The following is a 70497-nucleotide window of genomic DNA, read 5'->3' as shown; positions in this document are numbered from 1 at the left end:
CCCGAACCCTCCCCGCTCAGCCCACCGAGCCCTGCGACCCGGGCAGCGGCGTCTGGGAGCGCCAGGCGCTCCCTGGTGACACGTGGTGTGACGGGAGTAGGGGGAGGGTGACGGGCTGAGGGGCCGGCGGCGGTTTTCTCACTAAACCTCCAACAGCGGGGCGATGCTGCCCTGGACGTTCCTAAAATTTTCGGTGTCAGACAGCCTTCGGGTCCCTGACCGGCCCAGGAAGGTTTGAAGGACAAATGGTGTGAGACTAAAGCAAGTTTTATTCAGGTGGAAAAAAAGAAAGAGGTCAGCGTGGGCGCCACTGTGAAGGGAGCAAACCCAGTGCCTCCGAGTGGACGCGCGCCAACCGGAGAGACTGCAGCGAGTGCTGAGATAGTTCTTGGGATTTTCTGTTTCCAAGGGTGGGGGCTTTGTCTCCAAGCTGTGTGGTGCCAAATTCTGAGCCTTTTGTTCGGGAGTGGGGCTTGTTGTTCTGATTTCTGTGATTGCCACAGAGGTTTCCTGCCATTACGTGTTTCCCTTTGTGCAGAGAGCTCGGGGCTCAGATGAAAGGATGTGGGATTTTACCACCACTGGTCAGGGTTTTTCTCTTAAGTTCTTTCTGTCCTGCTTCAGTTGTAGATCATTCTGAAATATCTGAGACTCTCTGGAAGCCATATGCTAAGTTCATGGGTGATTTCTGAGAGATGCTTGTGGTGTGGAGCAGGAGGTGGCAGAGCTGAGGGAGTGAACCTGGGTGTGAAGCTGTGAGGGAGGAAGAGATCACACAGTGTGTGCACAGCTAGCGGCAGTGTGAGCTGCTGGTCCTGGTTACCAGGTGTAGGGACTCAAGAGTGAAGTATGAGCCCATGTTTGGCTGAGTGTGGGAGGCATGAGCTGGGAGACTTAGTGGAATTGCTGGGCGGGAAGGTTGGAACCCGGCAGGCATGGCCTGGAATTTAGATGCTGTTTGTCCGTTGCACATCACATCCCCGCTGCTGTTGCTGAGGGCGATCACAGTGATTCTTGGGACCGTGAGCAGATAGCATCACTGGTACCAGGGCCTGGTATTGTTACTGGACAGTGGCCTTGCCCTGAGCAGCTGTGCCCAGGGTCGGCTGGTTATGTATGAGTTCTTCATTGGTGTAGAAAAGGTTTCACAACACGAGTTCAGGTGACTATGTGGATACATTTATTAAAGCTGGGGACATTAAAACAAGGAAGGGCTTAGCATAGAAAAAGCAACAGGAGAACTATACTGGGCCGCCACAGCTCACTTAGGAGGTCAGAGAAAAGGTGGCTTTGAGGATAGGTTCAGGGAATCTGCCTGGGACAAGCTGCCAGCTGCCCATTGCCTTAGAGTTTAGGAGATGTTTGCCTTGAAGAAAGAAGTGGGAAATGAGGGAGGAATGGTGCTAGGTGCTCCTCAGAGGGAGAGGACACACACTGGTCATTTGTCTTGAGTCTTTTATCTCTTTCTTGGAGGAGGGAATCTTAGCAGAGGTCTCGGGAGGGCTTCAGTAAAATATTCACCAGTTTCCCAGGTATGCTCTCTTAGGGTCATGGTCACCGCTGATTGGTCAGTGACAGGGCAGGGGATATTTGGTCACTACAGTTGGTCCTGGCATCGCCCACCTGGTTTTGCTGCTTTTCTGGGCCTGGAGCTGAACTACAACGGAAGCCTAGATGTTATTTCCAGGGAGGAAAGGCCAGGGGAGAAGAGGTTACCCTGGGGGTGAGGTCCTTGTTTTCCCAGTTTTGCGCCCTGTCAGGCACTCCTGGTGACAGTCTTCCCGGGCTGTGAATTGCTTGGCGTTGTGTTCAGCTATCTGTCTCAGTCTCTCTATTCCACGTGCCAAGAGACTTTCCTAGCTCCTCAGTACTGTCTCAGTATCTCCTCTTGTGTCGGGGGCAGTGCTGGAGGATGGTGAATATGGGGAAGATGTGTGAATAGTAGTGGGATTGTGAGTTCTCAGAGATACAATGTTTGTGTTTCTTCTGTATTCATCCTAATAGGTTGGTTTTACCTTTGAGGACATTGCTGTGTACTTCTCTCAAGAGGAATGGCACCTTCTTGATGAGGTTCAGAGACGCCTGTACCTGGATGTGATGCTGGAGAACTTTGCTCTTATATCCTCATTGGGTAAGATCCCCAGTCTACACAGTGACCTGGAGTAGGCTTTGTAGTTTCCATGATCCCTTTCTTCAAGGTGTGTTCTGTCCTCACACCTATGAATGGTGGGTACTGCTCGCTTCCCCAGTTTTGGGGGTAGATGTTGTTTGTGGCAAGGTTGGTTTGTTAGCACTGCCCTGTTCTCTCCCTGTAGCCCCAATACCCGCTGTACTGAATCCTCATAGGGAAGTATTTGTGGTTGCTGGTCTTGCAGGGAGCCAAATGGATTCCACCTTGGTTAGTGAGAAAAAGAATATTTTATATTCCTCATGGTCATTTTTATATGTTCTTTTGAAAAACATCTGTGCGTTCTAAGTCCTTTCTTTAATTGTAATTTTCTTTGGCTAATGAGTCTTTGGAATGTCTTGTATATTTTATATAAATTCCTTATCAGATACACCTTTTTGCATTTGCTTAATTGTACTTCTCAGATATTACATTTTTACAAATTTGGCTTACGGAAACTCCATTCAGCAAATCTATTTATTGATGCCATTTTTTGAGCAGTCATAGTATATAGTTAGTGTTTTTTAGCAATAAAGCATTTAAAATTTTTTTTGCCCTGGCTGGTGTAGCTCAGTGGATTGAGCGCCAGCCTGTGAACCAAAGGGTTGCTGGTTCAATTCCCAGTAGGGGCGCATGCCTGGGCTGCGGGTCAGGTCCCAAGTTGGAGGCACAGGAGAGTCAATCACACATTGATGTTTCTCTCCCTCTCTCTCCCCCTTCCCCTGTGTCTAAAAATAAATAAATAAATAATCTTTTTTAAAAAGTATTTTTAGTTTTTATGTACACTTTTGCAGATATAAAGCTATGGAGCTATTAGGAGACTAGAGTATAATGTAAACACAACTGTAATATTCGCTGGAAATCAAAAGTTTTATGTGACTCCTTATAGGTGATACTTGTTTTATTGTGGAGGTCTGACCCGAACCTACAACATCTCCAAGGGATAACTGTATGTGGTTTGCAAGTATTTTCTACCATCCTGTAGATTGCATTTTTGTTTTATTAATTTTTTGTTTTGCTGTGCAGAAGCTTTTTCATTAGTTGTAGTTTAGATTTTTCATTTTTATTTTTGTTTTCTGTGTTTTGGCATCATATCCAGAAAACCAGTGCTGACACCAATCTCAGAGCTTTTTCTCTAGATTGTCTTCTATGAGCTTTACATTTTTAACACCTGTATTTAATTTTTAATCCATTTGGAGTTAACTTTTATTAGTGGTGTAATACCCAATTTTCCTAACAAGCTTCATTATAAAGACTATGCTTTTTCCCATATATGTTCTTCCAGTTTTTGTCAAAGACTACTTGCTTATATGTGCTTGGGTTTATTTCTGCATTCTCTGTACTGGGCTATTGGTTTATGCTTCTGTGTTCTTGCTAGTAACACACTGTTTGGTTGCTGCAATGTAAAAGAGTGAAATGAGAAAACTTTTTGCCACCAGCTTTGTTCTTCCTGCTGAAGATTGCTATGGCTACTGAAGGTTTTCTGAGGTTGCATACATTTCAGGATTTATACTTTTATTTCTGTGTGAAATACCATTGCAGTTCTGATTGGATTGCATTAAATCAGTAGTAAATACATTTTAACAATATTAGTTCTTGGAATTTAAGAATGAATAATGTCTTCCAAAATTTATTTGTGTTTTCTTTCATCTCTTTTGTCATTCTTATAGTGTTCAATGTACAGATCTCTCACCTTTTTGGGTAAAGTTACTCCTGGGTATTTTATGGTTTTTCACGCTATTGTAATGGCGATTGCTTTCTTCATTTCTCTGTCAGATCTTGTTGTTATATCTTCTATATTGTATAGAAATGGAACTGATTTGCATGTTGATTGTGTATCCCGTCAGTTTACTTAATTTGTTCATTAATTTTTGAAGTTCATGGTGGAATCTTGATGATGTTATGTATATGACGTTATATCACAGGGGTGTCAAACTCATTTTTACTGGGGGCCACATCTGCCTTGCAGTTGCCTTCAGAGGGCCAAATATAATTTTAGGACTGTATAAATGTAACTACTCCTTAACTGTTAAGCGAGAGCTCAGCGCTGCCACAGGGTAGAAACAAGGTGTGGGGCCGGATAAAACGAGGTGGATCGGCCAGCAGGCCTTGTGTTTGCCACCTGTGTTATATCACCTGCAAACATCTCTTAGGATCCTTCATGGTTTGTAGTATCAGGTATAATGTGTAATCTCTCATTAAGGTCTGCCAGTTGTCTGTATCTTTTTTTAAAAATGGGTAATCATTTTGTTATTCTTTTGTTTTTTCTGTATTTTAGTCTATTTTAATATGTATCATTTCCTTCATTTTAGTAACTTTGGCCTTAGTTTCTTCTTCTTTTTCATTTTCTGAAGTACAAGGTTAGGTGGTTTGTTTGAGGACTTTTTTAAATACAGGCATTTGTCTTTATAAAATTTGCTCTTAGAACTGTTTGTTCTGTACCCCATGCATAATTGTTGGTAGCTTTTGTTTTCATTCACATTTGCCTCTGGATGTATTTGAATTCTTTTGTTTCTTTTTTTTCTTTGACTTGTTAATTTTTTAGGAGTCTGTTTAATTTCTACATGTTTGTGAATTTTTCACCTTCTTTGGAACTAAAATTTATTTCTACATTCATACCATTGCAACCAGAAAAGTTCCTGGACCTAACATCAGCTACTTAGAGGATATTCCCTATATACTTGAAAGGAATGTGTAATCTACTGCATTTGGATGTAATGTTTTGTATATTTCTATTGCCTTTCTCTAAAGTATAGTTAATCTTCAGTAGTTTCTTGCTTGCTTTTCAGTTGGTATGATTTACCTATCGTTGAAAGGGAGTACTGAAGTTCTTTACTACTTTGGGTTGAATTTTCTACCTTCAGGTCTGACAATATTAAAAAAAAATTCTTAGGTGTTCTGATCTTGGGTGCATAACATTTATTTTTTTCATGTATTGATTTTACAGAGACTGAGAGAGAGAGAGAAACATCGATTTGTTGTTCCACTCATTTACGTACTTATTGTTTGATTCTTGTATGTGTACTGACTGGGGATCAAGCCCACAATCTTGGCATATTAGGACGATGCTCTAAACATTGGGTACATAATATTTAAAGTTGTTATATCCATTTGATGAATTGACTTTTTTATCATTCTATGATGACCATTATCTCTTGAGTTTTTTGTCCGATAGAAATTTGTCTGCTCCTGCTCTCTCTTGGTGTCCATTTGCGTGTAATATTTTTTCCATTTTTATACTTTCAGCCTATTTGTTCCCAAAAGGTGAAGTAAGTCTCTTGTAGGCTGCATATATTGACTCTTTTGTTTTTATCCCTTCAGCTACTCTGTGTCTTTTCGTCAGAGAATTTGTTACGGACCTACTATTGAGATCTTCATTGTTCTCTGGTTCTTTTGTAGTTCCTTTGTTTCTGTTCTCTTCCGTTATGATTTGATCATTTTTTTTCTAGTGGAATGCTTTGATTCCTTTCTCTTTTGTATATTATGTAAGTTTTTGTTTGTCATTTCCATGAGGAGAATGTAAAACAACTCGAAAGTCTATTTTAATGTAATAAAAGCTTCAAATTGCATATAAATATTTTACTCTTGCATCTCTCACAGAACATAGCATTTTATGTCTCCAGTGTTACAATTCACATCTCATATATTGGGCATCTATTATCAAATTATTGTAGGGGGGAGATAAATGGTAATGGAAAAAAATAAATAAAAATAAATCATAAATTAAAAAAATAAAAAAACAAATTATTGGAGCCATCATCATTTTTACTACTTTCAATTTTCACTTGACCAATATAGTATTATAGTATTGTGAATTCACTACATTCTCAGCTTTACCAGTGAGTTTCACAGTTTCCTTTGTTTTTATTTAGTAACCTTTCATTTTAGCTTCAATGACATGCTTTGACATTTCTTTTTTTAATTGATTTTAGAGCAAGAGAAACAATTGATTTGTTGTTCCACTTACGTATGCATTCATTGGTTGATTATCGTGTGTGCCCTGACTATGGATCAAACCCACAACCTTGGTATATCAGGATGACATTCTATCCAACTGAGCTACCCTACCGTATTTTTTGGCAATTCTAACAACTTAGGTTGAGTGGCAGGAAACTTCCTCAGCTTTTGTTTGTCTGAGAAACTATTTTTGTTTCTGAGGGACTATTTTTCTGGGTATAGTCTTGTTGGATGGCAGTTGTTTTCTTTTAGTGTTTTGAATATATCATCTGGGTTTCTCCTAGCCTGAATGGAATGCCTACTTAGAATAATTTTTTATCCTTTATCTTTTTTTTTTTTTTTTGAGAGTATGTATTTTATTGACATGGGTTTTTTTGTGTAAGAAAAGTTTATTTTCTCTTTGTGCTTTATGAGTACTCTTTTGCTTTTATTTTTGATACTCATTATAATATGTTTCGGTGACATCCTGTTTGCATTGAATTTGTATAGGGACCTGTGAGAATAATGAACTTGGATGATCACATTTTCAATTAGATATTGGAAGTCAGTCTTCAGCTTCTTTCTTCCATCCTTCCTCTTCCTTCCTTCCTTCCTTCCTTCCTTCCTTCCTTCCTTCCTTCCTTCCTTCCTTCCTTTATTTCATTGGGATGACACTGGTTAACAAAGTAATACAGGTTACAGAAGCACAATTCTACTGCACATTGTCTGTGGAATGTTGCGTGTTCATGGATCTTTCAGAATCCATGCCTTTGAACTCTGCAGTGCCCTCTGAGGTGTAAACTCTGGAAAGGTTTCAGGTATTGCAGGGGCTTTGAAGGATTTCATCAACAAAGTTTTCCAGTGTCCTTCACTGAACAGGCCATTAGGGTTCAATTTGACACAAGCAAACTGGCTAAAAGAGCTAGCTTTATACTTGTCTTTTGGCCCCAGCCAGGATCTTTACACATCTTTGTATACCCAGTCTCTCCAGTCATTCTTGCTGTGCATTTGTTTCTTTTTGCTCTTCTGCATTGCTTTTTGTATCAATCGTACTCTTATTCCCCTCCCTCAGATCTGTTTTTGTTCCTGGATAACTGTCTACTTGTCCTGGGAAGGGTAATGAATTCTGGCAACTCCTAGTCTGCCATCTTGCTGGTGTCACACATATAGGTCCTTTTCCTGTGGTTTGTTTTGTGCTGTGTTTTTCTACCATAGTGCTGGCTATCCATCTCTTCAGTTTCTCTCTTTGGAAGTGTATTTTCTATCTGTCTCCTATGTAGTGAGCAAATCATATTTGTGCATCACAGGAAGGACATGACTTCATCCATGGTAGGGTGGGATCAGAAAGGGTCTTGCCTTGGTCAGTGGCAATTGGTGAAGGTTTTATGTTAAGGCTTTGTTGAGGTCATAACTGAGAACCCAGGCTATCCAACAGTGTTTTGTTACCATTTCCAGTGTCCACAGCCCAATCTGCTTGTTTTTACCCATTGTTGACACTTTGCCAACTGGTCAATTCTAGCAATTATTATTTCTAGTCAGACTTGCAGTTTATGGATGATCTTCACCTCTGTAAACTCTATACCTCAACCATTTTTCTCTGTACTGCTCTTCAACTGTGGTACGTGACTGCAGCACATTACAGTGTGCGATATCCTTGTGTTGGCTGTGAACAGATCTGTTGTGCTGCAGTTAATTTTCACGACTTTGGGCACTTTCACATTCCTCTACGTAGCCTCATGACACCAGCAGGAACGGTCGCAAAAGAAGCCATTGGCAGAGGAACTACTTGTAAACTTGTGTCTCTCTTTTGTCTCATTCTATGTTTCTGTCCTACCATTGGTGCGGTTTTTACCATTTACTGCCATTAAGGGTTGAGTCATGGCTACAACAGCCATTTTTGCAGAGTCTAACTCACTTGCATTGAAATCTTTCTATACTATCTGCCTAGATGTGACATATGGACATTTATGATGTGATTACCTCCTCTTTAGAAGATCAAAATATATTTCACTAACATTTCTTTGTCTTCAGGATGCTGCTGTGGAAAAGAGGATGTGGAGGCACCCATTGAACACAGCATTTCTGTACGAGCGTCACAGGCAAAGAATTCCAAGGCATCTTCGTCTTCCCAGAAGAGCCACCCATGTGAGAGTTGTGCAGCAGTGCTGAGAGACATTTTCCTCTTGGTTGACCAGAAGGGAACACAACACAGCCTGACACTGCTGAAGTGCGGGGCATGTGCAAAACCATTTTATTTCAGTGCAGATTATTACCAGCACCAAGAGCAGCACATGAGAGAGAAACCTTTTACATATGGAGTGGACAGGGTCTCTCTTGTGAATAGCAGCAATTTCCATATATCGAAAACTTTTATTGTTGGGGAGGTTGGGAAGAATTTTCTGACCATCTCAGGAAATCTCCAGCAAAATGCCACTCAAATCAGAGAAAAGCCAAATAAAATACCTATGTCTGGAGTGACATTTCAAAGAAGAAAAAATCATCATACCTGGAGATCATGCAAGAATACCACCGGCCTCAAGCACACTGTTGGACAGGACAAGGGTGTTCATAATGGAAGAGAGTGTTTTTTGTGCCATGAATGTGGGAAATATTTTACCAGCAGCTATGGCCTTCGTTGTCATGAGAGACTTCACAAAGGAGAAAGGCCTTATGAGTGCAGTGAATGTGGAAAGTCTTTTACCACAGCCAGTAGCCTTGGAAAACATCAAAGAGTTCATCCTGGAGAAAGGCCTTATGAGTGCAGTGAATGTGGGAAATCTTTCACAAGCAGCTTTGGCCTCCAGTGTCATCAGAGAGTTCACACAAGGGAAAGGCATTATAAGTGCAATGAGTGTGACAGATCTTTTACCAGCAGCAGTAAGCTCTGTTATCATGAGAGAGTTCACACTGCAGAAAGGCCTTATGTGTGCCATGAATGTGGGAAATCTTTTTTCTTTAGAAGTCGCCTCCGTTTTCATGAAAGAGTTCACACTAGAGAAAGGCCTTATGAGTGCCATGAATGTGGAAAATCTTATACCTGGAGCAGTAACCTCTATGCTCATAAGAGAGTTCACACTGGTGAAAGGCCTTATGTGTGCAATCAGTGTGGGAAATCTTTTCAAAGAAATTCTGACCTTCGTTTACATCAGATAGTTCATACTGGAGAAAGGCCTTATGAGTGCAGTAAATGTGGAAAATCTTTCACCAGTAATAATGGCCTTCGTTATCATCAGAGATTTCACACTGGAGAAAGGCCTTATGAATGCAGTGAATGTGGGAAATTTCTTGTGAGTAACAATGGCCTCCGTTATCATCAGAGAGTTCATAAGGGAGAAAGGCCTTATGAGTGCAATAAATGTGGGAGGTCTTTTACCAGTAGCAGTGACCTCCGTTGTCATCAGAGAGTCCATACAAGAAAAAAGCCTTACGCCTGTAGTCATTGTGGGAAATCTTTTGTTCGTGTTAGTAACCTTCACTATCATGAGAGATTGCACACTGTAGAAAGGCCTTGTGAGTATCCTAAATAGAAAAATCTTTTAACAGTAGTCATGGCCTTTATTGTCATCTGAAAGTTCACACACTAAGGCCTTTTGAGTGCAAAAAATATGAAAAATATTTTACCGTGTTGCCATACATTTTGGTTATTAAACATCACACAAGAGAAAGGCCTCATGGGCAGCAAATGTGGGAAATCTTTTACCAGGAGCTCTGGCCTCCGTTATCAAAGAACTCAAGCTGGTTAAAGGCTTCAGACATTAAGTAAATGTGGGAAATAATTTAGCCATAAAATTATGCCCTCTCGACATTGGATAGTTGACACTCTGGAAATGCTTAGGTTTTAGGGAATGCTATTTTCTTGTTCATTGTAATGACACTGAAGAAAACTGAGTATCCATCCACCTGGGCTAACCTTTATACAAATATTCGCAGAGTGGACATTTCTCATAAGTTTATGATGTAAACTGATTGTAACTTTGTAGATTCTTACCAGCAGTGTAGGGGAATTCCATTTCAGCCACACTAAAAAGCTATTGATTTGTTTAAACTTTATTAATTTTAGCTTTTTAAATAGCTTTGTTGTGCACTCTTACTGCTGTTATAGTTGCATTTTTATAAGAATTCATGAGCATTTTTGCAGATGTATATTATAAAATTTTAGTAAAAGGTGTGCTCATGTGATTTACTTATTTTATTATGAATTTAAGCTGCTCCTTTAATAGGACAGTGAAACAACAGAGATATGTTACATTGCATTGTCACTTATTTTCACTCCTTGAATAACAGGCATAACTCTTGCATTATGGTATAATTGTTTTCAATACAGGGAAAATATTTCCAGTTTTTAAACAGTTTTTTGGTGTAAACGGTATTATTGGCACATACCATACACTTTAAAGAATAATCTACAAAAGAAGGACGAGCTTCATTATGAAAGCACTTCATTACTTTTATAAGTTCGAACATTTACTAATATAAAAAGCCTTTTTATTTCTTTTTTAAAAATTATTTTATAGTTGTTCAAGTACAGTTGTCTGCCTATGCCCCCCTCCCCCCCCGCCAGCCATCGCCACCTTCCTCCCCTGCTTCCACCCCCACCCCTTGGTTTTGTCCATGTGTCCTTTATAGCTGTAAAAGCCTTTTTAGTGTTAACTGATTTTTGTGGTCTGTCCGCTGTGGTGTGCTGGGGTGTAGCAAATGCAAAGGTGCACCAGGTGGTATGAGGGTGAGGGTATTTGTTGAGTTCCAAAGCCCTTCTGAAAATGAAAGAGATCAGTGTCCCAACTCTTCACACCTTTGTCCATGCAACCTGGGTTTAAATCTCAGAACTCCAAAAATCACCATAATAACACAGAAAGCCTCCCTCTCGGGGGGCCTTATATTTTTTGTATGATGGGGGCAATGAGCTGCCCTGCACCAGGCTTTAGGTGCTGTACCTGGTAGCAGAGCCAGTGTGTGCAAAATGGTTGTCCCATCATGTGTGGGTGTCATCCACAGACCAGATGCCCCTGGGACCCTCTGCACACCAGTGCTTGAGAAAACCAAATTGGGCCTCTCGGGACCTCTGACTGGCTAAGGTCCACACAGACCCCACCACATGGAGGAGATAGATGTCTTCATGGCACTGAGGTGTCAGCGTGGATTTCTTTTACCAGGGAACCTCAGGGTGATTAGAGCTGTCCAAAATTCTAATTACTGATGATACGAAAGTAATGAAGGTTCTAAGCGTGCCCATGTGAGGGTCAATAGAGGTAACAAAACACTGAATTCATACCATTGCCAGTATTCCAGAGTTTTTGCTTTTTGAGCCTTTTTTTTTCTTTAATACTTACAATACCCTGGAAATTTGAGGAAATCAAAGATCAGAAAGATAGAGTGAGCCATGGCTGGTGGAGCTCATTGGATTGAGTGGGAGCCTGCAAACCAAAGGATAGACAGTTCAATTCCCAGTCAGGGCATATGGCCAGGTTGCTGGCCAGGTCCCCAGTGAGGGGTGTATGAGAGGCAAACACACATTGATGTTTCTGTCCCTCCTTTCCTTCCCCTCTAAAAACAAAGTCTTAAAAAAAAAAGTTATAAAAAAAGAAAGATAAAATGAGTTTTCCAAGTTCATACAAAAGGTGAGTGTCAGATTCAAGAGGCTGCACAAACCAGAGACTGGCTCCAGAGCGAGGGACCATCCAGGACATGTGATGCCCTCAATTTAGAGCAGATGGCTGGGGAGGAGCAGGGAGGCTCAGGTGCTGCTGCTGCTGCTGCTGCTGCTTTAATTGTTGGAACTACAATCATGATTTTTCTCATTCCTCTGGTGTCTCAGAGCGCTCACTGTGCCCCACAATCTTGATGGGAACGCCATCAGTTGTCATTTCCAATGGTGGCTCCAAGGGAAACTTAAAATTTTGAGTCTCAGGTGCACTTTGTCTGCCTCAACTTTGAGATTAGCACAGAGCTGGCCCTAAGGAGACCCAGTGATTCAGGCCTGGGTCTTCACCTTCACCCACCTTTATCTGATGGGACAGCCACCCCTTGTTCCCCTTAATACCCACTAGAACTGTGTTAATCTCAGGGTGACTCGCTAGAGCTCCCTGAACCTCATGCAGGTGATGATGGCGCTTGCCTTGGCTTCTGGGGATCAGTAAAAGGAACAGAGTACTTCCTGGTATCAGGATTCCAGGTTAGGGTTTAGATCATTTTCTTTCTAAATTCTCACAAAGCCCTGGGAATGGAAACTAATATTGAAGTGCTGAGGAAATCCAGGATTAGAGAAAAAGTCCTCCAAGTTAACACAGCACACAGTGTCAAATTAAAAGAGGCTGGATTCCAACTTTGGATTCTGGCTCCAGAGCCCAGGACAGTATCACTGCTGTGAAACCTTCACTGGGGCAGGTACACAGAACCAGGTAGGGTAAGCTGAAGCTGCCCTTTCCATTGTAATTATCATTTTTTCTTCCATTTCCCTAACATCTTAGAGTACTTACATACTGCCCTCCAGTCTCCAGAAAAATGGCATCATATGTCAGCTCCAGTAGTTTCTCCCTGGGAATCTTTTTTTTTCAGTCTGAGTTGCAATTTGCCTCCTCTTTGGGCTCAGCATGGAGTGTGGCCCTCAGGAGACCTCAGTAATTTGGGCTGGGTCTCTGCAACTTCACCCACCTTTTGGGTGTCAGGATGTGATACCATCCCTTGAGGTGAATTTGATATCTTAATTTGTCTCAGAGTATCGACATTACATGGTTCTACATTCACCCTGCAGGATAGGGTGCAAGAGGATGTAAATTTTGGGACTTCATATTCAAAAGTGATGCTGGAGACCTGCAGGGTGCTGGTCTCATTGGGTGACTGCTCACCTCTTTTCTGTGCAAGGGCCCTACTGCCTTGTGTTATTTTGTTGTCTGTATCCAGAGTGGCTTTATGAGACACTGATGCTCACCATGTCTTTCCTGCAGCCCTGACCACGTTCTGAACCCAAGTCATTTTTTGCAGTCTCTCTGCACCAAGGACTTTGTGTTTATACACATTTATTTATATGTAAATGTGTATAAACGTAGTATTTACATAGTATTTCTGTATAAATGTATTTATATATACAAACCCTGACCCCAGTGTCCAGCATACTCTATCCACAATGCAGATTCTTCTACTCCAGATTCCAGTCAGCAGAGATGCAAATACACTTAAAAAAAAAAGATTATTTATTTTTAGAGAGAGGGCAAGGGAGGAAGAAAGAGGGAGAGAAACATTGATGTGCAAGAGAAACATCAATTGGTTGCCTCTCACAACCCCCAACCAGGGACCTGGCCTGCAACCCAGGCATATGCCTTTACCAGGAATCAAACTGGCAATCTTTTGTTTTGCCAGATGGCATCCAACACACTGAGCTGCATCAGTCAGTGCCAAAATACACTTTTTAGGGTACAATCTCTATTAAAATTTAATGTAGATCATTTTAAATTACTGATTGATTTGAAGTAGAAAGAAATGAGAGAAAGTAGCATCAATTTGTTTTCCCAGTTATGTATGCATTTGTTGGTTGAATGAATTGGTATGTGCCCCAATCTGGGATGGAACCTGCAACCTTGACATAGGGGGATGACCTTCTAACCAGCCAACCAACCAATCTACCCAGCCAGACTAGTTTAGAGTCATAAAGTTTTACCAAGTAAATTTAAAGATAATTGGCTTTAAGTAATCCTTCATCTGGCAGCATCCCATCTAACAACATGAAGGGTGCTCAGATTTGCATGAAATGGAGGAAGAAATTTAAACATTCAAAGAGTGAATTTACTGAGGGAAGCCAAAAGTTACAAATTTTTAGCTTTAGCCCTGGCTGTTGGGGCTCAGTGGATTGAGTGCCAGCGTGCAAACCAAAATGTCGCCAGTTCAATTCCCTGTCAGGGCACATACCTAGGTTGCAGGCCAGGTTCCCAGTTGGGGGTGTGCAAGAGGCTATCAATCCATTTTTCCCTCTCTTCTTCCCCTCCCTCTGTCTAAAAATAAATAAATAAAATCATTTTAAAAAACTGTAAAAAATTGTTTTTAGCTTTAGTTATAGTTAATACATTTAGTGCTTAATGCATGTAGAAAACTATTGTTCCATGAACTGGAATACATGACTGGATATAACATGACTGTAGAATGCCAAGAAGCAAGTCAACCTTTGTGTCCCAGGAGGATGGCAAGTGATCTAGATGGTATCTGAGCAATTGTGCTCCAGAGGGAGAACAACCATCGACCAGGATACAGATAAAGAGTCAGTGGTCAGCAGATGAAGAGATGCTGGAAAAGCATCCAACAACACATATTAAAATTATTAAGGAAATAGCCCTGGATGGTGTCACTCAGTGGATTGAGCAAGGATCTGCGAACCAAAGGGTCACAGGTTTGATTCCCAGTTAGGGCACATGCCTGGGTTGCAGGCCAGGTACCCAGTAGGGGATGCGCGAAAGGCAACCACACATGGATGTTTCTCTCCCTCCCTTCCCTTCTCTAAAAATAAAATCTTTTAAAAAGAGAGAGAGATGGAGATGCTGGAAAAATCGCTGGACTGCAATTTTTATCTGATTAACCTTTTTCCTTGAATTCCAAACACCTTACCTACTTCTTTCTTGAATTCCAAGCCCCTTACCTACCCTGCCCTTATTATTAAAAGACTGGCCTGAAATGAGATGTTAAGACAGTTTTTAAGGTACATAACCTGCCATCTTCTTAGACTGTTGGCATCTGAATAATGCACACAGAAAAATTAAATTTTGTTTTTGTCCAAACCTGGAGAGAATTTTTGTAAGAATTTATTTGAGCCAACACTGGCAACAATGCCTGGAAACAAGATCTCAAATGCTCTTAAATTCAGTCCTTGTCTCTACTTATTGGTTCTGTCAGTGACAGGCAGCACAGTTGTCCACTTTTCCTATTACAGACTATTTCAGGCAAAGTTGCTTTTTCTTAGGGGAAGGCAAAAGTCTTATCTAAAACATAAATAGGAGGCTTTTCCCTGACTGGTGTGGCTCAGTGGCTTGGGAGTCTGCCTGCAAAGTGAAAGGTTAGGGATTCAGTTCCCTCAGGACACATGCCTGGATTGCTGGACAGGCAAGTGGCAACCAACTGATTTTTCTCCTTCTCTTTGTACCTCATTTCCCTTCTCTCTAAAAATAAATGAAAGGTTTTATAGGAAGCAGGGTGGGGCAAGGAAGCAATTAGAAAGGACCGGATATTTCTGAGCAAGGACATCTTTTCACTAGAGGAAGAGATCTGGAGGGGGTTTTGTCTTGCAGATTGCCTCTTCTAACTAAGGGGAATGGGGAGGGTTTATGAGAAAGATCACCTGACCAGTGCTTGGACAGAAAATGTCAAACTGGGTAAGACTAGGTTTCCGTGAACCTACAGTTACATCACGAATTAAACTTGGTTTGGTATCTTAGGCTTTTAGCATCACTGATGCCATTTTGGGCCTGTGTGTTTTTTTAAAAAAATAACCTGTTCTTCCAAAGCACAGGTAACACATGGACTTAAATTTGCATTTGAATTGGGCCAGTCTTCCGGATCTGATCCCTGAAGCTATGTTCCAGTACATTGTGTCAGAACTGTAAGTTAACAGAAAGCAAAGTCCTCCTTCGAGGGAGGAGGAGTATCAATTTACGCAATCATCTAGTGGCTCAGGATGGAGAACTCCATTCCTTATGACCTCTAGAGCTCTGAGAACTACATTACCCAGAAGACAGAGGGCTTAGTTGAGCCAATCACAAATCGAAAGAGCACTTCTCAGATTTCATCAGTTTGGGGCGGAACTTCCGGCATCCTCCTCCTGGCGGCCATTCTTGCTGCCATTCTTGTGAGTCTATTCGGCTTTGGGTAGGTGAACCGCTTATGAGTTGACAAACGGAAAAATCGCAAAGGAGTCGTAGTCCTTGCGGAACAGACGGGAGTCTGACGTTCGGTGACACCGCCCGTGGGACCCGCCAACGCAGAGATCGGAACTGCGGCCCCGGGGACCCCTCCGCACCCGCCCCACTCCGCCCACACAGTCGGATGGCGGCGGCGGCGATGAGGCGCCCAGCTGCGGTGAGTGCGCGTCCGCGTGCCGTCCACCTTCACCGTAGGGAGCCCTGCAGCCCAAACCCCGGTGGACGGCGTTTAGGTGGCGGAATGCAGGTTCTCCTGCCGGTGCTACTTGGTCAGAAAGAGTAGGGTGCGGGATGAGTTTCCTCTAGCTCTGCCCCTGATGAGGGTGCTGCGCACAGAAATACAAGTGAAAGAGGGAGGTGGTCACGGTAACTGTGTAGCAGGTGACGAAGGCTTCGATGGGACGAGTAGACGTGATGGTTCTGGAGGCAGAGGAGTAACTGAGATGACTTGACACTGAGGGCAGAGCTCCTGCTTGTTCGCTAGAGCTGGATCCCCCCGTGTGTGTGCTCTGCTGTGATGGGGTCTGGGGGAGTTTCAGATTTGCTGGTGGCTAAGGTCTGGGACACGTATGGTCATCTTTGAGTGTCAGTGTGTCTGGCATGGAGACCATTAGGACTGGGATTCTTAGGGAAGGTTGTGTGGAGAGAACCCGACGTGGCTGCTGAGAACATCACACCGGTGGAAGGGGGCCATGGGCATCTGAAGTTCACATGTGCTTTTGGGAGGCGAATTCTGAAGCAAGGGCTAGATGTATAGAGGAGGCCTTCAAAGCAGCATCTCCACAAATGAGTACCTGTGGGATCAGGTGGGGACTGTCAAAGGAACAATCTACAGAATGATGTGCTTATTGAGGAAAAGTGAGTTGTTGTCCCAGGACCCTAGTGTTGGGCACTGAAGGGTGAAGCATGCGCCCACACTTGGCTGTGTCTTGTCACAATCTAGAGACCCCAAAGGGAATTAATGACAGGATGGATGGGACCCTACAAGCCAGGACCAGAACTGGATTACTTCTCTGTGCCTCCCTGCCTGATGAGGCTGAGGGCTGAACATAATGAATAAAAAGGGACCTGAGGGTAGAGCGGGCATCAGTGGAATTCCTCTGAGGAGGCAGCTTTGGAGGAGGCTGGGAGTGGGATAGATGTGTGGGGAGGTGGGTTGTGGGTTCTCAGAGACAGAAAGCTCATGTTTTTCCTGTCCCCATGATAACAGGCCAGTGTGACCTTTGAGGATGTTGCCGTGCACTTCTCCTGGGAGGAATGGAGGCTGCTTGATGAGGCTCAGAGACGCCTGTACCTCCGTGTGATGCTGGAGAACTTTTCACTTATATCCTCTCTGGGTAAGACCCATGGCCTCACCAGTGACTTGGACTAGACTCTACTCCATCCACCCCAAGACCTTTCTCAGGGCTCAGGTGTGGACCACAGGCACTGCTTGCTGCCCCAGTTTTCCGGGGAGTTGCTGTATTGCTAGGGCTGGAGTGTTTGCACTGCCTTCCCTCCCTGCAGTCCCAGTCCTGAACCCTTTTAGGGAAAGATTCAAAGTCACCACTATTGCATTGAGCTTAGTGGATTCACAGAGCTTGCCCTCTCAGTGTCTGGGTTAATGTGTCCAGATCCACCTCACTTCTGCCTCCCAGGGTTTGACTCCTCCTTTTAGCCATCATTTCCTCTTGCCTACCTGGGCCAGGAGTTGCAGGTGTTGTCATGGTCGTTACTTATGTAAACCATGGCCTTTTCTTAAAATACCTCCCCTGCATAGTGTATAGTCTTTAGATCTGTTTTCCCTTTTTTTTTTTCCTAGCCTTTCCAAGATATAAACTTGTATGTATATGTTAAAGTGTACAATGTGGTGATTTTATACACATAGTAAAATAATTGTCACAGTGAAGTTAATTCAACATCCATCACTATAGAAAATTGCCTTATTTTTTTTTATGCTAAGAATGCTTAAGATCTACTCTCTTGAATTTCAAGTACATGAAATTGTTAACTATAGTCACCATGCTCTTAGTCACATCCTCAGAACTCATCTTTTTTTTTTTTTTTTTAAGATTTTATTTATTTAATATATAGAGAGGGGAAGGGAAGGCAAAAGAGAACGAGGGAAACATCAATGTGTGGTTGCCTCTCACGCTCACCCGCACAGCAGACCTGGCCCTCCGCCCAGGCATGTGCCCTAACTAGGAATTGAACCAGCAATCCTTTGGTTCTCAGGCCGGCATTCAATCCACTGAGCCACACCAGCCAGGAAATAATCTCTCATATTTTAAAGGAATGTTGGAACTTTCAACCAACAAGTTCCTGTTTTCCACTACACCCCAGATCCTGGCATTCTATTTGTTTTTTTTTACAATTTTCTTTTTTCTTTTTCTTTTTTTTCTATTTCAGCCTTATTGTCCATGGGTTTCATAATATCTACACCTGCACTAACACTTCTCTCTACAGTGTTTTTCTTTTTTGAAGATTTTATTTATTTGTTTTTAGAGAGAGGGAAAGGCTGGGAGAAAGAGAGGGAGAGAAACTTGAATGGGTGGTTGCCTCTTCCAGGCCCATCACCAGGTTCCTGGCCCACAACTCAGGCATGTACCCGCACTGGGAATCAAACCAGCAACCCTTTGGTTTTCAGGCCAGCACTCAAACCACTGAGGCACTCTAGCCACGGCTCTCGCTGCAGTTTTGATGGTAGGCGTCTTATCAGGTTAGAGGTAATATCGTTGGTTTGATTTGCATTTACGTTGATTAGTGAGGAGAATTATGTGTGTGTGTGTGTTTTGTTATTGGTGCTAAAACATGGGAGGAAATACATTTTTCAAATTATTTGCCCTTTTTAGATTTTTAAAAAAATATATTTATTGATTATGCTATTACAGTTGTCCCATTTCCCCCCTTCACTCAACTCCATCCTGCCTACCCCCTCCCTCCCACATTCCCCCCTATGGTTCATGTCCATGGGTCATACTTATAAGTTCTTTGGCTTCTACATTTCCTACACTATTCTTACCCTCCCCCTGTCTATTTTCCACCTATCATTTATGCTATTTATTCTCTGTACCTTTCCCCCCTCTCTCCCCCTCCCACTCTCCTATTGATAACCCTCCATGTGATCTCCATTTCTGTGGTTCTGTTTCTGTTCTAGTTGTTTGCCTAGTTTGCTCTTGTTTTTGTTTTAGGTGTGGTTGTTAATAACTGTGAGTTTGCTGTCATTTTTACTGTTCATATTTTTTATCTTTTTCTTAGATAAGTCTCTTTAACATTTCATATAATAATGGCTTAGTGATGATGAACTCCTTTAACTTGACTTTATCTGAGAAGCACTTTATCTTCCCTTCCATTCTAAATGATAGCTTTGCTGGATAGAGTAATCTTGGATGTAGGCCCTTGCCTTTCATGACTTGGAATCCTTCTTTCCAGCCCCTTCTTGCCTGTAAGGTCTCTTTGGAGAAATCAGCTAGCAGTCTTATGGGAACTCCCTTATAGATAACTGTGTCCTTTTCTCTTGCTGCTTCTAAGATTCTCTCCTGTTCCATCTTGGGCAATGTAATTTTGATGTGCCTTGGTGTGTTCCTCCTTCGGTCTAGCTTCTTTGGGACTCTCTGAGCTTCCTGGACTTACTGGAAGTCTATTTCCTTTCCAGACTGGGGAAGTTCTCCTTCATTATTTGTTCAAATAAGTTTTCAATTTTTTGTTCTTCCTCTTCTCCTTCTGGCACCCCTATAATTCGGATGTTGGAACATTTCAAGATATCCTGGAGGTTCCTAAGCTTCTCCTCATTTTTCCGAATTCTTGTTTCTTCATTCTTTTCTGGTTGGATGTTTCTTTCTTCCTTCTGGTCTACACCATTGATTTGAGTCCCAGTTTCCTTCACATCACTATTGGTTCCCTGTACATTTTCCTTTGTTTATCTTGGCATAGGCTTCATTTTTTCATCTAGTTTTCGAACAAATTCAACCAGTTCTGTGAGCATCTTGATAACCAGTGTTTTGAACTGTGCATCCGATAGGTTGGCTATCTCTTCCTCGCTTAGTTGTATTTTTTCTGGAGCTTTGAAGTGTTCTGTCACTTGGGCCTTTTTTTTTTTTTTGTCTTGGTGGGTCTGTTACTTTAAGGGGCGGAGCCTTAGGTGTTCCCGGGGGCGTGGTAACGCTGGTCGCTGTGCTGTGATGCTGTACGTGGGGGAGGGGCCGAGAGGGAGCAATGGCACTTGCTCTACTCTCTGCCATATTTCAGTCACTCCCTGTGCTACCCACAATGAAATTGGGCCCCTCTGGTGCTGGTTCCCGAGTGGGTGGGCTTGTGCACACTCTAGGCCCCTGTGGGTCTCTCCAACGACCTCTCCTGTGAGGCTGGGAGTCTCTCCTGCTGCTGCCTCTACCCCCACGGGTGTTTTCAATCAGAGGTTTGAGGCTTTATTTCCCTGTGTTGGAACCCTGGGTTATGCGGTCTGCTTCGCTCCCCCGCCATCTGTCTGGGTTTCTCTGTGAGCGATTGTAGGGCCGCAGGGTCTGCTAGTGGTCGGACTGCCTGCCCCGTTCGTCCCACACTCCGCCAGTCTCGGTCCTGCCACGGCCACGCGAGTCCTCTCTTCCCTGGTGCCCGCCCCGGTGCCCATCTCCTCCCCTCCTACCGGTCTGGATGTATGTTTCTTTTTTATCTCCTTGGTGTCGGACTTCCTTGCTGTTCGATTTTTCTGTCAGTTCTGGTTGTGCGAGGAGGCGCAGTGTGTCTACCTACACCTCCATCTTGGTTCTCCCCCTTTTAGATTTTTGATTAAATGTTTATTCAGATTTGTGCCAACTTTTTAATTTGTTCTTTTGCTATTGAGTTCTTTGGGCACCTTATATGTTAGATACTTACCCTTTGTGAGACCGTTCTTACAAATATTCCCTCAAATTTCATTTTGTTGGTTCCTTTCTCTTACTTTATTTTATTTACTTTTAGAGAGAGTGAAGGGGAGGGAGAAAGAGAGAGGTACACCAGTGTGTGACAGATACATCAATCTCAGTTGCATCAACCCCAACTAGGGACCTGGCCTGCAACCTAGGCATGTTCCCTGACCAGGAACTGAACCAGTGAACTTTCTGTTCACAGGCCAGGACTCAACCCATTGAGCCACACCACCCAGAGCTGTTAATTGCTTTCTTTACTATGCAGAAACTTTTCTTTTAAATATTTTATTTATTTATTTTTGGAGAGCAGGGAAAGGAGGGAGAAATAGAGGGAGAAAAACATCCATGAGTGGTTGCCTCTCATGCACCCCCCACTGGAGACCAGGCCTGTAACCCAGTGGTGTGTCCTGACTGGGAATCGAGGCAGCGAACCTCCACTGAGCCACATCAGCCAGGGCATTTGCACAATCGTTTTAGTTTATAGCCTGGCTTATTTATTTTTGCCTTTCTTACCTCCTTTTGGTGTCATCCAAAATATTATTGCCAATACCAGTGTTAAGAAGATCATCTTTCCCAAGGAATTTTGTATTTTCATGTGTTATGTTTGAGAGTTTACTGCATTTTGAGTTAATTTTTGTGAGTGGTATAAGGTAGAGGGTCTGGTATATGTTCAGTTTTTTCATCACTATTTATTTTACTTTAATTATTTTATTGATTTTTATAGAGAGAGAGTGGGAGAGTCAGGAGAGAGAGAGGCAGAAACATCGGTTTGTGATTCTTGTATGTGCCCTGACCAGGGATTGAACCTGAAACCTTGGCACATTGCAATGATGCTCTAACCAGTTGAACTACCTGGCCAAGGCTCAACACTATTAGTTGGATAAACTATCTTTTCCCCGTTGTGTATTTTTGGTGTTCTTGTCAAAGAGAAGTTGCCCACATATGTGGGTTTATTTCTAGGCTGTCTATATTCTGTTTCTTAGGTCTTTGTGTTCATGTGTCTATTTTTGTCGATTTTGATTAATATTGATTTATAATATGGTTTAAATCCTAAAGTGTTGGCCCTCAACAGTGGTCTGAGGTGGTTGGGTGTTGTCCTGCAAAGCTAAAGGTTGCTGGTTCCATTCTTGGTCAGGGCACATGCCTGGGTTTTGGGTTTGGTCCCCAGTTGGGGCATGTACAAGAGGTGACTGATCTCTCACTTCAGCATTTCTTTCCCTATCTTTCTCTGTCCTTCCTCCTCTAAAAATAAATAAAGTCTTAAAAAATGAATAATGAAGTGTGATGCCTCTGTCCCTACCATTGATGTTCTTGATCAAAATTGCTTTGACTATTGGAGATCATTTGTTGTTTGAATTTTAGGATTCTTTTTCTATTTCTGGTAAAAATGTTACGGATTTTTATAGAGATTGCATTGAATCATTTGGTTGTTTTATTTATTAGAAATAGCCAGCCCTGGCTGGTGTGGCTCACTAGTTTGAATGCTGACACTCAAACCAAAGGATCGCTGGTTCAATTCCTAGTCAGGGGATATGCCTGGGTTTTGGGCCAACTCTGCACTACAGGGCATGTGAGAGGTGCTCATACATTGATGTTTATCTCTATCTCCTTCCCTTTGCCTCTCAAAAATAAATAAATAAATAAATCTTTGTTAAAAAAGAAATATCCTAACAATAATAATTCTTCCAATCCAAGAACACAGGATGTCTTTTCATTAATTTCTGTGTTCAGTTCCTTTCATCACTGTGTTAAAGTTTGAGTCCACATCTTTCTCCTCCTTGATTTAATTTAGTCCTCAGTATTTTATTGCTTTTAATGCTATGGGTTTCTTCATTTCTTATTGAGATATTTTATTAGTGTTATGATGCATCTTGATTTTTATGTGGATTTGGGGTTATGTAAATTAACAGGACTTGTTACTTCTGGCAGAGATTTTGTTTTTTTAGTGCAGATTTTAGGTTTTTATTCATGTAAACTTATGTCATCTACAAACACAGGCAGTTTCTCTTCTTTTTCTGTATAGCTTTTTCTTCACCCTGGCCGGAGAACATGATCACTGATCTTACAGAGAGGGAAAGGGAGGGAGAGAGAAAGGGAGAGAAACATTGATGTGAGAGTGACAGGGAAACACTGACCAGTTGCTTCTCCTATGTGCCCTGACCGGGGACCAAACCAAAGCCCAGGCATGTGACCTAACTGGGGGTGGAACCTCTGACCATTCCCTTTACAGGACAATGCACAAGAAACTGAGCGACACTGGTCAGGGCAATATGGATTATTATTATTTTTTTAAGATTTTATTTATTTTTAGAGAGGGGGGAAAGGGAGAGAAATATACATGTGTGAGATACATCAATCAGTTGCCTCTGGCATACCTGTACACCCCTCCTTACACCCTTAATCCAGGACATGCCCTGCTGTGGGGAGGCTCTAGCCAGAGAGCCCTCCTGTCTTCCCCACATGAGAATAAGTCTACCAAGACATGATCTTCTTGGGGAGGAAAGGTGGCCAATCTCTCTGAGGAGAAGGGCCTTGAGCCTATTCCTCAATGGGCTTTTATTGGGTTTGATTTGCATAAGAATACAGGGCTTATAGGTAAAGTTCATCAATCATTATTAGGCAGTTATGATCAAGGAATAGATATTCAAAGAAATATAAGGGCTTATTCTGAGTCAGGGTCAGATAGATAGAGTGATATCACAGGGCCATAAAACTTTGGGAAACAAACTCATTTTATGCTTGGACGCTTATCATTTAAATTGAGGGTATTCTTAGCAAAGCAGGTTTCAAAGGATTTTATGCATTCTTTTCTTAAGCCTGATGTCCCCAGGAAACCCTCATTCCAGCACAGGGCCACACCCAGCTCCAGCACTGTTTTAGGCTTAAGTCAGGTGGTGGATGGAGGCAGCCAACACATTAGGAGACTTTTTACAGATAGAATGAGCACTCACGCTATGACAAAGCTGAGGGGTGAGGGTCCATCATCCCTTTTTCTATAGTCCCCTAAGTACTTTCCTGATGACACCTTTGTGACCCTGCCTATCTTAGGTTGTCCCTCCCTTGAGGAATCTTACCCATCATTGGCTAACCAGTCATCCCCCTGGGCCACGGAGGTTGAAGTAGGCTCTGTCCCTGCCGAGAAAATAACTTTGGTCTCCTTAGTGGCTTATGGTCCCAAGGTCTTTTTACTCAGCCTCAGCCTTGACGGGTTACAGCTTCTGAAACCAGTCAGGGCAGTTCCCAACACCTGGCAACTGAGGCATGTGTCCTGACTGGGAATAGAACTGCAGACCTTTAGGTTTGGAGCGTGGTGCTCAATCCACTGAGACACTCTGGCCAGGGTCATTATTTTTAAAAATAACCTTGTGATAACCTATAATTTATGTAGACTTTATTTAGTCTCTTTAGTTCTTTTGATTACTTTTTCCTTTGGATGGTTTTAAAAGACCTTTCAATTTCTGAATCATTTCTTTGATAGATCAACTGTTGATGCTCTCTGTCCCATTCTTTTCCTTTCATTTATTATTTTTAAGCACCATAATTCCTGTTTGTTTTATTTTGAAGTCCTTCTCTGACCACTCACAGCTCTTCATTTCTCTGGGGTGATTGATAAATTATTGTGTTCCCTTGTTTGGGAGTTGTCATATTTCCTTGATTTTCTTTTTTGTTTGTGTGTACTTTGTAGCCTTGTGTTGATGCCTATACGTTTCACAGAGCAGAATCTGCAGACTTCATGGAAGGGGTTTACAGAGCCAGATCAACACCTGTGTGTGGGTGTCACTGTGTAGACTTAGTAGGATGTTGCAGTTCTCAATACAAGAAGGCCCAGCAGCTTAGTGTCTGCATCTGTGTCACCTGAGGTCAACATTAGGGAAACAATAGCTAAGACTGTGGGTGTTGACATCAGTGGAAAAGGTTTCTGAGGACTTCCCTACTTTGTTCTCTGGTGGGAACTGTTTTGGCTGAGTGGTTCCCTTTTGGTGCCAAGTACAGGGCATCTTCACGGTGATGGTGCAGTTGGTGTCTGATCTTTGGGCACCTGTAGAGCAGGTGTGAATCTGGATTCTAGGCTCTGAATAGACTCAGAGGAATAGCAGTAGTAGGGTCTTAGATACTGACTTGCCCCCAGGAAAAATGACATTGTTGTGAGAGATGCAGTCACACATGGATCAGTTCTGGAGCCTATGACCAGCGCACAGATACACAGAGAGAGACAGTGACTGTGGTGTCTGAGGAGCTGGCTGCCCCCCAGCAGTCATGGCTTTGGTGCATGAGACCTGAGCACTCACTCACCTGATAGCCGTGGAGTCCGGGTCTAAAATACGGGCATCGCAGGAGCAGCTGTGGCTCTGGGGCCTGGGAGTTGGGAGGCATGGCTGCCCTTGTGCTGGAAAGGGGGAGTGAGGACAACTCACCTGCTCTTGTCCCGCAGGTGGCCTGTGGTGATGGACCTTGGTACCCTCACTGTTAAGGCTGCTGGTATCCTCTGGGGAGCAGGCATGTTGGGTCCATGGCAATACACGCTCAGCCTCTTCTACTGTGCATACTGTGGGGGTTCTCACCTTGAAGAAGAGCTGTGGAGGTCTCTGTGGCAAAGGCTCCTGAGGTTTCCTGCAGATCACAGCCTTGAGAACACTATGTCATCTGCCCTGTGGCTGGTACACTGGGCTCCTGCCTTGTCATATATTTCATCTCTGTTTGTCTTCATTAAGTTGATATCACCAGCCGTCCTCTTTGTGTGAATATTCTCCTTTTTATACTCCACTGTGTTACTGTAATATCTTTCTGTTTTTAAGTTTTGTTTTATTACATATTTATACTTTTCTGATAGGGAAAGGGAGGAAGAAAGGAGAAAAACATTGATGTGAGAGAGAAATATCAATTGGTTGCCTTTTGAACAAGGCCATAATGGGGACTGAACCCACAGAGTGGGCATGTACCCTGACTGAGAACCGAGGCCCCAACCTTTTGGTTTGTGTGGTGACTCAAACCATTTCAGTTACACCAGGCATGGTGCTGTAGTATTTTAATGGTACTCTTTAGTCCTTCAAGGACCAGTTCTCTCTGTGGATAGCTGTCTTAGTATTTTGTCATTAGTAATCCAGGCTGGTTTCTTCCACCATCGTGCTGACATGACTCACCTACATGTCTTTTCTGGGTCTGTTCTCTGCTTTGTTGCTCTGAGACAGTGCCGGCCATTCAGTGTTCTGGTTTTTCCTTTTGTGCTTCATGTTCTATATAGCTGACCTTCTAGGACTTTCAGGGAAGGGTCCTTTCTGCACATATCACAGGATGGATCTCTCTCCAACAATGGCAGAGTGGGCTAATGGGATCTGGTCCTGGTGAGTGGCAGCTGTGGAGATTGTAAAGTCAGGGCTTCATTCAGATCATAACCAGTAACCTGACTTTTTTTCAACCACAATTTGACTACTATTGCCAGCAGCCATACCCACTTCTACCTTTTCCAGCTTTGATACTTTGCTGACTTGTCAGTTCTACTACTTGTCACTTCTCCTGGGGTTTCCAGCTCACAGATATTTCCACCTCCATTGATCCCACATTTCACCCTTTCTCTCACCCCTCTTTCTGTGGTACTCTTGAACATTGGCACTCATGTGTTATTTGCCCAGACACTCACGAATCTATATATTGACCTTGTACAGCAGCTAATATCTTGCAAAGGGACAGTAATGGGCTTATATGTGTGTTCTACCCAGCCTAATGTCAGCAGCAGAGAGGGATATACAGGAAGCTGTTGGCAGAGGAAATGCATTGCAAGCCCTGCCTCTTTCCCGTGTGTCATGCCCTGTCCAAGTATCCTTCCCCTGGAGAGGTTTCCATTATATTGTAACCTTAGAAGCCCAATAATACACCACAGTCAGCCAGTCCTTCAGTGGAACTTTCTCATTTTGAAGAATATTTCTTGTATTCTTGCTTTCCTGTGACACGTAGACATGTGTGCTGGGGTTCTCTGCTCCTTATAGTCAATAGGTACTTCACCAGCATTTCTCTGCATTCAGGTTGCTGCTGTGGAAGAGAGGATGTGGAGACACCTATTAAACAGAATGTTTGTGTACAAGTCGCACAGACCAAGAATCCCAAGGCAGCTTCGTCTTCCCAGAAGAGTCACCCCTGTGCGAGTTGTGAGCCTGTCTTGAGAGACATTTTTAACTTGGTAGAGCAGCAGGGCAAACAACACAGCCCGACACTGCTGAGGTGCGGGGCATGTGCAAAACGATTTCATTTCAGTGCAAAGTGTCACCAGTACCAGGAACAGCATATGGGACAGAAACCCTTCAGTAATACTCTGAGCGGGGCCTCACTTGTGAAGAGCTGCAGAATCCACGTGTCAGGGACACGCTTTATCTATGGCGAGGTTGAGAAGGACTGCCTGGCCAGCTCAGGTCCTCAGCAACAGCAGGACACCCATAAAGTGAAGGAGCCAAACAAGGGCACACAGTGGGAAGCAGCATTACGAAGCAGAAGAAGTCATTACACCTTGGGGGAAGGCAAGAAAGCCTGCAACTCCCAGCACATACCTGTGGACCAGGCTGTTCACACTGGAAGACAGTGTTTTGTATGTAGTGAATGTGGAAAAACATTCAGGTACAAATCCTCATTTGTCACGCACTGCAGAGGCCACACTGGGAAAAGTTTCCATGTGTGTGGTAGAAATAGAAAATCCTTTGGTGGGAGCTCAGCTCGCAGTCATCATGAAAAAATTCATACAGGACCAAGGCTGTACAAGTGCAGCAAATGTGGAAAATCCTTAAGCCACAAATGTTTCCTCATTTCTCCCTCAGGACAGCACAGTGGAGAAAACAGTTTTTTGTGCAGTGAGTGTACACAACCTTTTAGTCATAGTTCAGTGTTGATTCCTTATCAGAGAGTTCACACTGGAGAAAAGCCTTACAAGTGTAATGACTGCTCCAAATCTTTTACCTCTGTTGCTGCTCTAAATTATCATCAGAGCTCTCATACAGGAGAAAGGCCTTATGGGTGTAATGAATGTGGGAAATCTTTTATTTCTAGGTCTGACCTGCGTTATCATCAAAGAGTTCACACTGGAGAGAGACCTCATGAGTGTAGTGAATGTGGGAAATCTTTTATTACTCGTACCGCTCTTCGTTATCATCAGAGGGTTCACACTGGAGAAAGGCCTTATGAATGTAGGCAATGTGGGAAGTCCTTTACCCGTAGAAATAACCTTCTCATACACCTGAGGGTTCACTCAGGGTATAGGCCTTATGAATGCAGTGAATGTGGAAAATCTTTTACTTTTAGCTCTAGCCTTCGTTATCATCATAGAGTTCACACAGGAGAAAGGCCTTATGATTGTAATGAGTGTGGAAAATCCTTTAACAATAGGTGGACACTTGTTCGACACCAGAGAATTCACACAGGAGAAAAGCCTTATGTGTGCAGTAAATGTGGCAAATCTTTTACTTGTAGCTCCACCCTTCAGTATCATGAGCGAGGCCACCTTGGAGAAAGGCCTTATGAGTGCAGTGAATGTGATAGATCTTTTACCACTAGCTCTGCCCTTCGTTACCATCAGAGTGTTCACACAGGAGAAAGGCCTTATGGGTGCAATGAATGTGGCAGATCTTTTATCTCTAGGTCTGACTTCCAATATCATCAGAAAACTCATTCAGGAGAAAGGCCTTATGAGTGTAGTGTATGTGGGAAATCCTTTATTCGAAGAAATAACCTCATTTTACACCAGAGAGTTCACACAGGAGAAAGACCTTACAAGTGTAGTGAATGTGGGAAATCTTTTAACAATAAGTCGACACTCATTCAACACTTGAGAGTCCACACAGGAGAAAAACCTTATGTGTGCAGTGAATGTGGGAAATCCTTTACTTCTAGCTCCACGCTCTGTTACCATCTGAGAACTCATGCGGGAAAAAGGCCTTATGAGTGTCGTGAATGTGGGAAATGTTTTACATCTAGTTCCACCCTGAATTACCATCAGAGAGTTCATACAGGAGAAAGACCTTATAAGTGCAATGAATGTGGGAAGACTTTTACCTTTAGCTCAAGCCTCCGTTATCATCACAGAGTACATACTGGAGAGAGACCATATGAATGCAGTGAATGTGGAAAAACTTTTAAAGATAGGTCACAATTTACTAAACACCAGAGAGGTCATACTGGACAGAGGCCTTATGAGTGTAGTGAATGTGGGAAATCTTTTAGCCACAAATCTTCCCTCTCGATACACCAGAAAATTCACAATAGAGAAAGGTCTTACAAGTGTAGTGAATGTGGCAAATCTTTTACCTCTACCTCTGGCCTTGGTTATCATCGGAGACTTCACAGGGGAGAAAAGCCCTATCAGTGCATTGAATGTGGAAAATCTTTTACCAGCAGCTCAATACTCGTTAGACACCAGAGAGTTCACACTGGAGAAAGGCCTTATGAGTGTACTGAATGTGGCAAATCTTTTGCCAGTAGTGATACGCTTTCTTATCATCAGAGAGTTCATACAGGAACAAAGCCTTACAAATGCAGTCAGTGTGAAAAATCCTTTGCTTCTGGTTCCACTCTCCGCTATCATCAAAGAGTTCACACAGGAGAAAGGCCTTATGAGTGTGGTGAATGTGGGAAATCTTTTATCTGTAGTTCCAAACTTCGTTATCATCAGCGAGTTCACACAGGAGAAAGGCCTTATGAGTGCAGTGAATGTGGAAAGTCATTTAGGGATAGTTCCCAATTCAGTCAACACCGGAGAGGTCACACAGGAGAAAGGCCTTATGAGTGCAGAGATTGTGGAAAATTTTTTATGCGAAAATCTACCTTGTCTCAACATCAGAGAGTTCACGTTAGAGAAGAGCCTTAAATGTGTTGAGAATGTACAATTTACTCTTCAGTGTCGCGGCCCTGGAGGAAACTGAGGAGCCATCTGTCTGAAAATAAGCTGTTACATTTGAATTGGCCCAGTGGGGAGATTCCTTGTAAATTTCATTGATATGGGAAATTGTGTATATTGTACTTCCTTACTTGCTGGGACACTAGGTTTATGGTACAGATTGTGTGGCTGTAGACTTTTCCTCTTGACCAGGGGACAGGTTTATAAACTTTGCAACTGTCCCACACCCTCATGTGCTCAGGGAAACTGACCTCTTGTCCTCACATATATTGTAATGTAGAAATAATGTGAGCACTTAGGTGTCAGCTTTCCCCTTATGACTAATTCGGACACTGCAGAACAGTATCTACTTGTCCCAGGGATTTGTTGGTCTCATGTGATGCTTTTGATGAGTTTTTCCGTCTAGCATTTCATAAACCTAGGAAGTGCCTGCTGCACATTGCTTTGGCTTGTACAATAATTGAGGCCTTAGTCTTTTAATTCCACACTAATTTTTATTTTTAAAATTTTAAGAAAGGTTTTATTTATTTTTAGAGAGGAGGAAGGAGGGAGAAATAGAAGGAGAGAAACAGACCAGCTGGGGACCTCACCTGCAACCCAGGCATGTGTCCTGACCAGGAACTGCAACAGCGATCTTTCAGGCCATGGGCCAGTGCTCAATCCACTGAGCCACACCAGCCAGGGCTGTTTTTAATTTTTATTTATTGATTTCTTGTTTCTCTTATTTATGCAATCATTTATTGGTTATTTATGTGGACAGTCAAGAGTTTGAACCTACAACCTTGGCATATTGGGGTGATGCTCTAACCAGCTGAGCTACCTACCCAGTGCTCTCCTTTAAAATTGGTTGTCCTTTTTACTGTTCAGGGTAGTTTATAAACTGATTTGGGCTCTACAAGCATGAAAAGCTGAACAACATTTTAGGGGTCTCAAACATTCTCTGCTTGTGGACAGACTGTATGATGGCAGAAAATAACTGACCAGTTTTCACCAAATTTGTGTGGCTCTCCAAAGCTTCCTGGAAAGGAGTGAAGACCTTTCTGGTTGTCATTTGGATATTGTGTTTTAGGAGTCTCTGAGATTACCCCAAGGAAGTGGCAGACATGAGACCCTCAGTTATGAGAGCAGCATGATTTTTCCTTTACCCAAAGCAGATGGCAGATTATATCAGCACTGTCAATGGGTTGTCTTCTGGTCTACAGGAAATTGTGTGTCCTGCTGTCCACAATTCATTGGACTAGGATAACTGGTTGAAAGACTGGGTCCAGGGAAAACCATAGTTGGTAGAGAAACTGCAGCCAGATGAACGTTCCTCTTCTAAACGTGCATCCAGGATTCTCTCTGCCACCACAACTGCGTGATCAGTCTGAACATGCAGATGGGAGATCTGAGACCTCCCACGTGTGGTTATTTTCTGTAACAGGTTTGTTCATACTTTAATAAAATGAGTGCAGTAGGCCCACTGGGTTTCATATCCTTGGATTACACTGGGTGGAACGTGCTGGGAAAAAATTACATTATTGCTCACATCTACTATGTAATTAGCTATATAGTGGTTGTATAACTGTCTACTAAACATGAACAGTTTTTTTCCTCTTTAAAATTACTATATAAAACGTATATAAAATTTATGCCCTGGCTGGTGTAGCTGAGAGGATTGAGTGCGGGACTGGGAAGCAAAGGGTCATGGGTTCGATTCCCAGTCAGGGCACTTGCCTGGGTTGTGGGCCAGGTCCCCAGTGCAGGGATCACAAGAGACAACCACACACATTGATGTTTCTCTCCCTTTCTCTTCCCTTACCCTCTCTAAAAATAAAATCTTTTAAAAAGTATATAAAATTTATATTGTGTTATGTATTATAAGTAATCTCGAAATTTCTTAATGTATACAGGACATTGCAGGCTATATGCAAATCATGGCATTTTATATGAGATTTGAACATCCACAGACTTAGGTATTTGCAGGGTCATTGAAGAAATCCCTTGTACATATTGTCTGTCTTAGATTATAAAGTCAGAAATATTACATGAGTAGCCCTGACAGATGTCACTTGGTTGTGTGTCATGGAAAGTTAACAGTCGCCAGTTTCATTCCTGGCCATGGTACATGTCAGAGTTGTGGGTTTGGTCCCGGCAAGCAGGAAGCAAACCCATCTTTGTTTCTCTCTGACATCAATGTTTCTTCATCTCCTTGTCTTCTCCTTCACTAAAAATAAATAAAATCTTTTAAAAAGAAATGTTAATGTGGTTAAAATTGTCCCTAAATGGGTAGTACATAATCATTGCCTGCAGGGAGCAGAGAGCGGTTTTTTAATTATTATTTTTAATGGGACTAGAAGTAGAACTTGTCAGCATGAGAAACACAGCTGTGGAGAATTGTAAGAGCTTATGGAAGCCAAAAAGATGACATAGGCCTGGGAGAAAAATCTCTAATGCTTTTGAGAATAAATTTTGCACTTGAATGCAGTTGAAATTGAGGGTACAGGAGGAAAACGGCATGGAGTTTGGGAAAAGTAAAGTGCGAAGTGGATTACAGGATAGTTAACAAAATTGTGCACTCTCTTGAGGGTTCATCCTCCCGTTGAGGGCTATTACTTTCGGTATTCTGGAGGAGTATGAACCTAGACACATGTAAAAGACAAGGCTGCCTTAGCACTTTTCACCAAAGAAGTTTCAAGCCTGGGGTGTGACTCCCCACCATGCCCTTCACAGTTGGTATTTTATGATCAGATCACACTGTGATGTTACTTTCCACAGAATCCCCCCCCCCCTTTTTTGGAGGGGTGCTGAACTGCTAGTGCTTATTAAAGCAATTCAGAATATATGTCTTCTTTCTTTCCAACTATGGCTCAGTATGGAGTCATTTCTGTTGTTCTTGGCTAATCATAATAAAGCAAAATACCAGTACACACTTAAGACTACACACATTTGGAGTGTCCTGCTATGCCTGGACTATTTTGTATGTGAGTAAGTATAGAAGGATATTTCCTTTTGGAACAAAAGATTTGAGAGCATCTCAAATATTATGTTCTGGGAGCAGTCTGGCTTCACTAAAGAAGTTATGTCTTTGGCTGTAGTTCACAATGAGCAAAGGCTCTGGAAGTCGGTACCTCACTCTGCAGGATCACTGCCTTGCAATTGTTGAGGGCCATGATTGGGAAGTTTTGTGCCACCTGTAAGGTCCGAGGAACTACATTGCCCAGAAGTACCTGCTCGGAATTAAACCAGTGACAGGACAGGGTGAAAGCATTTCCTTGAGACTGACTTGGGGCGGGACTTCCGGGTCTGTCTCCTGGCGGCCATGCTTGCTACTATGTGTGGGTTCTGGCTTTTGGATCGTTGTGTCAGTTTTGAGGTGGCAAATCCGAGAAAGAGCGAAGGAGTCGTGGTCCTTGTCACACAGACTCGAGTTTGAAGCTCCTAGAGGACACCCGGGTGGCCGGTGCGAAGGCCGCCTCCTCGAATGCAGATCCCTCCCCTCGGCCCAGAGGCGATGGCTGCGGCCAGTGTGAGGCGCCCGGCTGAGGTGAGTGTGTAACCCGCGCGCTCCCCTAACCCCACCGAGCCCTGCAGCCCGGTTCCCGGGCGCCGGTGAAGTACTGCAGCCCCAGCCATGGTGGAGCGCGTTTAGGTATCGGAACGCTCGTCGTCCTGGCAGTGGTACTGCTTGGTCAGAAAGAACAGGGGGTGTGTGGGGTGAGGAGTTGTTTCTTGTCCTGAAGTTCATCAGTGTGCTGCACACGGGAAGAAAAGTGAAGGAAGGAGGTGGTCAAGGTAACTGTGTGGCAGGTGAGGAGGGTTTCAGTGGTACAAGTGGACATGATAATTCCGGAGGCAGAAGAGTAACTGAGATGACATGACACTGAGGGCGAAGCTGCTGTTTGTTCACTAGGGCAGGATCCACCCCGTGTATGCTGTGCTGTGCTGAGGTCTCGGGGGAGGGCGGTTTCAGTCCTGTTGGTGGCTAAGGTCTGGGGCAAATGTCACTTTTGATTGTAACTGTACCTGGCATGGAGACCGTCAGGATTGGGGTTTTAAAGTGGTGAGAGCCTGTTGTGGCTGCTGAGAACAGCACACCAGTCTAAAAGGGCCACGGGCATCAGAAGGTCACATGTGCTTTTGGAAGGCGAATACTGAAGCAAGACCCAGAAGTATAGAGGAGGGTCTCAAAGCAGCATCTCCACAAATGCGTAACTGGGAGCTCAGGTAGGGACTAAAGGTGTCAGAGGGACAGTCTACAGAATGATGTCCGTGTTGAGAAAAGGTGTGAGTTATGGTCCCAGGGCCCTAGTGATGGGTACTGAAGGGTGAAGCATGAGCCCACGCTTGGCTGTGTCTTGTCACAATCTAGAGATCCCAAAAGGAATTAATGACAAGATGGATGGGACCCTACAAGCCAGGACCAGAACTGGATTACATCTCTGTGCCTCCCTGCCTGATGAGGCTGAGGGCTGAACATAATGAATAAAAAGGGACCTGAGGGTAGGGCGGGCATCAGTGGAATTCCTCTGAGGAGGCAGCTTTGGAGGAGGCTGGGAGTGGGATAGATGTGTGGGGAGGTGGGTTGTGGGTTCTCAGAGACAGGAAGCTCATGTTTTTCCTGTCCCCGTGATAACAGGCCAGTGTGACCTTTGAGGATGTTGCTGTGCACTTCTCCGGGGAGGAATGGAGGCTGCTTGATGAGGCTCAGAGACGCCTGTACCTCCGTGTGATGCTGGAGAACTTTTCACTTATATCCTCTCTGGGTAAGACCCATGGCCTCACCAGTGACTTGGACTAGACTCTACTCCATCCACCCCAAGACCTTTCTCAGGGCTCAGGTGTGGACCACAGGCACTGCTTGCTGCCCCAGTTTTCTGGGTAGTTGCTGTATTGCTAGGGCTGGAGTGTTTGCACTGCCTTCCCTCCCTGCAGTCCCAGTCCTGAACCCTTTTAGGGAAGGATTCAAAGTCACCACTATTGCATTGAGCTTAGTGGATTCACAGAGCTTGCCCTCTCAGTGTCTGGGTTAATGTGTCCAGATCCACCTCACTTCTGCCTCCCAGGGTTTGACTCCTCCTTTTAGCCATCATTTCCTCTTGCCTACCTGGGCCAGGAGTTGCAGGTGTTGTCATGGTCGTTACTTATGTAAACCATGGGCTTTTCTTAAAATACCTCCCCTGCATAGTGTATAGTCTTTAGATCTGTTTTCCCTTTTTTTTTCCTAGCCTTTCCAAGATATAAACTTGTATGTATATGTTAAAGTGTACAGTGTGGTGATTTTATACACATAGTAAAATAATTGTCACAGTGAAGTTAATTCAACATCCATCACTATAGAAAATTACCTTATTTTTTTTTATGCTAAGAATGCTTAAGATCTATTCTCCTGAATTTCAAGTATATGAAATTGTTAACGATAGTTGCCACACTCTTAATTACATCCTCAGAACTCACTCATCTTTTAAAGGAATGTTTGTCCCTTTCGATCAACAAGTACCCATTTTCCGCTACACCTCAGAACCTGGCATTGTACTTGTTTTTCATAATTTTGACTTCTTTTTACATTTCAACCATATGTATAACAGTTTTAGTATATCTACATCTGCACTTTGGTTTTTTTTTTTTTTTTAAGATTTTATTCATTTATTTTTAGAGAGAGGGAAAGGGAGGGAGAAAAAAGAGATCAAGAGAAATATCAGTGTATAGTTGCCTCTCGCATGCCCCCCTACCCAGGACCTGGCCCACCACCCAGGCATGTGCCCTCACTGGAAATCGAATCAGCAACCCTTTGGTTTTCACGTGGACACTCAGTCCACTGAGCCACCCCAGACAAGGCTCTCTGCTGTTTTGATAGTAGCCATCTTATCTGGTGGGAGGTGATGTCATTCTTAGTTTGATTTGCATTTTACTGTTGTTTAGTGAGGAATAATGTGTGTATGTGTGTTTTATGGGGTTTTTTTGGTGCCAAAACATGGAAGTAAGTACATTTATCATATATCTGTTGGCCATTTTTAGATTTTGGAATAAACGATTATTCTGGTTTGTTGTCAATTTTTAAAATTTTCTTTTTCTATTGAGTTGTATGGGACCTTATATGTTTTGGATATTTACCTCTTTAGGAGATAGTCTTTACAAATATTCTCTCACTTTCCATTTTGTTCATTGCTTTCTTTTTTAAATTTTATTTTATTTTATTACTTATGGAGATGGTGAAAGAGAGGGAGAGAAACAACAATGTGTAAGAGATATATCGATCGATAAGTTGTCTTGCCCCCAGCAGGGGGCTTGGCCTGCAATTTAGGCATGTGCCCTGACTTGGAACTGACCAGTGACCTTTCTGTCAACAGGCCAGGGCTCAATCCACTAAGCTACAGCAGCCAGGGCTGTTGATTGCTTTCTTTACTATGCAGAATTTTCTTAGTTTGAGGTAGCCTGACTTATTTCTTTCTGCTTTTCTTGCCTGCTTTTGGTGTCATCCAAAATATTATTGCCAAAACCCATGTCGAGAAGATCTTTTTTCCCAAGAAATTTTGTATTTCATGTGTTACATTCCTTTGAGGGTTTAGTACATTTTGGGTTAATTTTTCTACTGTTGTAAGGTAGGGTGTCAGGTATATTTTCAGTTTTCTCAACACCATTTTATTTTAATTTATTTTACTGATTTTTATAAAGAGTAGGTGGGCGAGACAAGAGAGAGAAGCAGAAACATCGATTTATTGTTCCACTTATTTATGCATTCATCAGTTGATTCTTGTATGTTCCCTGATCAGGGATTGAACCTGAAACCTTGGTGCATCAGGATGATGCTCTAACCAATTGATCTACCTGGCCAAGGCTTAACACTATTTCTTGGACAAACTGCTTTTCCCCATTATGTGGTTTGGTGTTCTTGTCAAAGAGTAGTTGCCCACATATGAGGGTTTATTTCTGAGCTGTCTGTGTTTTGTTTCTTAAATCTGTGTGTACATGTGTCTATTTGCATCTGTTTTGATTAATATTGTTTTGCAGTATGGTTTAAATCCTTAAGTGTTGGCCCTGAACAATGTGTCTCACTGGTTGTGTGTTGTCCCCCAAAGCTAAAGGTTACTGGTTCTATTCTTGGTCAGGGCACATGGCTGGGTTTCAGGTTTGGTCTCCATTGGGATGCGTACAAGAGGCAACTGATCAGTGTTTCTCTTTCATCTCAATATTTCTCTTTGTCCCTCCCTTCTCCTCAAAAAATAAATGAAGTCTTAAAAAAATAAATCATGAAGTATGATGCCTCTATCTCTATCATTGATCTTCTTGATCAAAATTGCTTTGACTATTGGATAGCATTTGTTGTTTGAATTTTAGGATTCTTTTTCTGTTTCTGGTAAAAAATGTTATGGATTTTGGTAGAGATTACATTGAATCATTTGGTCATCTTGTTTACTAGAAATATTCTAACAATAATAATTGTTCCTATTCAAATACACAGGATGTCTTTTCCTTAATATGTATCTTTAGTTTCTTTGAAAACTGTGTTATAATTTTTTAGAATCCAAATCTTTCTCCTTCTTGATTAAACTTGTTTCTGAGTACTTTATTTTTTTTACTTTTATTTTAGATATATATATTCTTTATTTCATTAGATATTTTTTAATGTTTTATTGATTATGCTATTACAGTTGGTCCCATTTCCTCCCTTCACTCCACTCCATCCTGCCCACTCCCTCCCTCCCACATTCCCCCACTATAGTTCATGTCCATGGGTCATACATACAAGTTCTTTGGTTTCTACATTTCCTATACTATTCTTACCCTCCCCCTGTCTATTTTCCACCTATCATCTATGCTACTTATTCTCTGTACCTTCCCCTCCTCCCCCTCCTACTCCCCTGTTGATAACCCTCCATGTGATCTCCATTTCTGTGGTTCTGTTCCTGTTCTAGTTGTTTGCTTAGTTTGCTTTTGTTTTTGTTTTAGGTGTGGTTGTTACTAACTGTGAGTTTGCTATCGTTTTTGCTGATCATATTTTTTATCATCTTTTTCTTAGATAAATCCCTTTAACATTTCATATAATAAGGGTTTGGAGATGATGAACTCGTTTAACTTGAACTTATCTGGAAGCATGTTATCTGCCTTCCATTCTAAATGGTACGTTTGCTTGGTAGAGCAATCTTGGATGTAGGTCCTTGCCTTTCATGACTTGGAATACTTCTTTCCAGCCCCTTCTTGCCTGCAAGGTTTCTTTTGAGAAGTCTGCTGACAGTCTTATGGGAAGTCCTTTGTAGGTAACTGTCTCCTTTTCTCTTGCTGCTTCTAAGATTCTCTCATTCTGTTTCATCTTGGGTAATGTAATTATGATGTGCCTTGGTGTGTTCCTCCTTGGGTCCAGCTTCTTTGGGACTCTCTGAGCTTCCTGGACTTCCTGGAAGTCTATTTCCTTTGCCAGATGAGGGAAGTTCTCCTTCATTATTTGTTCAAATAAGTTTTCAATTTTTTCCTCTTTCTGTTCTCCTTCTGGTACCCCTATAACTCGGATGTTGGAACATTTAAAGATGTCCTGGAGGTTCCTAAGCCTCTCCTCATTTTTTTGAATTCTTCTTTATTCTTTTCTGGTTGGATATTTCTTTCTTCCTTCTGGTCCACACTGTTGATTTGAGTCCCAGTTTCCTTCGAATCACTATTGGTTCCCTGTACATTTTCCTTTGTTTCTCTTAGCATAGCCTTTGTTTTCATCTAATTTGCGACCAAATTCAACCAGTTCTGTGAGCTTCCTGATTACCAGTGTTTTGAACTGTGCATCTGATAGGTTGGCTATCTCTTCGTCACTTAGTTGTATTTTTTCTGGAGCTTTGATCTGTTCTTTCATTTGGGCCCTTTTTTTTTTTTTTTTTTTTTTGTCTTGGCGGGCCTGTTAAGTAAAAGGGCGGAGCCTTAGGTATTCACCTGGGCGGGGTAATGCTTGTAGCTGTGCTGTGAAGCTGTATGTCCGGGAGGGGTCCGATAGGGAGCAATGGCGCTTGCTCCTCTCTCTGTGGGTTTTCAGTCACTCCCTCCACTACCTACAATCAAATGGGCCCTTCTGGTGCTCCTTCCCAAGTGGTTGGGTTGGTGTAGGTTCTAGGACCCTGTGGGTCTCTCCAAGGAACTCTCGTATGAGGCTGGGAGTTTCTCCCTCTGCCGCCTGAACCCCCACAGGTATTTTCAATCAGTGGTTTGAGGCTTTTTTCCCTCACTAGAATTCTGGGTTGTGAGGTCTGTCACCTGGTCCACCAGCTGCTGCCTCGCCGGCCAGCTGCAGCTTTGCCCGCCCTGCTCCACAATCCCCACGCGCCTCGCTGGGTCAACCAGCCCCCGCCTTGCTGCCCGTGTATACCCCTCCTACCGGTCTGGATGAATGTTTCTTCTTTATCTCCTTGGTTGTCAGACTTCCATATAGTTTGATTTGTTTGTCAGTTCTGGTTGTTTTTGTTTTTAAATTGTTGTCCTTCTTTTGGTTGTGCGAGGAGGCACAGTGTGTCTACCTATGCTTCCATCTTGGCCGTAAGTCCCTAAGTACTTTATTGTTTTTAATGCTATAGATGTCTTAATCTCTTATTCAGATATTTTATTAGTGTTATGATGCATCTGATTTTTATGTGGATTTGGGATTCTGTAAATGTTACGGGATTTGTTCTTCTGGCAAGTTTTTATTTTTTTTTTAGTGCAGATTTTAGGTTTAATTATATAAACTTATGTCATCTGGAAACACAAGCAGTTTTACTTCTTTTTCAGTATAGCTCTTTATTTATCATGACGGGAGAACACCTTCACTGATCTTACAGAGAGGGAAAGGGAGGGAGAGAAACATTGATATGAGAGTGAGAAGGAAACATTGATCAGTTGCTTCTCCTACATCCCCTGAGGTAGGACCAGACCACACCCGTGGTGTGTGCCCTGGCTGGGGGTGGAACCGCTGACCATTCCCTTTACAGGACAGCACACAAGAAACTGAGCCACACTGGTCAGGGCAATATTGATGATCTTTTAAAGCTTTAAATCTTTTAAAAAGATTTTATTTATTTATTTTTAGAGAGGGGAAGGGAGGGAGAAAGAGAGGGAGAGAGACATCCATGTGGGAGATAACATCAATCACTTGCCTCTCCCATAATGCACACCCCCACACCCCCAATCCAGGATGTGACCTGCAACTGAGGCATGTGTCCTGACTGGGAATAGAACTGCAGACCTTTAGGTTTGGAGCGTGGTGCTCAATCCACTGAGACACTCTGGCCAGGGCCATTATTTTTAAAAATAACCTTGTGATAACCTATAATTTATGTAGAGTTTATTTAGTCTCTTTAGTTCTTTTGATTACTTTTTCCTTTGGATGGTTTTAAAAGACCTTTCAATTTCTGAATCATTTCTTTGATAGATCAACTGTTGATGCTCTCTGTCCCATTCTTTTCCTTTCATTTATTATTTTTAAGCACCATAATTTCTGTTTGTTTTATTTTGAAGTCCTTCTCTGACCACTCATAGCTCTTCATTTCTCTGGGGTGATTGATAAATTATTGTGTGCCCTCATTTGGGGGGTTGTCATGTTTCCTTGATTTTTTTTTTGTTTGTGTGTACTTTGTAGCCTTGTGTTGATGCCTATACGTTTCACAGAGCAGAATCTGCAGACTTCATGGAAGGGGTTTACAGAGCCAGATCAACACCTGTGTGTGGGTGTCACTGTGTAGACTTAGTAGGATGTTGCAGTTCTCAATACAAGAAGGCCCAGCAGCTTAGTGTCTGCATCTGTGTCACCTGAGGTCAACATTAGGGAAACAATAGCTAAGACTGTGGGTGTTGACATCAGTGGAAAAGGTTTCTGAGGACTTCCCTACTTTGTTCTCTGGTGGGAACTGTTTTGGCTGAGTGGTTCCCTTTTGGTGCCAAGTGCAGGGCATCTTCACGGTGATGGTGCAGTTGGTGTCTGATCTTTGGGCACCTGTAGAGCAGGTGTGAATCTGGATTCTAGGCTCTGAATAGACTCAGAGGAATAGCAGTAGTAGGGTCTTAGATACTGACTTGCCCCCAGGAAAAATGACATTGTTGTGAGAGATGCAGTCACACACGGATCAGTTCTGGAGCCTATGACCAGCGCACAGATACACAGAGAGAGACAGTGATTGTGGTGTCTGAGGAGCTGGCTGCCCCCCAGCAGTCATGGCTTTGGTGCATGGGACCTGAGCACTCACTCACCTGATAGCCGTGGAGTCCGGGTCTAAAATACGGGCATCGCAGGAGCAGCTGTGGCTCTGGGGCCTGGCAGTTGGGAGGTGTGGCTGCCCTTGTGCTGGGAAGGGGGAGTGAGGACAACTCACCTGCTCTTGTCCCACAGGTGGCCTGTGGTGATGGACCTTGGTACCCTCACTGTTAAGGCTGCTGGTATCCTCTGGGGAGCAGGCATGTTGGGTCCATGGCAACACACGCTCGGCCTCCTTTGCTGTGGGTGCCGTGGGGGTTCTCACCTTGAAGAAGAGCTGTGGGGGTCTCTGTGGCAAAGGCTCCTGAGGTTTCCTGCAGATCACAGCCTTGAGAACACTATGTCATCTGCCCTGTGGCTGGTACACTGGGCTCCTGCCTTTCTCATTTCTTTTCCATCTCCATCTGTGTTCACTAAGCTGATGTCAGCAGCTGACCTCTTTGTGGTCCTTTTCATGCTCCACTGTGTTGCTGCAGTATCTTTTTGTTTTTAAGCTGTTTCATTACTTTTTAAATATTTTTCGGATAGCAAAACGGAGGGAGAAAAACATCAATGTGAGAAAGAAATATGAATTGGTTGTCTTTTGAACATGGCCCAACTAAGGACCGAACTAACAAAGTGGGCATATGCTGTGACCGGGAATTGAACTCCTGACCTTTTGTAGAATTATGCACAACCAGTTTAGCTACACCAGGCATGGTGCTGTAGTATTTTAATGGTACTCTTAGTCTTCCAAGGACCAATTTTCTCTGTGGATAGCTGTCTTAGTATTTTGTCATTAGTAATCCAGGCTGGTTTCTTCCACCATCATGCTGACATGACTCACCTACATGTCTTTTCTGGGTCTGTTCTCTCCTTTGTTGCTCTGGGACAGTGCTGGCCATTCAGTGTTCCTGGTTTTTCCTTTTGTGCTTCATGTTCTATGTAGCTGACCTTCTAGGACTTTCAGGGAAGGTTCCTTTCTGCACATACCGCAGGATGGATCTCTCTCCAACAATGGCAGAGTGGGCTCACGGGGGTGTGGTAGCTGTGGAGATAGTGAAGTCAGGGCCTCCTTCAGATCATAATCAGTAACCTGACTTTTTTTCCAACCACAATTTTAGTATCATTGCCAGTAGCCCCACCCATTTCTACCTTTTGCAGCTTTGACACTGCTGACTTGTCAGTTCTACTAGTCGTCACTTCCCTTGGGGTTTCCAGCTCAGAGATATTTCCACCTCCATTGATCCCACATTTCACCCTTTCTCTCACCCCTCTTTCTGTGGTACTCTTGAACATTGGCACTCATGTGTTATTTGCCCAGACACTCACGAATCTATATATTGACCTTGTACAGCAGCTAATATCTTGCAAAGGGACAGTAATGGGCTTATATGTGTGTTCTACCCAGCCTAATGTCAGCAGCAGAGAGGGATATACAGGAAGCTTTTGGCAGAGGAAATGCATTGTAAGCCCTGCCTCTCTTCTGTGTGTCATGCCCTGTCCAAGTATCCTTCCCCTGGAGAGGTTTCCATTATATTGTGACCTTAGAAGCCCAATAATACACCACAGTCAGCCAGTCCTTCAGTGGAACTTTCTCATTTTGAAGAATATTTCTTGTATTCTTGCTTTCCTGTGACACGTAGACATGTGTGCTGGGGTTCTCTGCTCCTTATAGTCAATAGGTACTTCACCAGCATTTCTCTGCATTCAGGTTGCTGCTGTGGAAGAGAGGATGTGGAGACACCTATTAAACAGAATGTTTGTGTACAAGTCGCACAGACCAAGAATCCCAAGGCAGCTTCGTCTTCCCAGAAGAGTCACCCCTGTGCGAGTTGTGAGCCTGTCTTGAGAGACATTTTTAACTTGGTAGAGCAGCAGGGCAAACAACACAGCCCGACACTGCTGAGGTGCGGGGCATGTGCAAAACGATTTCATTTCAGTGCAAAGTGTCACCAGTACCAGGAACAGCATATGGGACAGAAACCCTTCAGTAATACTCTGAGCGGGGCCTCACTTGTGAAGAGCTGCAGAATCCACGTGTCAGGGAAGCCCTTTACCTGTGGAGATGCTGACATGGACTTCCTGGCCAGCTCAGGTCCTCAGCAACAGCAGGACACCCATAAAGTGAAGGAGCCAAACAAAGGCACACAGTGGGAAGCAGCGATACAAAGCAGAAAAAGTCATTACACTTTGGGGGAAGGCAAGAAAGCCTGCAACTCCCAGCACGTACTTGTGGACCAGGCTGTTCACACTGGAAGACAGTGTTTTGTGTGCAGTGAATGTGGAAAAACATTCAGATGCCAATCCTCATTTATCACACACTGCAGAAGCCACACAGGAGAAAGTTTCCATGTGTGTGGTGAAAGTGTAAAATCCTTTAGTGAAACCTTAACTTTCCATCGGCATCAAAAAATTCATACAGGAGCAAGGCCGTACAAGTGTAGCCAATGTGGAAAATCCTTAAGCCACAAATGTTTCCTCATTTCTCCCTCAGGACAGCAGAATGGAGAAAACAGTTTTGTGTGCAGTGAGTGTACACAACTTTTTAGTCATAGTTCAGTGTTGATTCCTTATCAGAGAGTTCACACTGGAGAAAAGCCTTACAAGTGTAATGACTGCTCCAAATCTTTTACCTCTGTTGCTGCTTTAAATTATCATCAGAGCTCTCACACAGGAGAAAGGCCTTATGGGTGTAATGAATGTGGGAAATCTTTTACCTCTACCTCAAGCCTCCGTTATCATCACAGAGTACATAATGGAGAAAAACTATATGAATGCAGTGAATGTGAAAAAACCTTTAAGGATAGATCACAATTTACTAAACACCAGAGAGTTCACACTGGAGAAAGGCCTTATGAGTGCAGTGAATGTGGAAAGTCTTTCACCAGTAGTAGTAGCCTTTCTTACCATCAGAGAGTTCATTCTGGAACAAAGCCTTACAAATGCAATCAGTGTGAAAAATCTTTTGCCTCTGGTTCCACCCTCCGCTATCATCAGAGAATTCACACAAGAGAAAGGCCTTATGAGTGTGGTGAATGTGGGAAATCTTTTATCTGTAGTTCCAAACTTCGTTATCATCAGCGAATTCACACTGGAGAAAGGCCTTATGAATGCAGGGAATGCGGGAAGTCTTATACCCATAGAAATAACCTTCTTACACACCTGATAGTTCATTCAGGGAATAGTCCTTACGAATGCAGTGAGTGTGGAAAACATTTTACCTTTAGGTCTACCCTTCGTTATCATCATAGAATTCACACTGGAGAAAAGCCATATGTGTGCAGTTTATGTGGCAAATCTTTTACTTCAAGCTCCACCCTTCGATGTCATGAGCGACGGCACCTTGGACAAAGAACTCATGAATGCAGTGAATGTGGGAAGTCTTTTACATCTAGTTCCACTCTGAATTACCATCAGAGAATTCATACAGGAGAAAGACCTTATAAGTGCAATGAGTGTGGGAAATCTTTTACCTTTAGCTCAAGCCTCCGTTATCATCACAGAATGCATACTGGAGAAAGGCCATATAAATGCAGTGAATGTGGAAAAACCTTTAAAGATAGTTCTCAATTTGTTAAACACCAGAGAGGTCACACTGGACAGAGACCTTATGAGTGTAGTGAATGTGGGAAATCCTTTCACATCAAATATTCCCTCTCAATGCACCAGAAAATTCACAATAGAGAAAGGTCTTACAAGTGTAGTGAATGTAGTAAATCTTTTACCTCTGCCCCTGGCCTTCGTTATCATCAGAGACTTCACAGGGGAGAAAAGCCCTATCAGTGCATTCAATGTGGGAAATCTTTTACCAGCAAGTCTTCACTCGTTAGACACCAGAGAGTTCACACTGGAGAAAGGCCTTATGAGTGCACTGAATGTGGCAAATCTTTTACTTGTCGCTACTCCCTTCAATGTCACGAGCGAGTGCATCGTGGAGAAAGGCCTTATGAGTGTGGTGAATGTGGGAAATCTTTTATCAGTAGTTCCAACCTTCGTTATCATCAGCGAGTTCACACAGGAGACAGGCCTTATGAGTGCAGTGAATGTGGAAGGTCATTTAAGGATAGTTCCCAATTCAGCAAACACCAGAGAGTTCACACTGAAGAAAGACCTTATGAGTGCAGTGAGTGTGGGAAATTTTTTAAGCGAATATCTACCTTGTCTCAACACCAGAGAGTTCACACTAGAAAAAAGTCTGAAGTGTGTTGAGAGTGTACAATTTCCTGTTCAGTGTAACAAGCAACCTTGTAGGAAACTCTGAGGAGCCATCTGTCTGAATCTAAACTATTACATTTGAATTGGCCCAATGACATTCCTTGTAAATTTCATTCATATGGGAAATGTGTGGAAATATATTATACTTTCTTACTTGCTTAGCGCACTTTTTAGGTTTACAGTGCAAACTGATTGTGTGGCTGTAGCCTTTTCCTCTCGACCAGGGGGCAGGTTTACAAACTTTGGAACAGTCCACACCCTAATGTGCTCAGGGAAACTGACCTCTTATTCTCACACATATTGTAGTAAAGTAGAAATAATGTGAGCACTTAGGTGTCAGCTTTCCCCTTATGACTAATTCGGACACTGCAGAACAGTATCTACTTGTCCCAGGGATTTGTTGGGCTCATGTGATGCTTTGGATGAGTTTTTCCAGCTAGCAATTCATAAACCTAGAAGTGCCTGCTGCACATTGCTTTGGCTTGTACAGTAATTGAGGCCTTACTGTTAATTCCACACTAATCTTTACTTTTAAAGTTTTAAAACATATTTTATTTATTTTTAGAGAGGAGGGAGGGAGAAACAGAGATTAGTGGCCTCTCTGACGCCCCCAACTGGGGACCCGACCTGCAACCCAGTCATGTGCCCTGATCAGGAACTGCAGGAGCAACCTAATGGGCCATGGGCCAATGCTCAGTCTGCTGAGCCACACCAGCCAGGGCTATTTTTAATTTTTATTTATTGATTTTTAGAGAAGGGAAGAGAGAAATATTGATTTGTTGTTTCTCTTACTTATGTATTCATTTGTTGATTATTTATGTGCCCAAACGGGTTTGAACCCACAGCCTTGGCATATTGGGGTGATGCTCTAACCAGCTGAGCTACCTACCCAGTTCTCTCCTTTAAAATTGGTTGTCCTTTTTACTGTTCAGGGTAGTTTATAAACTGATTTGGGCTCTACAAGCATGAAGAGCTAAACAACATTTTAGGGGTCTCAAACATTCTCTGCTTGTGGACAGACTGTATGATGGCAGAAAATAACTGACCAGTTTTCACCAAATTTGTGTGGCTCTCCAAAGCTTCCTAGAAAAGAATGAAGGCCTTTCTGGTTCTCATTTGGATATTGTGTTTCAGGAGTCTTAGAGATTACCCCAAGGAAGTGGCAGATATGAGACCCTCAGTTATGAGAGCAGCATGATTTTTCCTTTACCCAAAGCAGATGGCAGATTATATCAGCACTGTTAATGGGTTGTCTTCTGGTCTACAGGAAATTGTGTGTCCTGCTGTCCACATTTCATTGGACTAGGGTCACTGATTGAGAGACTGGGTCCAGGGAAAACCATAGTTGGTGCAGAAACAGTGGCCCATTACGGACTGGAGGAGCTGCAGCCAGCTAGATGAACATGCCTTTTCTAAACATGCACCCATAATTCTTTCTGCGACCCCAATTGCATGATCAGTCTGCATATATCTGAGGACTCCTAGGCATGGTTACTTTGTATAGCTGAATTTGGTCATTTAATAAAGAAAAATTGAGTTCTGGCAGGTATGGCTCATTGCATTGAGTGCTGGCCTGGGAACCAAAAGGCCGCAGGTTTGATTCCCAGTCAGGGCACATGCCTGGGTTGTCCAGGCCCCCAGGTGAGGCGTGTGAGAATCTGATGATTGTTTCTGTTTCTCCCTCTGCTCCTCTCTGTCCAACTAAACAAATTTGGTGGGAAATTGGGATGGGTGGGGTAAGGGAAAGTGGTAGTGGGTAATGGAGATAACTGTATTCGAACAGCTATAAAAATTATTTAAAAATTAAAAAAAAATTTAAAGTATTTTTAAAAAAAGAGTCTATCTAGTTGGGCCATTGTATCCATGGGTTTCACATCCTTGTATTACACTAACCATGGGTGGAAAATATTCAAAAATAACTTACATTGTTGCCCATGTGTACTATGTAGTTCTAGCTGTATATTGATTGTATGGTTGTGCCTGCTGAACATGAAAAGTTTTTCTTGATATTCTCTAAAGCTACAATATTAAAAAGTATATAAAATTTATATTGTGTTATGTATTATAAGTAATCTAGAAATTTGTTAGCATATACAGGACATATGTAGGCTATATACAAATCTAATGCCATTTTATATAAGGGAGTTGAGCATACAGACTTCGGTATTTGCAGGGTCATGGAACCAGTCCCTTGTAGATAATGTCTGTCTTAGATTATAAATTAAGAAATATTATATGGGTAGCCTTGACCAATGTGGTTCAGTTGGTTGGGTGTCATAGAAAGTGAAAGTTTGCCAGTTTCATTCCTGGCCATGGCATATGCCAGAGTTGTGGATTTGGTCCTGGTAAGAAGGAGGCAACTAACCTATGTTTTTCTCTTACATCAATGTTTCTTTCTTTCACCTCCTGCTTTTCCTCCCTTTCTAAAAATAAACTTTTTAATAAAGATATATGTGGGTGAAATTGTCCCTAAATGGGTGGTACATAATCATTGACTACAGGGAAGAGAGAGGGGTTTTTTTTGTTTTTTTGTTTTTTTTTTATGGGACTAGAAGTAGAACTTGTCAGCATGAGAAACACCTAAAGCTGTAGAGAATTGTAAGAGCTTATGGGAGCCAAAAAGATAACATAGGCCTGGGAGAAAAATCTCTAATGCTTTTGAGAATAAATTTTGCACTTGAATGCAGTTGAAATTGAGGGTACAGGAGGAAAACGGCATGGAGTTTGGGAAAAGTAAAGTGCGAAGTGGATTACAGGATAGTTAACAAAATTGTGCACTCTCTTGAGGGTTCATCCTCCCGTTGAGGGCTATTACTTTCGGTATTCTGGAGGAGTATGAACCTAGACACATGTAAAAGACAAGGCTGCCTTAGCACTTTTCACCAAAGAAGTTTCAAGCCTGGGGTGTGACTCCCCACCATGCCCTTCACAGTTGGTATTTTATGATCAGATCACACTGTGATGTTACTTTCCACAGAATCCCCCCCCCCCTTTTTTGGAGGGGTGCTGAACTGCTAGTGCTTATTAAAGCAATTCAGAATATATGTCTTCTTTCTTTCCAACTATGGCTCAGTATGGAGTCATTTCTGTTGTTCTTGGCTAATCATAATAAAGCAAAATACCAGTACACACTTAAGACTACACACATTTGGAGTGTCCTGCTATGCCTGGACTATTTTGTATGTGAGTAAGTATAGAAGGATATTTCCTTTTGGAACAAAAGATTTGAGAGCATCTCAAATATTGTTATGTTCTGGGAGCAGTCTGGCTTCACTAAAGAAGTTATGTCTTTGGCTGTAGTTCACAATGAGCAAAGGCTCTGGAAGTCGGTACCTCACTCTGCAGGATCACTGCCTTGCAATTGTTGAGGGCCATGATTGGGAAGTTTTGTGCCACCTGTAAGGTCCGAGGAACTACATTGCCCAGAAGTACCTGCTCGGAATTAAACCAGTGACAGGACAGGGTGAAAGCATTTCCTTGAGACTGACTTGGGGCGGGACTTCCGGGTCTGTCTCCTGGCGGCCATGCTTGCTACTATGTGTGGGTTCTGGCTTTTGGATCGTTGTGTCAGTTTTGAGGTGGCAAATCCGAGAAAGAGCGAAGGAGTCGTGGTCCTTGTCACACAGACTCGAGTTTGAAGCTCCTAGAGGACACCCGGGTGGCCGGTGCGAAGGCCGCCTCCTCGAATGCAGATCCCTCCCCTCGGCCCAGAGGCGATGGCTGCGGCCAGTGTGAGGCGCCCGGCTGAGGTGAGTGTGTAACCCGCGCGCTCCCCTAACCCCACCGAGCCCTGCAGCCCGGTTCCTGGGCGCCGGTGAAGTACTGCAGCCCCGCCATGGTGGAGCGCGTTTAGGTATCGGAACGCTCGTAGTCCTGGCAGTGGTACTGCTTGGTCAGAAAGAACAGGGTGTGTGTGGGGTGAGGAGTTGTTTCTTGTCCTGCAGTTCATCAGTGTGCTGCACACGGGAAGAAAAGTGAAGGAAGGAGGTGGTCAAGGTAACTGTGTGGCAGGTGAGGAGGGTTTCAGTGGTACAAGTGGACATGATAATTCCGGAGGCGGAAGAGTAACTGAGATGACATGACACTGAGGGCGAAGCTGCTCTTTCGCTACTGCACGATCCTCTCCGTGTGTCCTGCGTGAGATGAAGTCTGTGGGGTCTCCGTCCTAAGGTCTGAGATACTCCATTATTTTGTCAATGGCTGTATGATTCCATACTCATTCACACATAAAATAAGCACACGCATAGCTGTAAACGTTATGATATTGCTCCTCAAGTGCATGTAACGTGAAGAATTATTCAGTGTTGTCACTATGTCTGGTCAAGAGAAAAAAGTTCCAAGTAGGGCTGTGAGAAGACTATTAGGTTGCAGTGAAGCAGATGCCACTGGTTCCACAGGAAAACTTCTCTTGCCTGTGTCACTGTCTGACAGCGATTGTGTCTGACCCACTCATGAACCTTGTTTTATTTGCATACCAATTCTTAGTACATATGGTAACATATACTCAAATTCCTTTTAGTAATCTTACATATATCTCAACCAGAGAGCAGTTTACATAAATTTCACTCTGGTTGTACATTCTACTGGTTTGGACAAATGTACTGTAAACAAAACTTCCAGAAGACCCTCCTGAGAAATTGAAAGGGAGTTTATTCTTTTGGATTTGCAAATCGGGGAACACAGCCTTCAGTAAAAACAAGACATACTCTTGAGTGGGGAGAATGGAATGGGGTTTCTGAAGATGCATTTTGTTTTTAAATTATAAATTGAACTTTTTATTAGAAACCAATTTTTATTTCTTAAAGTATATTTTCTTGATTTTGCTATTACAGTTGTCCCAATTTTTTTCTCCCCTCTATCCCTACTTCCACCCTGCACAATCCCCCCATCCTCCAGCATCCCCCCTATTTCATGTCCATGGGTTGTATATATAAGTTCTTTGACTTCTGTTTCCTATACAGTCCTTAAACTCCCCCTGTCTATTTTATTCCCACCAATTATGCCTCTCATTCCCTGTACCTTCCCCCCTCCCTCTCCCCAATGAAAAGTCTCTGTGTAGTCTCCATTTCTGTGGTTCTGTTTGCTTAGTTTTTGTTTTTGTGTTTTAGATTCAGTTGTTGCTAGTCATGACTTTGTTGTCATTTTTACTGTTCAGTTTTTGATCTTCTGTTTCTTATATAAGTTCCTGTAACATTTTGTATAAGGGCTTGGTAATGACGAACTCCTTTAACTTTACCTCATCTGGGAAGCTCTTTGTCTGCCCTTGCATTCTAAATGATAGCTTTGCTGGTTAGAGTATTCTTGGCTGTAGGTCCTTGCCTTTCATGACTTCAGATACTTCTTTCCAGCCCCTCCTTGCCTGCAAGGTTTCTTTTGAGAAATCAGGTGATAGTCTAATGGGCACTCCTTTGTAGTTAACTTTCTCCTTTCCTCTTGCTGCTTTTAAGATTCTCTCTTTATCTTTAATCTTGGCTAACCTACTTATGAGGTGCCTCAGTGTGTTCCTCCTCGGGTCCAATTTCTTTGATACTCCCTGGGCTTTCTGGAAGTCTGCTTTCTTCGCCAGATTGGGGAAGTTTTCCTTCATTATTTGTTCAAATAAGTTTTCAATTTCTTGCTCTTGTTCTTCTTTTTCTGGTAACCCTATGATTCTGATGTTAGAGTGCTTAAAGTTGTCCCATAGGTTCCTAAGCCTCTCCTCATGTTTTTGAATTGTTTCTTCATTCTCTTCTGGTTGGATGTTTATTCTTCCTTTTGTACCAAATTGTTGATTTGAGTCCTGGTTTCCTTCCCTTCACTGTTGGTTCCCTGTATATTTTGCTTTATTTCACTTTTAGTAGCCTTCATTTCTTCCTTCATTTTGCGAGTGAGCTCAGTCAGTTTTGTGACCATCCTGATTACCAGTGTTTTGACTCTGCATGACATAGGTTGTCTTTCCTCCTTGCTTAGCTCTTTTTCTGGAGTTTTGATCTGTTCTTTCATTTGGGCCATATTTCATTTGGGTGGAGCCTTAGGTATTAGCCAGGGCAGGGCAACTCTGCTGCGATGTGGCACTGTGTGTGAGGGATGGGTCAGAGAGGGAACAATGCCTTTTGCTTACTCTGCTCTAGCCTGACTTTCCAAGGACCTCTCCTGTGAGACTGGGAGTTTTTCCTGCCGTCGCAACCCCTGCAGTATTTTGCAACTAGTTTTGAGTTTTCAGTTTCCTGTTCAGCCAGCCCTTCCTGGCCTGAGCAGTCTGCTGCCTTGCTGTGCATCCTCTCTATTTGCCTGCCTGTCTCCCATCTCCACCCCTCCTACCAGTCTGGGTGAATGTTTCTTTAACTCCTTGGTTGTCGGAGTTCCATGCAGTTTGATTTTGTAGCCCTTCTGGTTGTTTATTGTTTTTAAATTGGTTATCCTTCTTTTGGTTGTGTGAGGAAGCAAAGCATTTCTACTTATTCCTCCGTGTTGGCCAGAACCTGAAGATGCATTTTGCAAGGAGGTGACAAAGAGATGAGCTTCTAGGGAGTAATGTTCACAAACTTACACCATTCATGTTCTGACTGGTAGGGTCAACTGGACCTTCAATGTTTGGGTGACCCAGTGGTTAACAGGTGGAGTTGTGAGTTGAGAGCAATGAGCTCTATGAGGCCGAACCCAAAACCCCCACAATGTATTTATAAAAAATTATGTATTTATTCTTACATGTTTAAACTTCAGTGACCTTCAAAGTACTCTCCATCTGATGCAATACAGCTATTGAGACCTTTTTTCCACTATTCAAAACAGTTTTTGAACATGTCAATTTTGATGGGTTTAGTGCTTCTGTTTTTTGTTTTACCTCTTCCACATCAGCAAAACATTTCCCTTTGAGGGCTTTTTTTTTAATCCGAGGAAACAGAAAACAGTCACTCAGGGCGAGATCAGGTAAATACGGAGTGTGGGGCATGGGGTCATGCTGTTTTGGGTCAAAAACTGAATACCCAGCACCGTGTGGGCAGGTATGCGGTTAAATCACCCATCACGAAATGGGCAAACACATTGAGTCTTAAAAAAAAAATTCACTGAAGCCAAACATAGCTTCTTACAATGCCAGCTGGTACACTGATACAGATGGGTTCCTAGAACCCTCACCTGGGCAGGGGGAGGCCTGTACTACAGTGGGGCCACAGTGCATGAGATAATTCCGTGGTGGTTTTTTTGAGGGGGATCCTTCCTTGTTTATGATGAAGCATTTAGCAACATCCTAATTCAAGTTCAGGTCTGCAGAATGAAGAGTTTTAGTCACAGTTTTAGTACAGGGAGTGTTGCTTGTCAGCAGCATAAGAAGTAGCATTTTTGGAACAGCACAGTCATGCTGTGGGTGGTTTTGGAGCCCAAAGAATAAAGTCATGATTTGTAAGCTGCTTCAGAGGCTAAAGTGCAAAACATGCAAATAAATGTTGGGCCACAAATTATGATATTAAAGTTCTTATAAGTCTTTGATGTAATGACATGTACCTATCCACCTTTATATCATAGTGTTTTACTTGCATAAAAACTGTCTGCACTCTTCCTATTCATCTCTCCCTACAGGGCCTGACAATAAGCTTTTGATTATCAGGGAATCGATTTCAGAGACATCCATCAGTAATAAGCATATTGCCAGCTGTGTGACATGGCAACTAGGTAAGAAACCAGGCCTGCCCACCCACGAAGTTCTCCTTTAAAAAGTTCTAGATTATGTAGATAACTAACTACTTACGTGACCGTTTTTCTCTCTCCACACCTTAATCTCGATTTTACATTAATTCCCAAAGTTACAAAGAGTTGGTCAACACAAATGCTTTTAGTCAGCTGTCTGATAAAGCCCCACGCAGGTCAGAAAGGGTAACATAGGTACACATGCTTCTCAAATAACTAAACTTATGGCAAATCTCCCAACTGTGGACAACTGGATATATGAGATCAAATTCAGACAGATGGCTTCTCATGGTTTCTTCCAGCATCATAATACTAAACAAGAAAAGTGCACGTTCCTTTGCACATCTAAGGTCTTTCTCCAATCTGAATTCTTCATGGTATATTAAGGAGAATCCTTTGGGAAAACAATTTCCTACATTCCAAGAACTCCTGGGTGAACTCTCTGGTGGTAAAAGACTGTGGGTAAATGAGTTTTTATATTTCCTACACATAATGCCTTCATCTTGTGTGAACTCTCAGATAATAAATTCCAGAGATATAGGTAAGACATTCCTTATATTCACTACATTCGTAAGACCATTTTCCAATATGAAATCTCAGATGTTACGAAGGTAAAATTAACGGCTAAAGGATTTTCCATATTTTTACTTTCAAGTGCATTTCCCAATGTGAACTCTCATGTTAACTGGACTGGGAACTATCCTTAAAGGATTTCCCATATTCGCTGCAATCATAAGGTCTTTATCTTGTGTGAACTTGCTGATATACAAGGTGATTTCTCTGGAAAAAAGATTTCCCAGACACTGAACACATAAGGTGTTTCTCCTGTGTGAACTCTTCAATGTTGAATGAGTGCCAAGCTCTCAGGAAAAGATTTCCCACATTCACTGAACTCATAAGGCCTTAACCCAGTATAAATGAACACTCTGATGATAACGGAGGCTGGAGCCAGGTGAAAAAGATTTCCCACATTCAGTACATTGATAAGACTTTTCTCCAGTGTGAACTCTCGAGTGTTCAGTGAGGTAATAATATACTCTAAAGGAATTCCCACATTCAGTCCATTCATAAGGCCTTTTAATTGTGTGATTTCTCTGATGGTCACGGAAGGCATGAAAGGTAAAGTATTTCCCACATTCATGCCAGTCATAAGGCTTTTCTCCTGTATGAACTCTGATGATTTCTGAAATTAAAACCAGATGCAGAAGATGTTTCACATTCATTATACTGATATGGCCTTTCTCTTGTATGAACTCTCTGGTGTGCAAGAAGGTGATGTCTTTGGATAAAGGAATTCCCACAGTCATTGCACTCATAAGGTCTCTCTCTCTCGTGTGTATTCTCTGATGATTACTGAGGTTGGAACCAGTTAAGAAAGATTTCCCACGTTGACTACACTGATAAGGCCTTTCACCTGTGTGAACTCTCTGGTGAACAACTAATGAGGACTGACTGACACCTGAATGCCTTTCCACATTCAGGGCACAAAAGATACTGTACTCCAGTGTGCATGTCCTGGTCCTGAGCATGTGTGTGTGACTGGGGCTAAAGGGTTTCTTATCTTCTCACAGGTTGGAACCAGTTTTTCTCTTTTGTACTGTTGCCCCACTCTGGATGATTGTGTTGGGCTCCTCTCTGGCCTGAGTATTCTGCTGCTGTAGATGTTCTGAATTGGCCAGGAAGTCCACCTCGACTTTGTCACAGGTAAGGACTTCTCTGAAACATGGAATTTATAGCTCTTTACAAATAAGGCCCTGTCCACACTGCTTCTTAAGGGTTTCTCTCCCTGGTGCTGCTTCTGGTGTGTTTGGAGGTTTGCAGTACAATTAAATTGTTTCATACACACCCCACACCTGAACACTTTTTGGCTGTGTGGTGTTCCTTGGTGCTCAGCCAACTGGAATATGTCTCTCAAGACTGGACCACAAGTCTGACAGAAGTGGGTCTTCAGGGAAGAGAGAGCTGCCCTGGAGGTGCTGGCCTGTGACACTCCCCTCTGTTCAAAGGGGGCTTCTACATCCTCTGGTCCACAGGACCCACCTGAATGCAAATAAATGCTGGTGAAGTACATGCTGACTATAGGAATGCAATGTCATCACAGGTGTCTATTTTTTATATCAGGAGTAAGTCTATGGGATGGTTTTCAACGACGGGTAAAATATGGTTGGGGAACTGGCTCCTGAGCATTACCCACCTCTTAACACAAAAGAATGTAAAGTTCTCACCAGGGAAAGGACACAGAGTAAGGTATAATAGAAGATATGCACTGGCTGGTGTAGCTCAGTGGATTGAGGGCAGGCCTGTGAACCAAAGGGTTGCTGGTTCAACTCCCAGTCAGGGAACATGCCTGGGTTGCAGGCCAACTCCCCAGCAAGGGGTGTGCAAGAGGCAACCACACATTGATGTTTCTCTCCCTCTCTTTCTCCTTCCTTTCCCCTCTCTCTAAAAATAAAATCTTAAAAAAAAAAAATCAACCAATGAATACATACATAAAATATGAGAAAATAATCTGATTAAGTGGCTAATAGGTAAATTTTAATGAGAAATTGCTCTCCCTTACTAATCAGCAGGGGACTGTAAAGCCAAACAACGAGATATTACTTCATACATGTTTTGAGGACTATCACCAAAAAGACAAGATGTAAGTATTAGCAAACATGTATAGAGAAAGGAACACTGTACAGTGTTGATGGGAATGTAAACTCTTAAAGGCATTATGAAAAACAGTATAGAGCTCTGGCTGTGTGGCTAAGAGGATTGAGCACTAGCCTTCAAACTGACAGGTCACTGGTTCAGTTCCCAGTCAGGGCACATGCCTGTGATGTGTACTAGGTCCCCAATGGCAAAAGATCGATGTTTTTCTCTGTGTTTCTCCCCTCTCTATAAAAATAAGTATTTTTTTTTTAAGCCTGAAAATGGGCAAAAATAAATAAATAAAAACCCTACAGTATGAGCCAGCAAATCTGACTTCTTGGCATACACCAAAGGAAGTAAAATCCGAGTGTGGAAGAGACATCTTTGTTCTCATGTTCACTTCCCCATTGTTCACAATACACAAGATACATTGACAACATGTCTAGCCGTGGATAACGATAAAAAAGTGTCACACACACACAACCCCTTGCAATATTATTCAGCTTAATGACCCCCCTAAAAAAATTGAAAGTATAAAAATAAAGAGAAAGACAACAGAAGAAAAGAAAAAAGACACTGCCATGTGCAACAACCGGGATGAACGTGGAGGGCATTGGGCAAAATGAAAAAAGCCAGTCACATGAAGGTAAGTACTGAATGACAGCACTTCACTGCAGAGTCTAAACAGGAAAAAAAAAAAAAAAAAAAAGACTCAAAGAAGCTGAGCGTACTGACAACACCAAGGGGAGGAAAAGTGGAAAGTTATCAATCAAAAGGTACAAACCTTCCTATAAGATGAATAAGTTTTGAGGGTCTAATGTAAACATCGTGTCCACAGTAAATAATACTGTACACTTAAAGTTGCTCGGAGAGTATATCTTAAGCCCTATTACAAAAAATGGTAACTATATCAGGTGATGGAAATGTTTATTAACTTGATTATAGGAATTATTTGACAAAATATACATATATCAGACCATCACATTTTATACTTCAAACACCTTGTGTATAGTACCATTTTACAGACTCAAGAGTCCAACCCAGAGAGGATATAAGTGCCAAGTTCTCCAGCATTACATCATGGTATAGGCGTCTCAGCCTCATCAAGGAGACTCCATTTCTCCCAGGAGAAAAGCACAGCAATGTCTTCAAAGGTCAGACTGGCCTGTGAGGATGGGGACAGGAAACCACAAACTGTCTTTCTGAGAATCTCACGGTCCTCCCCCTCCTCGTCCTCTTCCAGGGCTCCCCCAATCAGAGGAGACAGCAGGCCCTGGTGACAGGGATGTCTGCTCATCTCTTAACAGTACCCAGCCCTCAGCAACAGGCATTGGGGACACACAGACTTCATCCAAGCTGCGGGCCATACCTGCAGGGCCCCATCCTTCCGCAGAGCAATTTCTCCCGAGGTCTTCCAGACTGTACCTGCTACACTCAGCAAACGTGGGCTCCCGCTTTAACGGCCCCGCCCCAGGGCCTTGTGGCAATCAGCTCACACAACCTATCGTGTGTACACGCTACCTTCTAACACGTTCCATCCCCAGACTCCCACCCCCACAGCTCTGCGACCGCCCACCCCTGCATCACAGGCATCTCTCTCCACTCACCCGGTGCGTGGCCCACGGCACCTAGAGAGAGTGCTCGAGAACCTCCACCACCACCCAGTACAACACCATCCTCTGCCGGGTCCCACAGCCGGGAGAAGCCCCGCGCGAGGCTCTGCAGTCCTCCCTGCCAGCCTCTGACCTTCACTTCATTGTTAGGCACCCAGATGGGCATGTAAATTTCAGCTACAAATAACCCCGGTCCCCTCTGCACTACTGTCCTCTCAGTAGTCACAACACACCTGTCTCCACTCGGCCTCCCTCCTGTCCTGGACGCCGGGCCGGGACTGCAGGAGGTGACAGACGCCCGAACTCTGGTTGCAGGTGGGCTGAGGGCAGAGGGCCCGGGGGACGCGTACTCACCTCGGCCCGGCGCCTCGGCACCGCCGCCGCCAGCAGACTCCGTTTGCAGAGCAGGGCGCGTGCAGAGGGAGCGCTGAGCCAGCGGTTCCTGTTCCGGCCCTGGCGCGGGTCACCCAGGCGCGTTGCTGAGAGTCACATGGCGTCTGTGCAGCTGAGATAAAGACTCCTTTGCACTTTCTCGGTGCCCTCACTTCTATACGGGCTCACTCTGGTGAGCTGAAAATATGGTGGCAACGGGGAGTACCTAGCAGTCCCGCTCCAAATGCAGCAATCTCATGGAAATGCATACAAGCTGATCTTTCATTGGCCTACTCGGCGCTGGCTCTTTTGGGTATTGTAGTCCCCCGACTCTAGAGAACACGAGGAAAGAGTTCTCGGTGCTGACGAACTAGAACGTTTGTGAAGCCCTGGTGGGTGTGGCTCCGTGGAGTTGCAGGCCGGGTCCCCCGTTAGGGGCATGTGAGAGGCAACCGATCAATGTATCTCTCACACGTTGATGTTTCTCTCCCTCTCTTTCTCCCTCCCTTCCCCCTCTCTAAAAAAATAACTAAATAAAACCTTTAAAAAAAGAAAAAAAGAACTTTTGTTAATGGAGGAATCCAGGAAAAGCAATGTTCCTACTTCCTGAGAGGGTCTTTCTTCATTGTTTACTGCAGCAAAAGGCATAATTTAATGTTCTGTGAAGTCAGCCTGTGATGCTCTCAGATATGGTGATCTGAACTGGCTCGTTCTATAGAGTCATTCACAAATAACATTCAGGCATAGCAGGGCACGTTGTTATTGCCTTCAAATACGTGTGAGGTAGATAGATACTTGTATTTTGTTTTATTATGAATGGCCAAATGACTCCATACTGAGTCATTGCTGGGAAGAAAGAAAGTATTCTGAATTAGATGAACAAGCAGCAGTTTGTAGAAGGACAAAGCCGATGCCGTTTTCTATCATGGTGCCATTTGCGGAGCAGGCCTGTGAACTTGTTAAACATGACTGCCATTTTACTCTCCTGAGCTCATGTCATTAGGAGTGGAAGTTACTGGAAAGCAATAATAGAATGTGACTAACCACTCCCCACAGCCACAGGCAAAATATAACATTGGAGCAAACTGCAGCTTATGCAAAACCAACGGAAACCTTCTATGTTGCAACACCCCTAACAGCCGAGCAGCAACACAGCCACATCCACCCCCTACCCTGAACAATTCAATAAAAGCCCAAGTCCTCTACCCTTTAGTGCTGGCGCATTTCTCCACCACCTAGCCCCTTTCCAATCTCAGGAAGTGAATAAAACTTTGTTGTCTGCATTTTCTTCTCTTTAGGAATTCTTTCACAGCCAGCGTCACCTGCCACCCTAACAGCTTGTGCAGAAAATAATGGAGTGCTCTCAATTATTCCTTCCAGGGTGATCTGATCTGCTAGCTGCTTACTTTTCTGCTTGCCCTTGAAAATGGAGGTTTTTAACAATTCTAATTGAGTTGAAAAGATATTGTATGGTTTTGATAATAGAAGAAATAAGGTATGGAGATGATTTTTGAAGGAATAGGGAAAAAATGAGTTGTTCTAAAGAATAGTTACTTCTCAATGAATACGAAGGTTTGTGAAAGCTGTAGAAAGGTTTACAGAAGGTAATGAAGGTTATAAAAGTTTGTGAAAATTTTAAGTTTGTTTCAAACAAAAAAACACCTAGGCCTGGCCTCTGGCAAAGTAGTTGAGTGTCACCCTGTACACCAAAAAGTTGGAAGTTTGATTCCTGGTCAGCACACATACCTAGGTTGTGGGTTTTCTCCCCAGGCAGAATGCCTATAGGAGGCAACCAATCAATGTTTCTCTCTCACATTGATGTTTCTCTCTCCTGAAATCAATAAACACATTCTCAGCTGAGTACTGAAAGAAAAAAAATGTCAGGCTCTAATCTCCCTTCCCCCGCCTAATTTCTCTCCAGGGACATTCTTTGACAACACTGGTGGGATCTGGAGTTGTTTTCATTACACCCTCTCTTCCCATCATCCATGAGGGGAAAACCTACCTGTCAGCTGCTGAGTAACTAGTTCATTAAAATGTGTCTCTTTCAATGCTGAGATAAAAAGTAGACCTGCCTTCTGGACGCTGTTACCTGCCCACGTGACCATCCCCAGAGGAGCCCCAGGTGATGGTGTCTGGTGAGGCGGGATTTAAACGACCCTGATGTTTAAAGGGACACCTTTCCTCTTCTTTGTTTTAATATAGAGATCTGATCAGATCATTGGGGCGGGATAGGGAGGGGCCATAGGAGGAGATGGTCCAAGGCCACAGTAAACAGTCTAGGACAGGTTTGGCTGAGAAGCTGAATGCCTCCTGAGTGCATGGAATTACGGGCTAGAAGATTTGAAATAAAGGAGGGGTTCTCAGGCTCTAAGGCTGGCTCTCTGGCTTTCTTTCTTTGGCTCTCTCTTCCTCAAGGATGCCTGGATGATTGTGCTGCAGATCCCTGTGTTTCCCAATGGAGGGTATTTCAGATGGGCGGCCTGGCAGAGGGTGCGGGGTTATCGTTCTTTGGATGTTCTAGAGGAGAAAAGCTCTGAGGCAGAAGCCTGCCACTTTTCCAAAACTGTGAAACTTTTGTATCTTACGTTGTTTTTTAATTTGTAAACTAACCCTATAGAAATAAGAATTAAAAACTAACAGGAGGAATACTAGGAGAACAAAAGATTTCCCACACTCATTACACTGATAAGGCCTTTCTCCTGTGTGACCTCTCTGGCGTGTGAGGATGTGATGCCTTCGGAAGAAGGATTTCCCACAGTCACTGTACTCATAGTCTTTCTCCTGTGTGTACTCTCTGATGGGCCCTAAGGTTGGAACCAAATGCAAAAGATTTTCCATTTTCACTGTACTTACAAAGCCTTTGTCCTATGTGACCTCTTTGATGTTGAATGAAGTGGGACTTTATAAGATTTCCCACACACACTACAGTAATAAGGCCTTTTTCCACTATAAACTTTCTGGCACTGAGTGAGGCACGACTCATGGCTAAAGGGTTCCAACGTTCAGTGCTCTCATAAGGCCTTTTCCTGTGTGAACTCCTATATAGGATGAGTATTGAACTACTGGTAAGAAGATTCCTACATTTCTCTATGTATTCAGCAATGTAGAATAAGTACTAAACTTTGGTAAAAGATTTTCCACACTCACTGCGTGCATAAGGCCTTGCTCCAGTGTGAACTCTCATAAGCACAATGAGATAAGATTTCGTGTAAAGGATTTCCCACAGTGTGTGCACTCATAATGCCTTTCTCCAATGTAAACTGTTCACTGTTGAGTAAGGGCATGCCCAGCTTGGGCACCTGGTGGGGTGGGAAGAGAGGATAATCCAGCAGGTGGCCGAGGCTTCTGAGGAATAAATGGACATGAGGACATGGAGGCAAAGGTGTAAGTGAAGCCAAATGACATGGAGTCCTGCTGTTTATTTGCTGCTCTACATGGTGAGAACATGGAGCCCCACGTCAGGTCCAGAGACATCGCATCAGCCCTTTCTTGCTTTTGTGCATTGAGGCAGTGATCGACGTAGCCACGTGCTTAGAGCAAGCACCAGGACGAGTTATTTCTCTGAGGTGTCAAGTTTGGGAGTAGAATGAGCAGAGAAGGGATGTATATGTTTGGGGGCAATAGCAACTTATGGTTTTAGAAGAGATCCTACTAATAGAATGAAATATCTCCATTATGACGGAGCATGATCTTTGAGGGCATGGCCAGCAACTTCAACCAGACACAGCGGCTCCTCGGTGAAGCTCAGAGGTTGACGTACTGTGATTTGATGCGGTATCCACGGGTAAGACCCTCACACCCCTCCTAGAATCCTGGGCTCATCTCTGTCTTCCCTCCCTCCCCAGTCATTTCTGTCATTCCACAGCTGGACCACGACTCTAGTAATGTCCACTTTCAGCATCTGTGCTGAGGACACCTGTGCTGAGGGTTGTGCTCTTCTCCCAGAAAACCTCTCCCACAGCAGCCCCATCATCACCTACTTCAAAGCACGAAGACAAGTGTTGGGGTGGCAGGAATCTTGGGGTCGGCGTAATGCGTGTCACCTGGCTTGCATTTTCCTTGGCTTGGGCACAGTGGGAGAGCGCAACGTTTCGGGTCCCGCCCCTTCCTCTGAGACAGGCTTGTAAGCCAGGATATCGGGATAGGGACACTGAGACAGACAGCTGAACAAAGTGGCCGAACAACTTTCAGCTAGATGCAGAAGGTCACTTCCTTAAAGAAAATATCTAGCCCCAGAAAAGCAACAAAACCAGGTGGGCAACGCCAGGACCAGCTTCGATGACTAATGACCCTCTGCCGTCGCACTTAACAATCAGTAGAGACAATGACCCTTAAAAAGCAAACCTGGAAAACTGATGAATATTTTGCTGAAACTCTCCCCTGAGAGCTGCCTAAGATGCCTGACTGCCAGAAAGAAAACCCTCAAGACGGCTGCGGCTCCTGCGGCGCATCAGGTGGTGGAGCATCATCCTGGAAAGCAGGTCTATTTCTGGTCCAGGTGCATATGGGAGGCAACGAATCGATGTTTCCCTATCATATTCAAGTTTCTGTCACATGTCCTTCCTCTTTCTAAACAGCAATGAAAAAATGTCCCTGGGTGAGGATAAAAAAAAAAACCCAAAAACCCCAAACCCCTCAAGATGAAGGGCCCAGGGGGTGCTCCTTCTCTGGGGAGCAGCCATGCACCATTCCCCTCTCCCCTTTTTTTCTCCCACAAGACTCGTAGCAGCAGCTCATCCTGGACTAACACCCCCACCCGGACACTGTCTCCAAAGCCCCCTTTTCCCTGACTTCCCAGTCAGGCAGCCCAGCACAGGTTCTCCTGTTGCTTCTTCGATGCCAAGCCCTTCCTGGTTTCACTGTCCCCAGCTTTAACACCCTCATAGTATCTGGACTCATGCTGCGAATTTCTTTTTTTGGCACAGAGTCAAGAACCCAAGCACTACTGGCTGTGTCTGGGCAGATCTGACCAGGATTAGGTCCCCTGTATGGTAACACCTCCAGGTATTTCCAGTGGCTGCTAAGAATTGCAGGCACTGTCGTGATTACTGTTAACACGAGGGGCTGTTCTGATAAGTACCATTTTTAGGTTTCTGTAACATAGTTTTTCCTACTTTCTGTTGTGTGCTGAGCCACAAACTGCTCATTTTGTTTGTTGGTCTCTTTTTCCCTCCAGTTTTGTGACTCTGAATTTCTTTTGAAAGAACCATCTCTTTAAAAATTTAAACATACCAACAGCCACTTTTTTTTTTTGAAATGCAGACATAAAGGGAGAAAGCTCCCCTCTCTCTCCAGCCCATGTGAGGGGAGGAGCCTAACTTCAGCGTTCAGCGGGCTGCAATGTCCAAAACCACCTTCTCTCGTAAGGACGTTTCTTTCCTCTGCATGAGCCGAAGGTGAACAGGGCGAGCTCTGCCTGACAAATGCTGCTGTCAAGTCTGGTTACTTGGGCACTAGTTGTTTTTATTTTATTTTTATTTTTTTAGTATATTTTATTGATTGTGCCATCACAGTTTTCCCAATTTTTTTTCCTCCCTTTTATCCACCCTCTGCCCCCAAGCCTCCAGCATTCCCCCTCCTTCATTCATGTCCATGGAGTGTACATACAAGTTTTTTGGCTTCTCTGTTTCCTACACCATTCCTAACAACTCCCCAGCTACTTTATGCCTACCCTGTTTATTTTTAATACACGCCTGTACTGGGTTTTATCCGCTTAGCCATTTAGAGGGGTGAGGTTTGTCTGTCTTTGCTGGTTCTTACTGGATTGCCTGTGATGCACATCAAACCTCACTTAATAATTATTTAATAACAGTAAGTTGCTCTTCCTACTCCCCCCGTAGAGAGGATTTCTGGACTTGGTGTATATTGTTTGTATTTGCTCAACAATACCACCACACACCTGATAGCAGAAACCCGACCTCAAGCACCCATCTCAGCGACAGAGGACGGGGACGGGTGTAACTGGAGGGCACAGAGGTCAGGAAGGCCTCCTTCCCAAGAACACCGCTGACAAGGATGAGCCCGTGGGTATTTCTTTTTCTGGAACCAAGAGGAGGGCAGCTCTGTTCTGTTTAAAGATAAACTGAGGTACATTAAAACTTGGAAGGTTTATTTGAGAAAACAGTTGTCCAATCAGGCAGCACCAAACCAGACTCTGGAAAAGGCTTTTGTTGAGCAGAAGGAAAGTAAAGCAAGAAAATGACTGGACTGGCTATAATGTAAGGAATTGCCTCATTTCAAAAAGCCTAGTTGACTGTGATTGGTTGTTCTTAGCTTTCCATGTCTTACCATTGAGACATTCACAAGTATTTACTCTGAATTAGGTTTTTCATTTACTCATGCAAGCTGCATAGAATTGGACCCACCTCAGCCTAATGGTTGCCTTGTTTCATCACATCTGCAAGCCAAAGAAGCAGGTTGCTAGGTGGCTTCAGTGTCTGGAGCCCTCACAGGGCTCCCAGGCAGTGGAGGTTGTGGGACTCGAGCCCTTGTCACCGTTAGCCAGCTTGGCTCGCTGCAGACACTCTGAGGGTCCCCACTGGGAAGCGTAGCTCTGCTGCACCTACGAGTGTGCACACCTGCAGCCCCACGGACTGCAGCAGGCGGGAGGCAGCCGGGTCTTCCCTAGGAATCTTCTCAGGGTCTCAGCTCTGCACAGACCAGTCCATCAGCACCTAGGGGCTCATTAGAAATGTGACTTCTCAGCCCCAAACCCAAACCCATCCACTCCATTTGGGGGCAATGCCCAAGAGTCATTGTTTTCAGACACCATCAGTGGTGTCAATGCAGAATAAGGAGAAGTCCATCTCTTTCTGTAGTTCCTGTGGACAGGGCACCCGAGATTCATGGCACATACAAAAGCAACTAATGAATGTGTAATAAAGTGGTGGTTGAAGATCTAAGATTCAAACTGAGGCCACTTGGTGTTTCCCATCACTGTGATCCTATTTGCCTCCCTACAAGCTTTGAATGCCCAGACCATCCTGATGCCATCTGGTCCCCCATCTGTTCCAATCCACCAATGATACACCAGGAAAATGAGCAATTGCTACAAAGCAAGGCATAATAGTATTACTGAATATCTGAACCTAAGATACAAATGGAGCCTGGCTGGTGTGGCTCAGTGGGTTGAGCGTGGGCCTGCAAACCAAAGGGTCGCTGCTTGATTCCCAGTTGGGGCACATGCCTGGGTTGTGGGCAAGGTCCCCACTAGGGGGCGCACGGGAGACAACCACACATTGATGTTTCTCTCCCTTTCTTTCTCCTTCCCTTCCCCTCTCTCTAAAAATAAATAAAATCTCTTTTTAAAAAAGATACAAATGGAGAACACTAATGCAGGTTAATCTGAAAAATGGAAGGTATATTTTTTTCATTACATTGTGCACAGCATAAATTTTTTGGAAAAAGTTAAGATATATTTTACTAGTATTGAAAACAATCCATTAAGTAAAGAAGCAAGTCATGTATTTAAAATTGAGTAAAATTCAAATGTGTATCTTTGTCGATTCACTGTCCTAGTTGTTAAAGAAAAGGAAAATGGCCCTGGCTGGTGTGGCTCAGTGGACTGAGCGATGGCCTGTGAACCAAGGGGTCACTGGTTCAGTTCCCAGTCAGGACACATGCCTGGGTTGCAGGCCAGGTCCCTGGTAGAGGGAGGGTGAGAGGCAGCCACACATTGATGTTTCTCTCCTTTTCCTTCTCCTTCCCTTCCCCTCTGTCTAAAAATAAATAAAATCTCTTTAAAAAAAAAAAAGAAAAGGAAAGGAAAGGAAAATGGCCCTGGTTGGTGTGGCTCAGTGGACTGAGCTCTGTCCTGCAAACCAAAAGCTCACCAGTTCGATTTCAGGTCAGGGCATATGCCTGGCTTGCAGGCCAGCTCCCCAGCTGGGGCCTTGAGAGAAGCAATTGATATTTCTCTCTTTTTTCTTCCTCCTTTCCCCTCTAAAATTAAATAAAATCTTAAAAAAGGAAAATGGTCAAAAAAAAGATAAGGAAAATGGTCAATGTTTGTAAAACAGGCAAAGGGTATCAGCGGACATTTTCCAGACATTACACATAGCAAATACATATGAAAATCTACTCATCGAGAAAGCTTAAGAAAATTCAATTAAAACAAAAATAAGATAGTACTACAAATTATTTTAAAAAGCTAAATTAAAAATAACGAAAAAAACACATATTAATGATGTTGTGGAGCAATGGAACGCCCATAAAGATAAGAATGCAGACAAGTACAATCATTTTATATCACAATTTGTTAGTTTCTTCAAAAGTTAACACTCGCCTGCCTACCTGTGACTCAAACATTACACTATAAATTATTGACAAAAGATAAAACATATTCATAGAAAGAATTGTACACATAGTTTTATACAATTTTCATTTATAATCTAAAAAATGGAAATGCCCCAAATGTCTGTAATAGGATGAATGGATAAAGCAACTGTGGTATATCCAAAGATAGCAGGAATATAAAGGGAACAAAAAATAAGCAAACATTTAATGATTCCATCATATAAATTACAGAAAATGCAAAATTATCTACACTAAGGGAAAGTAAGTCAAGTTATTTGAAGGGCTGTGATGGGCAGGGAGAGAAAAAAAAGGACAAGAGGCAAAAATACACTGGCAGGTGAAGTCATTCCCATAACTGTAAACAATGATGCTTTCAGTTTCACATGTATCTCAAAACATCAAATAGGACGCTTTAAATATGAGCAGTTTATTACATGTACGTTTGTTCTCCTGCCTGTGCAACATGGCCTTGGGAATTCATTACAGGAATTCACAACACGTTTATTTTCTATGACAAAGACTTTAGGCACGCCAGACACACACACCTGGCCCTGGCTGCTGTGGCTCAGTGGATTGAGTACCAGCCTGCAAACTGAAGGGTCGCCAGTTTGATTCCCAGTCAGGGCACATGCCTGGGTTGCGGGCCAGGTCCCCAGTTGGGGGCTTGCGAGAGGCAACTGATCTATGTATCTATCCCGCATCGATGTTTCTCTCCCTCTCTTTCTCCCTTCCTTTCCCTCTCTCTCTAAAAATAAATAAAATCTTTAAAAAAAAAAAAGCCTGGAGATCCTAAGATTTGTGTGCACACTGACCCGCCCAGTCACTGTTTCAGAAACGCTGGTGTATTTAAGAAGCACATTCCATTGTGCTGGCTGAAGTCTCCAGTCCCCACAAGTGCAGGGCCCTTTCAGTAGCAGTTACCATTTCCAGTAGCCCCGATGGCACCACAACCAGCGACCATCACCAAAGGAATCGAATTCATCGCAGGGCCTAGGAAACAGATTCCCTTCAACATCCCCTGAGACTGTCGCCTGTGAGCAATGGGAAAATTCTTGCTGCTCCAAGAAGCACTCGAGATTGTCACATCTGACCCCTCCACAGGTGATTTCTAAATCTCCTAAAATTCATAGCTTCTAGGCTTCATGCAAAGACCAAAAAGGCCTGCAGTCCTTCCTAGAAAGAACGCAAATTTGGCAAAAATCGGTGAGCTGTATTTTGACATTATACTGTCCTTATGAAGAACACAAAGTTAGGGATCCTCATAAAAAAAAGTGCACCTTTTGTACTTGGGGAGCCAAACTCTGTTTATGAAATGTACCACTCGCTAAACAGAACTCAGAAACTAAAAGAGAACTGACACAGCAAGGAATTAAACACTGTACGAACCAAGGCAATGTGCAGCACAGAGGTCAAGTTGGTAACTTGGAAGCTAGAAAAATTCCTGGGGGAACATGGCCCTCCAGCCAGACTTATGCGATATTCTCTGAGCCAATAAAGGGTTGGATTTCTGCCCAATGTGACCCCAAAGACCTCAGGAAACTCCTCTTTTCCTCCAATACACGAGAGAACAGAAGTCAGCACAGCGGGATGGTAAGGGACACAGCTGTGGGGGCCTGCCACGTGGTAGTCTCAAATGACTGATAACAGAAAACGGCGAAGCGCCCGGGCAGGGGAGAAAGTGAAACATAGACACAAATGTTTCCCACATAACTAAACGTACGGTGGCTCTCCCAGCTGCGGACAGCTGGGTATATGAGATCAAATGCAGGCAGGTAGCTTCTTGTGGTTTCTTCCAGTGTCATACTGACAAGAAAAGTGCACATTCCCTTGCACATCTAGGGTCTTTCTCCAGTGTAAATTCTACACTGCATAATAAGGTAAACTCTTTAAGGATTTTCTACATTCTGTGCGCTTATAAGGCCTTTCTCCTGAATGAACTGTCTGGTGGTGCAAGACTGTGAATCTATGGGAAAGGACTTTTCACCTTTGCTACACTGTAAGGCCTTTGTCCTGTGTCAATCACCAGATATCAAACTCCAGACAGATACAACACTTCCTACACTCCATACACTTATAAAATCATTTTGCAGTATGAAGTCTTGAGTGTTAAGAAAGGTAAAATTTATGGCGAAAAGACTTCCCACATTTTTTAACTCACACACCTTTCTCCAGTGTGAACTGCCCAGTGTTATTTGGACTGGGAACTATCCTTAAAGGGTTTCCCCCATTTGCTGGATCATAAGGCCTTCATCTTGTGTGAACTCGCTGGTGTACAAGAAGGTGATGTCTCTGGATAAAGGATTTCCCACACTCACTGCACACATAAGGCCTTTCACCTGTGTGAGTTCTTCTATGGCGAATGAGTGCTGAGCTCTTGGGAAAAGATTTCCCACATTCACTGCACTCATAAGGCCTTAACCCAGTGTGAATACTCTGATGATAACGGAGGCCAGAGCCCGAGGAAAAAGATTTCCCACATTCAGTACACTGGTAAGGCTTTTCTCCAGTGTGAACTCTCCAGTGTTCAATGAGGTAAGAATTTGCTCTAAAGGACTTCCCACATTCAGTACACTCATAAGGCCTTTGGCTTGTATGAACTCTCTGATGATCACGGAGGGCATAACTAGAGGTAAAAGATTTTCCACATTCACTGCACTCATGAGGCCCTTCTCCACTGTGAACCCCCTGATGATAACGGAGTTTCCTCTTAGTGGTGAAAGATACCCCACATACACTGCACTCATAAGGCCTTTCTCCTGTGTGAGCTCTTAGGTGTATAAGAAAGTAGCATTTTTGGATAAAGGATTTTCCACATTCACTGCATTCATAAGGCTTTTCTCCAGTATGAACTCTCTGATGATTTCTCAGGTTAAAACCAGATGCAAAAGATTTTCCACATTCATTGCACTCATAAGGCCTTTCTCCTGTGTGAACTCTCTGGTGTGTAAGAAGGTGGTGTCTTTGGATAAAGGATTTCCCACAGTCACTGCACTCATAAGGTCTTTCTCCAGTGTGGACTCTCTGATGATTACTAAGGTTGGAACCAGCTGAAAAAGATTTCCCACATTCAGTACACTGATAAGGCATCTCTCCTGTGTGAACTCTCTGGTGTAAAAGAAGGTGATGTCTTTGAATAAAAGATTTCTCACACTCACTGCACTCATAGGGTCTCTCTCCTGTGTGTACTCTCTGATGATTACTGAGGTTGGAAACCGATAAAAAAGATTTCCCACATTCACTGCACTGATAAGGCCTTTCTCCAGTATGAACTTTCTTATGATAATGAAAAGCAGAGCTAGAGGTAAAACATTTCCCACATTCACTGCACTGATAAGGCCTTTCACCTGTGTGAACTCTCTGATGTTGGATGAGGTTGGACCTTTGGCTATAAGATTTCCCACATGCATTGCACTTATAAGGCTTTCTTCCAGTGTGAACTCTCAGATGATAACGAAGGCCAGGGCGAGAAGTAAAACATTTCCCACACTGACTACACTCGTAGGACCTGGATCCATTGTGAACACTCTCATGATAACGTAGGCCGGGCCGGGACGTAAAAGATTTCCCACACTCACTACATTCGTAAGACTTTTTTCCACTATGAACTACCTGGTGCTGAGTGAGGTACGACTCTTGGCTAAAGGACTTCCAACATTCAGTGCACTCATAAGGCCTTTTTCCTGTGTGAACTCTCTGGTGTAGAATGAGTATTGAACTACTGGTAAAGGGTTTCCCACACTGTGTGCACTCAAAAGGCCTTTCTCCTGTATGTACTTTCCGGTGAAAAGTAAGTACTGAACTATTGGTAAAACATTTCCCACATTCACTACACGGATAAGGCCCTGCGCCAGTGTGAACTCTCATATGCACAAGGAGGTAAAATTTTCGTCTAAAGGCTTTCCCGCATTGCGTGCACTCATAACGCCGTTCTCCAGAGTGAGCCGTCCGTTGTCGAATAAGGATGGATCTACGGCTGAGCGACTGCGCACATTCGCAGCACAAGTCATGTATTTTTTTAGTATGATTTCTCCAGGGATAAATGAGGGCAAATTTTCGGTTAAAGGACTTCCCACATTTGCTGCACTTGTACTGTCTTGCCCGACAATGAATTCTTCGATGATGACTAAGGGTTGAGGTTCGCCTAAAAGACTTGCCACATTTGCCACACACGTGACGATTTTTACCAGTGTGAACTCTTTGGTGAACTACTAATGAGGACTGATTCCGAAGTGCTTTCCCACATTCAGGGCACACAAAACACTGTCTTCCAGTGTGGGCGTCCTGGTCCTGAGCATGTGTGAGTCCAGGGCCGAAGACTTTCTTATGTTCTGTCCAGGTCAAAAGAGTTTTTCTCTTTTCTGTAGTTTCCCCACACTGAGTCATTGTGTTGGGCTCCTCCCCCGTGTGAGTCACTTGCTGCTGTAGATGTTCTGAGGTGGCCAGGAAGTTCTTCCCGATTTCATCACAAATGAAGGGCTTTTCTGAAACATAGAATCTATGGCTCTTCACAAACAAGGCCCTGTCCACACTGCTTCTTAAGGGTTTCACTCCCAGGTGCTGCTCCTGGTGTGTTTGGAGGTTTCCACTACAATTAAATTGTTTCATACACACCCCACACCTGAACACTTTTTGGCTGTGTGGTGTTCCTTGGTGCTCAGCCAACTGGAATATGTCTCTCAAGACTGGACCACAAGTCTGACAGAAGTGGGTCTTCAGGGAAGAGAGAGCTGCCCTGGAGGTGTTGGCCTGTGACACTCCCACAGAAACACTCTG

At 43.4% G+C, this 70497-nt stretch overlaps 4 protein-coding genes across 8 annotated transcripts in view; 3 read left to right on the top strand and 1 right to left on the bottom strand.

Annotated features, from left to right (window-relative positions):
* The window catches only part of LOC112313586 (zinc finger protein 211), a 14850-nt gene extending 291 nt beyond the window's left edge, over window positions 1–14559 (top strand). Inside the window, exons 2-3 of the mRNA XM_024570185.3 lie at window positions 2005–2131; window positions 8135–14559. Coding sequence (XP_024425953.2) covers window positions 2005–2131; window positions 8135–9630 — 1623 coding nt within the window. The 3' untranslated portion in view covers window positions 9631–14559. The remainder of the gene's footprint in view (window positions 1–2004; window positions 2132–8134) is intronic.
* A 1345-nt stretch (window positions 14560–15904) lies between these two features.
* On the top strand, window positions 15905–32731 carry LOC112313677 (zinc finger protein 814). Its single transcript, XM_024570275.3, has 3 exons — window positions 15905–16159; window positions 17213–17339; window positions 26909–32731. The coding sequence occupies exons 1-3, from the start codon at window positions 16127–16129 to the stop codon at window positions 29731–29733; spliced, it is 2985 nt and encodes a 994-aa protein (XP_024426043.2). The 5' UTR covers window positions 15905–16126; the 3' UTR covers window positions 29734–32731.
* Window positions 32732–32814: 83 nt separating this feature from the next.
* On the top strand, window positions 32815–57281 carry LOC112313680 (zinc finger protein 211). 5 transcript variants are annotated; one of them, XR_011650635.1, is made up of 6 exons: window positions 32815–33289; window positions 34382–34508; window positions 42639–48891; window positions 52700–52792; window positions 54379–54511; window positions 54701–54888. XR_011650635.1 is itself a non-coding variant. In XM_071219859.1 (4 exons), the coding sequence occupies exons 1-4, from the start codon at window positions 33227–33229 to the stop codon at window positions 54423–54425; spliced, it is 330 nt and encodes a 109-aa protein (XP_071075960.1). In that variant the 5' UTR covers window positions 32815–33226; the 3' UTR covers window positions 54426–54888. The 5 variants fall into 5 exon arrangements, 1 of the variants encoding a protein (XP_071075960.1); XR_011650637.1 differs by lacking the exons at window positions 42639–48891; window positions 54701–54888 and adding an exon at window positions 56685–57281; XR_011650636.1 differs by lacking the exon at window positions 42639–48891.
* An 8435-nt stretch (window positions 57282–65716) lies between these two features.
* The window catches only part of LOC112313914 (zinc finger protein 814-like), a 10603-nt gene continuing 5822 nt past the window's right edge, over window positions 65717–70497 (bottom strand). The window contains exon 3 of the mRNA XM_045203553.2: window positions 65717–70497. This exon is cut by the window's right edge and continues 41 nt beyond it. Within this exon, the coding sequence (XP_045059488.2) occupies window positions 67972–70497 (2526 nt within the window). The 3' untranslated portion in view covers window positions 65717–67971.

Source organism: Desmodus rotundus, chromosome 12 (assembly GCF_022682495.2).
Source record: "Desmodus rotundus isolate HL8 chromosome 12, HLdesRot8A.1, whole genome shotgun sequence".
Classification (NCBI taxonomy): Eukaryota; Metazoa; Chordata; class Mammalia; order Chiroptera; family Phyllostomidae; genus Desmodus; species Desmodus rotundus.
The sequence above is the reverse complement of the archived record's forward strand: the minus strand, read 5'-3'. Positions and strand labels throughout refer to the sequence as shown.

Bases quoted from the DNA above. Each gene is read 5' to 3' on its own strand.
- LOC112313677 (XM_024570275.3), top strand. From the start codon at position 16,127: ATGGCGGCGGCGGCGATGAGGCGCCCAGCTGCG. The intron at 16,160-17,212 runs GTGAGTGCGCGT...CCATGATAACAG, and splicing joins CGATGAGGCGCCCAGCTGCG to GCCAGTGTGACCTTTGAGGA. The intron at 17,340-26,908 runs GTAAGACCCATG...CTCTGCATTCAG, and splicing joins TTCACTTATATCCTCTCTGG to GTTGCTGCTGTGGAAGAGAG.
- LOC112313680 (XM_071219859.1), top strand. From the start codon at position 33,227: ATGCAGATCCCTCCCCTCGGCCCAGAGGCGATGGCTGCGGCCAGTGTG. The intron at 34,509-52,699 runs GTAAGACCCATG...CTCTCCCTACAG, and splicing joins TTCACTTATATCCTCTCTGG to GGCCTGACAATAAGCTTTTG. The intron at 52,793-54,378 runs GTAAGAAACCAG...ATCTTCTCACAG, and splicing joins CTGTGTGACATGGCAACTAG to GTTGGAACCAGTTTTTCTCT.